The following is a 72089-nucleotide window of genomic DNA, read 5'->3' as shown; positions in this document are numbered from 1 at the left end:
TGGTTTGGAGGCTCTCTCCTGAACGATGGGTTATGATGGGCGTGTGATTGGAGAGTAAATGCCCACGGCTATGATTGGATAAGATTTGCATATTTAATGAGCTTCTGCTCCCCTGTCATTTAACATGAGGGAGTGATTGATTTGAAAGCGGCAACCGGAATGATTTTCTGAAAGGGCTCGTAAACATCTTTATCAAACAACCACAATGATTTATTTCTCATCCACCCGCGATTGATTGGAATGTTATTTTTTTTAAATTACTTGGCCCTCCCGGTGAATATAAGCGCAGACTTCAAATATCAAGACGAGTGAGCAATGCAGATCAAGAAATGAATATTATTTCACTATTTGTGATTCACCGGCCTGTCGACGGGCTTTTGGTAGCCACTCTGGAAAACACACAGCCCGGGACATTGGGCTTTCAGAGCCCTGGCCCACATGTCAGAGTCTGACCCCGAATCGCAATGAACCAACAAATAAATTATTCTCCAGCCTGTGACAGTGTGGTAAGGTTATTTTCTTTTAGACACGTACACATAATCAATACAATCTAACAATGCAATACTATCACATATAAAAAAAATAATGTTTTGCTCACATAAGTGTGTTGCACCATTTCTGTCGGATCCAATATAAAAGGCACAGCATTGTGTTTAAATCTCTATGTCTGCAAATCCAGCTCAAGTTGTATCTTGTTTAAAAACTATTCCGCAGTGAACTGAAGTGAACATGTCTTCCCCACGTGTGTTCAACCACTCATTCCTAATATTAGGATCTGAAGGAAGCTCATGCAGCGACTGTGTTCTTCTACAACCAGGAATAGCACAATATCTTGCTGTCTTCAGCATGTTTATTGATGTTGGCTAGCGTGATCCCATAAGTCGGTGGGCGGAGCTACTGAATTACACCTGCTTATTATTCTGCAGAGGCGTGTTTCGCCACTAGAATAGATGATGTCAAGGTGTGGCATATTCTGAGATCATTTTCTGGTTCTGGTGTCTATAAAGCTAGCCTGACAAGCCAGACCCACATCAAGATGTTTGGTCTGGAAACTCACCATTGACAGCTCAATCTGAGGGGCGGATAAACGGTTGTCTTTCAAACTCCCTCTGCACGTGATAGGATAGCGCTACAACCAACCAGAGCAACGAAGGTGAAGCAGAGCTCGCTGACAAATTAAACATTCACCGTATCCGGTCGGCTAAACTCCGAACACATCTTCCCTTTTTAAGAATGACTTCAGTGCCGTTCTTTGTTCTTTTCTCAGAGAAAAGCGTAACTCCAAGTCTTCCAGAGTCGCGGTCAAAGCTGATTCAAAAGACCGCCGTTCGCCAGTTTCTGTGTTTACTAGAAGCACGCAAACGCAACTCGCCCGTCGTCATTATGGCCCCGCCCGCCGACTCTATACACGATGTGATTGGCCCGTACAGATTGTGAGGAATACAGCTCAGAAGGGTATTGAGAGTTGCTAGACGACACTTGCGGGCAGATTAAATTTGCCGCTAGGGTGCGTCTAGATTTCTAGGCTATATAAAAGCTTTTCTTTGACTTACAAGTATTTTTCAGCTCTGAAACTTACAGGATATTCTTATATTACCGTGACCTTTATATATCAAAAACTCAAGGGAAAGTTGATTTCATCACCCCTTTAATAGTGTTACTGAGTGAAATATATCATTTTCATATTGCCTTTTTATTGGATCTTGTGAGCTGATATCATTTCCCAACATTATGCTGGAGTGATAAAGAGCTTCCTGAGGATGCAGTACAAACCTGTGATTGTTTTGAAGCTGCAATGCACTTCGTTCCTGATGACCCTACCTGCATCCAGTTTGCAGTGATTATCTCCAGAATTCCCCTCCTCATCAACAACTTCACTTACATTTGAGACTTATTCATACAGGTTAGACAACATTATCTAAAGTGGATAATGGCTTCCCAAAAATAAACTCTCCCACAGAAGAAACAGGGACATAATTTCCCTTTCTACGGTGATATCACAACCAATTCATTGGCACAGTGCAAATTCTTTCAAAGGGTTGGTACCATAGACCGTAAAAAAATATGGACGACTCGACATCATCCGTTTCCGCTTGGCAGATTTGAAGCTTTCAGGCAGCCTTGCACGGCGCGGACATCTTGGGACCGAGTCTGCGCAGTAGCGATTTCGGGACCGGAGTTGCGCAGTAGAGCGCAGGAAGTAGAACAGGAAGTACAGTCGCGATATCAAAAGCCCGCCCACACTCTCGCAGATGCAGAACAATTAATAATGTTGGTGTGAAATAAACAGTTATGGAAATGTAGAAATTAAAGCTAAAGCTCTAATCTGCTCCCAAAAATTTCGAAAAAAGTCAGTTAGTGCCTCATTGACAACTTCACTCAGAGAAGCCGTCAGTCTCAGCTGTCAATCATGACGTCACACACCCCGTTTTTACAGCATCAAATAACTAACTCAAACTAAACTTATTTTTAAAACGAACACCTGAAATGAAATCATCGTGATGATAACTGCCTTCAGTGACATAAACTAACTTTGGGGAAACATATTGTTGAAGTGTAATTTTATTATTTAGTTTGTCTCGCGTCCATTAGAAATCACAGAGGGGCGGCTACACTGGGACCGGTCACCGGGGGGCGAACGAGGCGCGAAAGCTTCAGTAAATGAGAGGGAGACTGCAGGCTTGGCTGGTACCGTAAAATAGTGATGGTATACCAGTGCTATAAGATTATCATATTTAAACTATGTTGTTTACAAGTATTTTAAATGTACATTGCTGTATTATATTTCATGGTGGTGTCCAAAAAACAGTGATATGGTACTTTTTTTAGAGTGAAAGCAGGTCATTAAATGCGTCATCTGTGCCAGGAATCATTTAGCGATGGCCACTGGTGTGAAGTAGCAGACTAAAAATGTCCAGTACTCGTGACATTATCACTAATAGTGATACAATTTTGCTCAGAAACTGGTTTCCCCCCGTTTGCACAGTTTAATGTTTCTGTGCATTGTATGTTATTCATTTAAAGGGGTAGTTTACTTTAAAATGAAAATTCTGTCATCCTTTACTCACCATCAAGTTGTTTCAAACCTGTATGAATAGTAGGAATAGTATAGTAGGAAAGTAGGAAAAAAAATACTATGGAAGTCAATGGCTCCAGGTAACTGTTTGGTTACTGACATTCTTCAAAATATCTTCCCTTGTGTTCAGCTGAAGAAAGAAATTCATACAGGTTTGAAACAACTTGATGGTGAGTAAAAGATGACAGAATTTTCATTTTAAAGTGAACTATCCCTTTAACTTGATTTGTTTTGTGGTTAAAAAAATCCAGAAAACATTGTTTTATAAATTTTTTCTTCTCTTTAAAATAGTCTGATGTTTATGCAGTTACAGCATGGCTTCCTTCAGTAAGTTTCCCCTTTACTCTCGTATGAATCATTGGGGATTGATTCAGTTTGATCATTTTTCCATGTTGCGTAAGATTGATCTAGGGGACAAAAATGGTTTGGTTGCATGCAATGATTATCATGCAAATTACTTTGTTAACGTGTAGTTTGACAGTGGCTTTGAAAGATACTAGAGTAGTATAACTACACTTAAAAAGTGCATAAAAAAATAATGCTAGAACTTTTAATTTGTATATTTCAATTATAGCACATTTTAATAAAAACAGTGTTTCGGCAAAACAAGTAGCTTTTGTCAATGTCAGTGTTGGCACTTGTTTTGCTGAAACATTTGAATAAAATGTTCTTAATAGAGTGTGTAGCAGTGTTGGGTAAGTTACTCTAAACAAGTAATTAATTAGTTACTAATGACATCTTTAATAGTGTAATTAGATTACTGTAAAAATTACTCTCTCCTAAAAGTATTTAATTACTTATTACTTTCTAAATCTTATAAATCAACCTTGACTAGTTAAATGATTTAAGGATAGACATGAAATGTCTCTTTAATATAAAACTACATATATTATTCTTATTAACTGACCAAAGTATTACAAATGTGAGAAGTATACATAAAACATGCATTCAAATTTACTTTACATTTTGATGTTAATTCCATTATTGTATTATATATATATAAAATTGTTCTACATTTTTTAAACAGTTTTTAGTTAAGTTTCATCAGAAGTAGCTGTAATTTAATTACAGAAAAAATAATAATCCCTTACTTTACTTTTTCAAGGGAAGAGTAATTAAATTACAGTAACTAATTACTGGGTAATTAGTGATACCCAACACTGGTGTGCAGTTATATTTTCTTTTTCATAACTAAAATAATAGTTGACCCTCTGGAGTGAAGGTAATTTTTAGTGGATTTATCTTGGCACAAGCATACACATTTATTTTGTGACAGATTCAGAGGGTAAGATATATTTTTGTCTGATCTTATCTTGATATCTCTGTTAACATGGAAAAACATAGACATTCTGTCATCATTTACTCTTGCACCGCCATATCGTTCCAGGCAGAACAATAGACAATAGACATTTTGGTTAATGTTGATAAAAATCATTTACTCATTTCATGCACGTCATATCATATCGTTTTATTATTTGCTCTGTGGAAAACCAAACAAAAACATCTTCTTTCATTAATCTTTAGGTTTTTGTGTGTGTGTGTGTGTGTGTGTGTGTGTGTGTGTGTGTGTGTGTGTGTGTGTGTGTGTGTGTGTGTGTGTGTGTGTGTGTGTGTGTGTGTGTGTGTGTGTGTGTGATTTCTGTCCCTCCACTGATTTCACTACAAATATCTTTGAGTTTCAAACATAAATTTTAACAGCTTAGTTTGTCGTTTCTTTGAAGAATCTTACCCACTTTCAAGTGTTGCTAAACAAAATTATGAATGAAGCTAGAATAAAATTTTGTTGTTTAAAAGCTCTGTTTTTTGTATTTTGACTGTTTACACATTTGATTTATTGATTCATACTAATTTGATATATTGACTTGATTTCCACAACAAATGATTCTGAGGCTTGAAAGTTGTGAATTTGATCAAAAATGTTGGCTGGCAGCTTAAGAAAAAGCTGGCGGGGCAGAGTTAAATGGGACATTATGGCGTAAAACCTTACATGTAAGAAGCTGTTTTTGATGTAAAGTACTGGTTGCTCAGTGGAAACTTCTCCTCATGAAAGGCCTTATCACACATAATGACTGTCCCTCTGTGGTTAAGTGAGCTGCAAGGGTGTAGGAAGCGTTTAGTGAAAGTGTGAGAGAAGGGAAGCCGTCAGGGAAAAGCCCTCGTGTGCGCTTTGGAAGGGCTTGTGCATCACAGTGTTACATACTTCTAAAGGTGGGAAGGAAGCGCCATTGTCACGGAAAAGGATATTTTAGCACCCCAGGGTTCCCTCTGTGTGTGTGTGTGTGTGTGTGTGTGTGATTTTTATCTTATCTTGAACAGTCGTCACAGTCACGTCAGAATCCGCACTGATTTCCTCCTAAAACCCACTCTTAGGAATTCCTGACGGCAGGATTTTTATGGCCATTTTAAATGCGTCCTGTCTACTTCGTGTCATGACAGATGGATAGTTGATTATTTCCTCTCTAAACTTGAAGCACATCAAAAATTAAGCATAGAAACAAGGGTTTTAACGAATCAAAAATATATGAGTGGTCAGCTCAACTAAAGTCTACTGACAAAGCCACCTGCCCTCTGTCCAATTTAAAACGTAATGGTTTTGGTAAAAATGGCCCTTTGATTTCTGTCCGATGACCGCAGGTTTATACCGGTGATTTGCGGACTGAATCACCAGCGTGTCCTCCTTAGATCTTCTCCGTGAAAACAGCTAGTTCCGTCCACCGCCCACCTGTGTAAAAACGTCTGGATTTTAGTATTTATATAGGTAAAATTCTGTAGAAGTGAACGGTAGACAACAGCTGTATTCCAATAATCCATGACTAATTTATGGAAAACAATTAGAGATTAATTACAATGGTCAGAAGAGAGAATCATTTTGCCATTTTTTTGTCAAATTTGCCATCATTCCCTTTCCGTTTCTGCTTTTGTAATTAACTGCCGATGACAAAGTATAGTGCTGTGAATATTTATTACACGGCTCTGTGGATACTTCTGCTTAGTTCATCATGCCATCCTGCACTTTGTTGTTCTCTGAAAACAACTGGTAAACACTGATAACACTGGTTTATCTAACAGGAGTCAGTGCTTTACGCTTGCTAGAAATGTTTTTTTCCTTATGGTGTGTGGTGAGCTAATAAAATATAAAAATATTAAAACTCAAATCAATATTTTGTGTAGAGTTATTAAATTGTCGTCTGGTATTGCAGACTCACTCTCTTGTTTCATACAAATGCAGCGGCTGCCATTTTGTGACCATTGTTTTGTACACTGTAATGGGTTATAAGATAACAAAATGTTTTTTTTAATTTTTATTAATATCTCTTATAACCATAATTATGTGGTAAAATAGAAGTGGTCTGACTGTAACGCATCCTTTAAATGTCCATCTACTGTAGTTTGAACTTGCTGATTGCTAGCAACTGCTTTCTTCACTGAAGCTTTACATTTAAAGAACGAATAAAATATTTAGAGCTAGATCAATATTTCATGTCTAATTATTTACTTGTGTGTAGCTGTGTAATAAGCGGGATAATGTTCATGTAACCCGCTTCACGTCATGGTTTAATCTGTGATGATAACCGACTGGATGTACATTTATCCCTTACATATAACAAAAAATTTTAATATGAAAAACTTTAGTGTATTTTTGATGTTGTTAACTGTGGAAACACACCATCACAGTCTGTGAAAAGTGCAGGAAGGAGCCATACCCAAACTGTGCCCACTAAGTTGGGAGCATGAAAATGTCCAAAATGTCTTGGTTTGCTGAAGCATTAAGAGTTCCTTTCTCTGGAACTAAAGGGTCAAGCCCGATCCCTGAAAAACAACCCTACGCCATAATCCCCCTTCCACCAAACTTAACACATGCCACGATGCAGTCAGGGAAGTACTGTTTTCCTGGCTATGGGATTGCCAGACAGAGAAGCTTGATTGGTCACTCCAGAGAACACGTCTCACTGCTCTAGAGTCCAGTGGCGGCTGCTTTACTCCACTGCATCCCACGCTTTGCATTGCTCTTGGTGATGTAAAGCTTGGATGAGCTGCTCGGCCATGGAAACCCATTCATGAAGCTCTCTACACACTGTTCTTGAGCTCATCTGAAGGACACAGAAGTTTGGAGGTCTGGAGCGATTGACATGCGCTGACCCCTCTGTTATTGTATGTTGCTGTTCCCAATCGCTTCCCCTTTGTTATAACACCACTAAGAGCTGAGCGTGGAATATTTAGTAGGGAGGTGACTAGTGTTAATTTTTGTTAATGAAAATATGAGAAACAATTTTAATTGACAGACCGTTTTTCCCATGACTAAGATGAGACGAAGACGATCCCCTAATCAGAGCTTTCCCGTTAAAAGAACACGTATTATATCTGTATTTTACTTCAACTTTGCAATCTGGCAACCATATGCATTCAAGCTAAAAAGCACATTTGACACAGGACTTAATTAAACAATAGCTGACGGAAATTTACACTAGTGGCAACCTGTCACGCTTGAGTTCACTGAGCTCCTGAGAGCGACCCATTCTTTCACTAATGTGTGTAGAAGCGTCTGCAGGCCTAGTGCTTGATTTATACACCTGTGGCCATAGAAGTGATTGGACACCTGAATTCATTGACTTGGAGGAGTATACCAATACTTTTGGCAATATAGTGTACATGCATTGTGTTCCAAATTATTGTGTTTTATATTGTATTCATTATTGTATAGTTTTTGCTTAATATTAGTTGTTTTCATGCCTTTTGCGAGACATTAGTCTTCAGAAAGTTCTTTCTTCCTCCCCATATTACATGAGAACTGTGACTTGCTTATTAATGTGGAACAACCTTCTCCATTAACCTTAGTAGACCTTATTTCTTTTGTGACATTGAGTAAATACCTTGAACACATTGCTTTGGATAAAAGTGGCTGGTCAAATGAAATGTATTGCACACATGATCTGAAATCAGCGTGTTTGTATCTAAACTAGGTTGGGAGGAAGTTCCCACATGATTTGACATTCTGAAGTGGTTTAAGCATTGAAGCCACTTGTGAGGGGCTCAGGTTTGCTGGGTCTGGTGTGATTGATATAAACGCTGTGGGCGCAACAGTGATAATACAAATGTACATAAAAGTTCTCCTCAGAAACCCACACATTTGCGTCAGTATGAGCTACCTGGACTATGGAAAGATGGCAAGAAGGAGAATTTGTGTGTGTGTGTGTGTGTGTGCGTGCGTGTGTGCGTCCAAATCATAAAGTGAAGCATGAACATTGAAACATATCTTTGTTTGATTTGATATAGACAAAATTACGGACGGATGGATAGATGGAAACGACAGATGATAGATAGATAGACAGACAGACAGACAGACAGACAGACAGACAGACAGATAAATGGATAGACGGATAGACAGACAGACAGACAGACAGACAGACAGACAGACAGACAGACAGACAGACAGATAGATAGATAGATAGATAGATAGATAGATAGATAGATAGATAGATAGATAGATAGATAGATAGATAGATAGATAGATAGATAGACGGATAGATAGATAGACAGACAGACAGACAGACGGACAGACAGACGGACAGACGGACAGATAGACAGACAGACAGACAGACAGACAGACAGACAGATAGATAGATAGATAGATAGATAGATAGATAGATAGATAGATAGATAGATAGATAGATAGATAGATAGATAGATAGATGGATGGATGGATGGATGGATGGATGGATGGATGGATGGATGGATGGATGGATGGATGGATGGATAGACAGTCAGATAGATAGATAGATAGATAGATAGATAGATAGATAGATAGATAGATAGATAGATAGATAGATAGATAGATTTCTATTTCATGTGGGGTCACGTGTTTTCAGATCAGCCCAGCGTGACCTTTAACCGATTTAATGGAAGGGTTATACCTGTAGAAGAAAAGCATCCAGAGAGTGGCTGAATAACTCACACTGGTCACCAGATGAGTAATGACCACTGACCCACGGCATGATGTCAGCAACACTTGTGTAACAGGGAAGACCCTGCTGATGAAATGAGCCATTAGCATGTGTCACTGCAAAGCATCACGGTTAAGGAGCCAGTCTTTCATATTTCACCTTGCAAAAGCAGATGAAGTCATTTGTCTGCACATGTCCAGGCAGCACCTGAAACTGTCCTGGGCATGTAGAGCAGAATGGAGCATTCACAGGCTTCAGGGACTCGTGTGGTTTCAGTGACCCTGATTGTCTCATATCTGTACTCTCAGACTGACTCTGTACCTGCACAAATAAGCGTGTTTGTGTTTATCCCGTTACAGCATCTCATCTCTCACTGGCCAGACTGTGCTCTGATTTTGCTCTTCGGTGGTTGTTTACATTGTGTGTGTTGTCAGAATATTGAAGAAGTTTTTTTGTGGCCGTCCATCTGAAATCCCCCGTCTGGAAATCACACACGGCTGTTGTTTAAATCACCAAAGCACTCACACACCTGCTGAGAGAAGCTGTTTACCGCTTGGTGGTGTGGCTAACCACACTTCATGACTGTGCATTTCAACGGAGACAGCGCTTCTGCTCTCTTGCGTTCATTTGTTTGTTTTTGCAAAAGAAACAGCAAATTTTCACCTTTCAGGTGTTTATGACCACACAAAGATTTTACCCTGCTGTGATCTCCAGATGCTCAGTCTTGCAGCTGGTAATGGGGAAATATTTAATATTGTAAGCAGAAAACAACAGTGCCTTGGACTTTTTTTAAAATACCTCTGCCAAGGTCTGATCTTTGCAATATTGTCGAATGCAGTGTTTCTCAACCAGTGGCTCACAAGAAACAACTAAATGATTTACTGATGCAAGACTTTTATTTTAACCATCATACCCTCAATTGCCCTTTTTGGAGTGATTTATATATATAATATAAAAAAAAATATGTACAATGTTTTCTGATCTAAGAAAAAAAAGCAAGACAAACTGAAATATTTTGTCAATAAAATATACAATTATCAGCTTTTTTAAATAAAATAATGGTATCTTTTAATAACTTTAATGAGTTTAACAAACACATCGATATAGTTACAGCTATACTGAATAGATCAAAACATAATAATAATGAATCATTTCTAAACATTGACTCAAATCTTTCTCATGGTTTCTCAAAAGATTTCATAAAAGCATAGAATATAATATGATATTTCTAATAGTTTATTTAAAGCCTGGCTCGTGTCTTCTGCTGTTAGATCAGCATTAAAGAACGTTAAATGTTAAATAAGATAAACATAAGATTACAATAATATCAGATTGGTCTAGCTTTAAAAAACAGATGAACAATGAACTTAAGTAGAAAATGTTCTTTTGCTATGGTAAAATAAATGATCAGCGATATCTTCCAAAGATTTTTTTATTTTTTATTTTAGCACAATCTTTTCTCTATATAGTGTTGCTATGGCAACTAAACACACTAAGTTTCATCATCCTGGCGTGTGGAAAGTGTTAAACTGTGTGTGTCACAACTAATTTAGATTGCGGCCCACTACCCCCTATTTACCACACAATTACTCAACTACAGCATTAGCCTACATATTAAAGGCTTAATTTACCCCAAAAAGACGTTTGTCATTAATTCCTCACCCTCATGTTGTTCCAAACCCGTCAGACCTTCGTTCATCTTCTGAACGTGAATGAAGATATTTTTGATGAAATCCGAGAGCTCTCTGACCCCTCCATAGACAGTTACATATCGACCACTTTCAAGGCCCAGAAAGATAGTAAAGATATGGTTAAAATAGTCCATGTGACTCCAGTGGGTCCACCTTTAATGTTATGAAGCGATGAGAATACTTCTGACGTAGATCCTGGAAGCACTGCACTGTGAACAATTTCAGGCCTTTCCAGTTGAACACTTTCTAGTAACTGATCACATCAAAAAAAAATCAGTTGGTCAAATTGAATTTCTGTGAATTGATACAGTTTTTTTTTACAGTGTGCTCGTGTTTACTACTGACACGGAAGAGCGTACAAAAAGTATTCTCATCGCTTAAGGTTGAACCACTGGAGTCACATGGACTATTGTAAGGATGTCTTTACTGCCTTTCTGGGCCTTGAAGGTGTTAATGACGCTGCTGTCCATGGAGGGGTCAGAGAGCTCGGATTACATCAAAAAGATCCTCATTTATACATTCATCATCAATTAATGCAAGACACACTTAGATCCAGTTAAAAGTAGACCAAGAGTTAATTGGTCCAGAATTAAATTGTGACCCCGTCTGTGAAACCCCGGCTAAAGTCGCAAAATTGAATTATGAGATTTTGATCGTCAAAGTGCCAGTGGGTAGTGGGCCACAATCTAAATTAGTTGTGACACACACAGTTTAAACCTTTCCACACGCCAGGATGATGAAACTTAGTGTGTTTAGTTTATACATTTACATTTATTTTACCATAGCATAAGTACATTTTCTACTTAAGTTCATTGTTCATCTGTTTTTTGTGTTTATTTAAAGCTAGACCAATCTGATATTATTGTAATCTTATGTCTTATTTAACATTTAACGTTCTTTAATGCTGATCTAACAGCAGAAGACACGAGCCAGGCTTTAAATGAGCTATTAGAAATATCATATTATATTCTATGCTTTTATGAATTCTTTTGAGAAACCATGAGAAAGATTCGAGTCAATGTTTAGAAATGATTCATTATTATTATGTTTTGATCTATTCTAAAACTAAAAACTAAAACTTCCAAAAATATTCAGCTTTGATATTAATGAGTTTGTGTTCATTGAGAACATGGTTGTTGTTCAATAATAAAATTAATCCTCAAAAATACAACTTGCCTAATAATTCTGCACTCCCTGTAGCAGCGTCATACCATAGACAGTAAAAGAAATGGACAGAGCGATCCCATTGACGTCAACGGCGTTAAGTGATGTCAGTATAGGAGCACTCACTTCCTGATGGCTGAGTGAACTGCGCCGGCTCAGACTGAGCTTGACGACGTAGATGTGACGTGAGCCTCCTGTCTGACAGCTGTGAGTCTTCTAGTAGTTGTGGAAAGTGAAATCTGAATCACGTTGTTTAAATATTTTCTCCCGTTGCTTTTGGCTCACTATGGGCTTCTCCCCATTCTTCCCCCTTGACTTTATCAGACTTTATGTCTCCACGTCCCCCCGACTGTCTCATAGACAGTAAAAGATTGCCTGCGAGCGTCTCCTCAGGTCTATACGGTAATTTCTCAACTGTGCGACAGAGTCGCGTTGGTTATGACGCAATCGTTAGCCTATTTTTACAAAAACAGCTTCTACGGGGCGATAGTGTAAGATACAAGGTAATGGAGCCTTTTATACATTGTCGTGTTTCTTTAGAAATAAACAATGGACAAATGGAGTCTTTAAACGTCTCAGATGTAAAGTTATTCACTGTCAAAGTGACTCAAAAATGAATGGGAGTCAATGGGATGCGCTAACAGCAGGTGATGGCTTGGCTAGCAATGGCCGCCCCAATGGGAGGAACCCTTTCTGAGTGCTAGATTACCCCCTTGCGTCATACACACATGGAGGATGCCATTGTGCGTAAAGCGAGTTACTCCTCACACTTCTGCTAGTTTTACTGAGATGTCTTATCCCGTGCGAATTGGCCATTGATATTACAGACGTCCTGAGGTAAAATGACTTTACCCCCATGTCCCCATGTTAAACTAATCCCATCCGAATAGTCTCTTATACAGCTAAAGCAATTACTAGACAAAAGAAATGACAAGCATGCAATGACATTAATAATTCATGACATTGCCAAAAAGTATCAATACATTACATAATGTGTGTTAGCTCCCATGCAGGTATGATGTTCAGTCTGTTCATCAGGATCAACTGGATTGTTAACTGGAAATAACTTATTTTTGTGGGGTTTTTTTGATTACTCTGTTCAACTTATTTCAATATATCAACAAAAACTAGTTTAGGGCTGCTGTTTAATACCCTTACTCAACTATGTTTGAGAAATAAATACTTGAAAAAAAGTTGGGTTGTGGTTTAATTATGGTTGCCATGATTTTGCCAGGAAATGTGTGCAACATCTTCTGTTGATCCTGGAACAACGCTCCATAAACATCCTATTCCTCTCCTTAAACGTAACCCGAAATCAGAGAGAATAACACTGATGAAGAACCTAACTCAGGTTGAAAGCCAAAAACAAGACATTAGCTGTAAATTTATTCCTCAAATCTGACTGCTTGATGGGAATATTGTTCCAGGATCTAATGGCTTTGACATTTGTCATCATTAATCACTCTTACTTCAGAACACAAATACACTTATGAAGAAATCATGCAAGTCTTCTTCAACTGTCTAATGCATTCTCACAGATGCCAATGAAACGGCTTTAAAAAACTTTTCAAGTAGAAATGACATTAGTTTTTTTCTGTAGTATTTACTTCACCACTTCACCACGTGTTATCTTTCTGCCATCTTTTCGTGTTTTCACAGCTGCGGGTCACTGTGAGTCCATACGCAATAATAATATATGCAAATATAATGCATTATACATAAATCGGGTTTCCCAGCTCAAAACCAGCTATGATCAGGCTGACAGACGAGGGGGCCGTATGTGTCAAAGGCTTTAAGTAAAGTGTAACTGAGAAAGTTTGATGATTTATCCTGACTATGGTTCTCAAACTTCCTAAAAGTGCATAAAAAGGTGACTTCTGAAGTCATGTGATAGTGCTGCGTGAGGAACCAAACACATGCCAGATCAAATTAAAAAAAGTTGTTAATGCTGTGTTTCGGTGGAAATAAAAGAAGTTATGTTTTAAAGGACACACTACGAGTAAAATTTAATTTTTAATTGGACTTTTCCTTTTGAATAGAGTAACTTATTTGTATGTGTGTCATCTTAAAAGATACACAAATAGAAAAACAAAACCTCGTGACCATCACACTAATGGACAGTCACTGACACGCCTCCGTCCATTGAGGGAGTCTAATGCTATTTCATGCATTCTGACCTGTTTAGTTGGAGGTGTGACAGAGTATTTCTGTGCCAAATACACTTATCCAGGATTCGAATGAGTTTCAGAAAGGTTTTGTTTTCTTTCTTTCCCCCGAGTATGATCCTGTATGACAGGGGTTATCAAGTATATTTTGACGCGGGCCAAAAACAAAAAAATAGCCACTAGATGGCAGGCCAGAATATAATCAATACTTTTAGCTGATAATATAATAAATAGATTGATTAAAAACTACAACTAGAATTGCCTGCCATACTGTTACAGTTTTTTTTGTAACTGGTAGTGAGCTGTTACTCTGTTAAAAATGGGATAAATGAATAAAGCAGCAGTGACACGTAACCTGGCATCTTCATTCATTAACTTGCCACACAGACCGTCTTGCTAAAGCACGCATATGTGGGAGATGGATGGATAAAATGGATAAAAATAACAAAACAAAAAAAAGAGAACTTGAATAAGTCAATTAATGTCATGTTTGAGTCATGCTCTTAACACATTGTGTTTTATTTCCTCTTTCCATATTATGATTAATAAATGTGTATTTTAATTAGCGTGTTACACCATGGAGCAACTTGTATATCCTTGGCATCCTCACGTACTAAACTGAAGTGTTTAATTGTGTGCTGGAGGTAGGGGAGGTCAGGGGCGAAAGTACCATTTTCAGAAAAACTGAAAATGTTTTAGACAGAGATATATTTGCTGTGGTCAATAACTCACAAGTGTGGTCTATAGCAGGTGGTATTTTGCACAAATGCAGAAAGGATACAGTATAATTTCACTTTGAACATAAGATGCACATTGTGATCCCATCAGTTGGGACGAAAGTAACACAACAATATAAGCTCGATTGTTTTGTTACTCGTGTTTATTAAACATACCTGACTATGACCTTTATCAATATATGTAACTGCAAACATATTTTGTCCTTTATCTTTACAAAAAAAAATAAAAAAATAACATTTTCGTTTTAGATGTTAAGTTTAATAAAATGTTTCAAATATTATCCGACAATACATTTGTAGTTGTATAGAATTTTTTTTTTTTGCAATGTCAATCTATTTGATATTTTTTTTCTTCAACAGTATGAACATTATGAACTGATGTTAGTTCAATATGCGTTTGCACCTGCATTAAATGTTGAATCAGTGGTAAAATAAAAATGGTTATGGTAATGCTATTGAATCAACATTACAGTATGATTGATTCTACGTCACTGATGTTCACTCATGAATTAATATTGAAATTAACAAAAATAATCTTTGGTAATATTGTTGAATCAATGTTGCAATGTGGTGTTGATTCTACGTCACTCTTGTTGTTGAAACTTTAAATACAACTGAAACGTAATGACAACATAAAACATCTGATATTGAAACAAGCTAATGTTGAAACATTAATATTTCAACTACACTTCAAATTTGGGGAAAACCTTTAAAAATATAAATTACACCACCTCAGCAGTTGAGTCGGGGACTTTACAGACTTTAGGTAATGCTAAATCTGTTCCCTGGTTAAAAGAGGACACTCGTGATTTGAGATGAGCTTGTAGGAGAGCAGAGCGTAGGTGGAAGAAGGATAAGTTACAGGCGTCATACAACATTTTACAGGATGCCTATCATTACCTAAGGCCGTGTGTCCACCAAAGCGGAACATTCAGATTGACTGCTGTGTTCATTATTACACCCAAAAAACAGAACACCACAATGGCTTAGATGCCATTCTGCTCCAGCGTATCAACAGTGGTGGACTATGACGATGACAGCTCACTCAGGGCGGGTCAGTGTTGAAATGCTGCTGTCAATCAACAGTCGTGGGAGGGGTGTGTGTGACGTCACACGGTCGAACAGCTTGAATTGAGACCGTAGAAAACATATAAAGAGATTAAAAAAAAAAAAAAAAACACTGGATGGATTTGTATCACTATAGGATGGCTGTGTACAGGCACTGCCAACACACATTTCCATACAATCAGCTTGTAAAAGTGCATGTACTATTATATGACCCCTTTAAGAAAGTTAACAATAGGCCTGTCAGATGTGCCTGGTTCCTTAAATTCTCTATCTCCTATTAGCACATCTGTGATATTCAATACATTATCTCCTCTTTCACTTCAGTCTTTATCAAAGACAATTGGTCAGTTAAAACCTACAAATTGCTGCCATGATACCATTCCATCAAAAATTATTAAACAGACTTTTGAGATCGTCGACCCAAGCCTATTGACAATTAGCCTGACAAGCCAGACCCACATCAAGATGTTTGGTCTGGAAACTCTCCATTGAGAGCTCAATCTGAGGGGCGGATAAACGGTTGTCTTTCAAACTCCCTCTGCACGCTAAACAGAGCTTGTTGACAGATTAAACATTCGCCGTATCCGGTCGGCAAAAGTCAGAACACATCTTCCCTTCTTAAGAATGACTTCAGTGCCGTTCTTTGTTCTTTTCTCAGAGAAAAGCTTAACTCCAAGTCTTCCAGAGTCGATAAATGGGACGTCCCAGCTAATACCGAACAGTTGCCTGGCAACCCTACTTTTATATCATGCTGTGTTTAATATTATAGAGCATAAAATGATCCTCATGTCAAATGTGTATAATTATTTAGTATTGAAAGCATTGCCTACCTATTTCATATTTCAACATGTTTCCATTTATTTCACACATTTTAATCTGGCAATAGTTCAAATAGTAGCCTACAATGTGCTTTGAGCTTCCTCAAGAACCAATGTGGTTCTGCTGCGTGCGGGTATAAATAACAGGGAGTGAAGACTCAATTGCAGAGGAATTAAGATTCATTAAATGAACAAAACTACAAAACAAACACCCTTGAGGGGAAATCAAACATAATAAAGACAACACACCAGGATCAAGGAGCAGGGAAAACCAGAGACATCAGGATAGAACAACGACATAATGACGACAACGAACCAGCACAAGACTGAAAACGCAACGAGGTTACAAAGGGGACAAACAAGGCAGGGAATTAGGGAACGACAGGTGGGAAATATGAATCCAATAATAAGATAACAAGGGGGGTGGGGTCAAGACTGAGGACAAGAACGCACAAGGCACAGAAATAAATCAAAGCACCACCAGTGCTAGACAAGACCAACCAAACGTGTGACATTACCCCATCCTTACAGAGCGGCTACCAGACGCTCCACCAGGGAACCGAGGAGGAACAAAAGGATAGACCAGGGTGGGACGGGAAACCCAAAATGGCACACACAGTTCAAGAGGCCCGGGTGGCCAGAGCCGCGTCGTTGAGTGTTACGCAGCACGTTTGAGCTTCAGTGAGAACCAATGAGGTTCATTCTCGTGTTACGCAGCACGTTTGAGCTTCCTCAAGAACCAATGAGGTTCATTCTCGTGTTTAGCAGCACGTTTGAGCTTCCTCAAGAACCAATGAGGTTCATTCTCGTGTTACGCAGCACGTTTGAGCTTCCTCAAGAACCAATGAGGTTCATTCTCGTGTTTAGCAGCACGTTTGAGCTTCCTCAAGAACCAATGAGGTTCATTCTCGTGTTACGCAGCACGTTTGAGCTTCCTCAAGAACCAATGAGGTTCATTCTCGTGTTACGCAGCACGTTTGAGCTTCCTCGAGAACCAATGAGGTTCATTCTCGTGTTACGCAGCACGTTTGAGCTTCCTCAAGAACCAATGAGGTTCATTCTCGTGTTTAGCAGCACGTTTGAGCTTCCTCAAGAACCAATGAGGTTCATTCTCTTGTTACGCAGCACGTTTCAGCTTCCTCAAGAACCAATGAGGTTCATTCTCGTGTTTAGCAGCACGTTTGAGCTTCCTCAAGAACCAATGAGGTTCATTCTCGTGTTACGCAGCACGTTTGAGCTTCTCAAGAACCAATGAGGTTCATTCTCGTGTTTAGCAGCACGTTTGAGCTTCCTCAAGAACCAATGAGGTTCATTCTCGTGTTACGCAGCACGTTTGAGCTTCCTCAAGAACCAATGAGGTTCATTCTCGTGTTAAGCAACACGTTTCAGCTTCCTCAAGAACCAATGAGGTTCATTCTCGTGTTACGCAGCACGTTTCAGCTTCCTCAAGAACCAATGAGGTTCATTCTCGTGTTACGCAGCACGTTTGAGCTTCTCAAGAACCAATGAGGTTCATTCTCGTGTTACACAGCACGTTTGAGCTTCCTCAAGAACCAATGAGGTTCATTCTCGTGTTACGCAGCACGTTTCAGCTTCCTCAAGAACCAATGAGGTTCATTCTCGTGTTACGCAGCACGTTTGAGCTTCCTCAAGAACCAATGAGGTTCATTCTCGTGTTACGCAGCACGTTTGAGCTTCCTCAAGAACTAATGAGGTTCATTCTCGTGTTACGCAGCACGTTTGAGCTTCCTCAAGAACCAATGAGGTTCATTCTCATGTTACGCAGCACGTTTAAGCTTCCTCAAGAACCAATGAGGTTCATTCTCGTGTTACGCAGCACGTTTGAGCTTCCTCAAGAACCAATGAGGTTCATTCTCGTGTTACGCAGCACGTTTCAGCTTCCTCAAGAACCAATGAGGTTCATTCTCGTGTTACGCAGCACGTTTGAGCTTCCTCAAGAACCAATGAGGTTCATTCTCGTGTATTATGCAGCACGTTTGAGCAGGGATGGGTTCCGAAACCCGGTATTGAATGAGCCCCGTGCTAAATCATGAAAGACTGTGTATTGATAAACTCAGATGCTATCGGTTCTGCTGTCAGTACTGGAAAGATTAAGAAAATACACATTATTGTTACTATAGATAGAATTTGCAAAATAACATCTTGTCATCAAATTTTAAAGTAAAATAATCCTCACATGGAGTGATAAGTGAAAAAATGAATGAAGCAGCAAGTCAGCTCTCCAGTATGGCAGTTATTTTTGGATTTTATAAGTCTGAGCGTAGTCACACCAATGTCCTCTGCAAATTATGCAAGACCATCGTCCCTACTAAGAATGGTAATACCACAAACTTGTTTTACAACCTTAAAGGGATAGTTCACACAAAAATGAAAATTCAATGTTTATCTGCTGACCCCCAGGGCATCCGAGATGTAGGTGTGTTTGTTTCTTCAGAACACTAATGAAGATTTTTAACTCAACCATTGCTCAGATGATGCATGTCAATGGGGTGTATTTCTATGAGAGTGAATAATACATAGACATATGTATTATGGCAAGAGATCACTTCCACCGCTTGTATCCCATTGAGATATGCCGTATCTTGTACATTTGACCTCACTTTCTGGAAGGGATGGTGCGGTCGCAGTTTTTCCTCATCCATTCGTGGCAATGAGGTCAGAGAAATAGATGATTCGAGTTTGCGGTGTTCCCGGTCTGCAATGGTCAAAATCTATTAAAAGTGGTCTAAGGAAAGAACAGTGGTGAGCCGGGGACAGGGTCATGGGTGACCAAGGTTTATTGATGCACGTGGGGCGTGAATGCTGAAAACCTTGGGTCCTCCATCCATGTGGATGTTACTTTGACACGCTCCACCTACCTAAGCATTGTTGCAGACCATGTACATCCTTTCATGGAAACGGTATTCTCTGGTGGCTGTGGCTCTTCCAGCAGGATAATGCTCCTGCCACAAAGCACAAATGATTCAGGAATGGTTTGAGGAGCACAACAACGAGTGTAAGGTGTTTGGCCTCCAAATTCCCCAGATCTCAATCCAATCGAGCATCTGTGGGATGAGCTGAACAAACAAGTCTGATCCATGGAGGTCACACCTCGCAACTTACAGCACTAAAAGGATCTGCTGCCAACATCTTGGTGCCAGAGACCACAGTACACCTCCATGCCTTGATGAGTTAGGGCTGTTTTGGCAGCAAAAAGGGGGACCAAAATAATATTAGAAATAATGTTATTCTTTAAAACGTCAACGTGGTCGTTTTTTGATGTCTATGGGGGAACGGAAAGCTTTCATATTTCATCCCGGAAATATTTGTGGTCTGAAGATTGGAACGACATGAGAGTGAGTAATTAAAGACCAAAATAATTTTTTGGGTGAACTAACCCTTTAAATAAAAGTGTTTATAGACCTGTTTCATCTTTATAACTTTCATCTTGAGCTTTGAAGAACAGAACACCACTTAAGATCCAGTGTCAAACTATACATTTTTTAATTCAAGGAACTTCAAATATGAATAAATAGCCCCATAGAAAAATGACCACAACACTTATTATGCACATTTATGACTTTTGATGATTATTTTAGTTTGTTTTACTTTGGTTTGTACAGTTTCCATAAGTAATGGGGTGTGAGAGTGTGATTTATTCCTCTGTTTAAGTAGCCGGTGTGATCAAGGTTTCATGATTTTGTAAATGAATTGCATACATATTTAGGAGTCTGTAAACAGTGTTTCAACATGTTTATATAACTTGATCACAGTCTGACCGATGTCATGACAATAATGATTAATGGACGTTTGATGCACCAATGACGGTACCGTGTCTGACCACCAGATGACAGCATCATCTCAAGTCTGCCATGCTTTCACATAAACCCACTCAGATCAGTTTGATATTTAAATATACTGTATTCATAAAAGAGCAAGCAAACAACACAAGGACGACCTATTGTGATCCCGGAATAATTTCTCCACTCAACTTATGACATCTTATTATATAATGTTTAAAGTTAAAAGCGAGATAACTGTGAGCAAGGACTCTCTTTTCAAGAAAGCTGGTAGGCTGGTTTCAGCTGGATATAGCTTGTTAAAGCTGTTTAAGTTGATTTCCTAACCTGACAATTACCATGTTGTCATTATCATGTGACCTACCAGCCTCAGTTGAGTCTCTTCACTTCCATTCATAAATCCTCTCTCCCGTGGCCCCATGGGATAGTAAAGTGTCCATCTTATGCACACTTCAGAATCTCGGTGGTAGTAGTAGGTCATCCGGGCTTTTCACCTACTGTTTTTTGAATACTATCGGGCACACAACGTACTGTTTTTCACATACTATATAGTAGGGAAGTGTGTGTGTAATAATGTTCGTGGATGGAAGGAAGGAGGCGGGAACCGGCGAACGTTCAACAACTTTAATATACCAATAAATAAACAAAACGAAAGTAAAACCACGGGCAGCCCCTCACGTACGACTGCCCACAAAACGCATAACAAAACTCAACATAAAGTCCAGGCCTGGTCCTCTCTCCTCTTCCACTGCCTTCGTTCCTCCTTTTATGCTCCCGTCCCTTGGCCGCGAGACGAGACTGGTGTGTCACGCAGCTGGTACTCATTACCACTCGTCACCGGCCGCTCTCGCGGTCCCTCGCCACGCTGCTTGCCACACCACAGTGTGATTTTTGGATTCAGCCAATGAGACTTTTGGGTGCTAACTGAGGTGGCACTTATGTGTCGCAAACTAAGGCCTACAATATTGTCAACCCCAAAATGGCCACCCTTAGTGGACAGTGAATCTAGAAGATTCACAGCAACATGACCGATAATTTTATGTTATACATTTTTTTATTTTAAATGAAATACAGTAAAACTTTTTTAAAGGGTTAGTTCACCCCAAAATAAAAATTCTGTCATTAATCACTCACCCTCATGTCGTTCCAAACCCGTAAGACCTTCGTTCATCTTCTGAACACAAATTAAGATATTTTGACGAAATCTGAGAGCTCTGACCCCTCCATTGAAAGCAATTTAATTACCACTTTCAAGGCCCAGAAAGGCAGTAAAGACATTGTTAAAATCCTCCATTGTGACTCCAGTGGTTCAACCTTAATATTATGAAGCAACAAGAATATTTTTGTGTAATTTATAACAAAAATAATAACTTTATTCAACAATCTCTTCTCTTCTGTGTCAGTCTCTGACGCTGTTGGCGACAGAGCAGCGCCTACAGGTCCTACGTCAGAAGTATTCTCGTCACTTCACAACATTAAGGTTGAACCACTGGAGTCACATGGACTATTTTAACAATGCCTTTACTTCCTTGCTGGGCCTTAAGAATAATGAATAAGTATTGATGCTATTCCTTTTCTGTTGATATATGCCTCCTTATTTGCAGTTGATACAAAAATGAATTCCATCATCGGCTCCAAAAAACTCCAGGGAAGCTCGCAGTCCTTATAAATGTGGCTTGCTTTTGCCAGTGAATTCGATACAGTAATGGCCAAATGTGGTGACCAACCAAGAGAAATTGTTCATCCTTTATCCAAATATTAATTAAAAAAGTTTGTAAACATATTGGCTAGTTGTGCTTGGAGTATTTGTGATAACACAATGAAACATGATGCCAATTTGCATGGACATATTTTTTGTTGATACAAAAGATAAACCAATAAAATGTTAATAACTGATTATGTTGTAGTCAATGTATGCTTTTTGCTTCACAGTGAAATAAAGCCTATAGCTGTCGTAATACTTTTTTGCCAAATAATTTTGTCAGATGAATACCTTATTTAACATTAATAAAACAAAATATTCTCCTCATATTTGGATGGTTTAAGAGGACTTATAGGGTCATTATCCTGCTTACTGTGGAATCTGTGCACTGCTGCTTTCATCCAGTCGCCAAACATTGCATTTCTGCAGTTAGAGCATTCATTTAAAGAGTGTTCAAAAGAAGTTTTCAAATGTCTCACTTGGTCAGTTACACAATAAATACCTTGACGAACAAGCTTGTATCGTTTTACCAAAACCCTGTGGTCATATAACTTTAATACATTATATCTTCCCTGGAAAGTGTGTGGTCTGCTCCTCTGCTGCCATCTTGTTACTCCTAACTAGTTTATGCTACCTCTCCAGCTCTCTTAAATCATTTAGGCGCTGAGATGACACTAAGGAACCTTTATGAATCACATTTTTTCTGAAGTCTGCCCTTTCAGTGAGACAATAAACGAAGAATGAATTACTGAGCAGCTGCTCATCCTCAGATGACGTTCAGGTTTCTCCAATAGAGGGCACCCTTCTGTAGGGAACCACCTGAATAAAAATTACGCTGTAAAGGATACAGTTGGTTTTAAACTGTCATTTGTTAATTTACTGCAACAGCCATCCATCCATCCATCCATCCATCCATCCATCCATCTATTATTCTGTCTAGCTATCTATCTATACACACTATATTGGAAAAAGTTTTGGGATTCTATTCTCAATCCGTAGGGTTAAATATGGAGTCGGCCCACCCATTGCAGCTCTAACAGCTTCAACTCTTCTGGGAAGGCTTTCCTCAAGGTTTAGGAGTGTGTTTATGGGGATTTATGACCATTCTTCTAGAAGCTCATTTGTGAGGTCAGGCACTGATGTTGGATGAGAAGGCCTGGCTCTCAGTCTCCGCTCTAATTCATCCCAAAGCTGTTCTATCGGGTTGAGCTCAGGACTCTGGGCAGGCCAGTCAAGTTCCTCCACACCAAACTCCTCATCCATGTCTTTATGGACCGACGCTTTGTGCACTGGAGCGCAGTCATGCTGGAACAAGAAGGGGCCATCCCCAAACGTTTCCCACAGAGCAGGGAGCATGAAATTGTCCAAAATTTACCCCACTGCATCCCACACTTTACATTGCTCTTTCTGATGTAAGGCTTGGATGAGCTGCTCGGTCATGGAAACCCATTCATGAAGCTCTCTACACACTGTTCTTGAGCTCATCTGAAGGACACATGAAGTTTGGTGGTCTGGAGCGATTGACTCTGCTGAAAGTTGGTGACTTCTGCACACTGTGACCCTAAGCATGCGCTGACCCCACTCTGTGAATTTATGTGGCCTACCACTTCGTGGCTGAGTTGCTGTTGTTCCCAATTGTTTCCTCTTTGTTATAACACCACTAACAGCTGAGCGTGTAATATTTAGTAGTGAGGACATTTCCCGAATGGACTTATTGCACAGGTGGCAACCTTAACTTGTTTTCACAGATTTTTTTGGTATAAACACTTTTGAAATACAGAGAATTCAATGTCCACCCAAAATAACTATCTTCACAGCCATGATGTAAACATAAAGAAATATTTAATGTCAAATAAATATCATCCAAAAAATACATGCATCTCATTGTGAGACATAATAAGTGTGCATCTGCTTTTTAAAAATATGTTGGTAGCATGATCTAAATGAGTAGTTTTCCTGAATCAAATTCTTAGCATACCACTCAAAAGCCCTTGTATTGTTGCTTCAGGCTCAGTCTTCAGCAGGAAAACACCCTTCAGGTTCTTTCAAGGAACAGAGCAGCAGTGCTGAGATCTCACCACAATGTGGTGATAAAACAGACACATTACCATCTATAACGGTTAATAACATATGCCGCCCTGTTCCTAAATGACATGAACAATCATTTAACAGATCTCTCATTTCAATTAAACAATAAAATGTTAAATAAATAATCAATAAATAGAATAGCAGGAGCAGACTCTTCTCTGCCGCGGGTCGTTGGGTAGTGTCATGTAGTCTCTTCGCTCTTATCGTCTCTACACTTTACTGGCATAGATCTAGAAAAAGGAAAGTAGGTCGTTACACACTGCCTGTGTTATCTCTGTTTGTGCTTTCTGAGGAATCTTTTCCATTCCAATGAACAGTTAAAGAAAAACAATGGGTGCCAATCTCACGAAAACGTGTGTAAACTGTTACCTTGAAAAGCAGTTTTAACCCATTAAAATGAATGTGTTTGAGCTGATTCAGCAATATCGCTCGAATTAAACCCTTAGATGTTATCTATGAGCGAATGTGTGCATGCAAAGAAATTCAGGGATTGTTTTGAACTCACCTTTTGTAGAAGAGTTTGGAAGTTATTCACAAACGTTTGGCTGTTAACCTTGCTGTACGAGTCACATGATTTGCACTGAGCTTTCTGAAACAGAACATGACACACGTCAGAACGGTTCACAATCATATTTCATTGTTACCATGTAAACACTCTTAAGAATAAAGGTTCCTGAAGGGCGTTATGCCATAGAATAACTTTTTTTTTTTTTTTTTATTCCCTTAGAGCATTTCAGTGACCAGAACATTGTTTTTCTCTTCTACCGTAAAGAACCTTTCATTGGAATGGAAAGATTCCATGGATGTTAAAAGTTCTTAATGGAACCAAGACTTTTATTTTTAAGAGTGTTGAAAATGTTCATTTTCCAGCCGTTGTGTGTTGCTGTGTGTTCCTCACCTGTATCTCGCTGCAACTGGGCAAACCCTCCAGCTGTGAAAATAAAGAATGAAGGAATGAATAATTTCTCCTTTCTGAAGTGTATGTCTGTTTAAATCCATGCACATGGTTCACTAATTCTTCCATAATGAGCAAAAGACATAATAATCACACACTCACAATGGTTTTTTTTCGAAGCTCATTCTTTAGCATTATTTGTGATTTCTTTAGTCTAGCATCAGTGACCGTCAGGTTAAGCACGTTGGTCCTAAAACACTCCAGAGCAGAAGCAATGCAGCAGTCCTGTGGAAAAAACAAAGCCTGCAGTTTAACACAAATGCACATTTTTAAAACTCTTTAATAAAAAATTTTGGGGGGCAAACCACATACAAAAAAAACCCCCTCTGTACTCAGGTCAAGGAGTCGAATCTGCTTTCTGAAACTACCCAACAATGATTCTCTCTCTCTCTCTCTCTTCCTGTCGGTATTGCATGAAGAAATCTATATCTCGACTCTAAATTTCCCTTCTGCTTATTAAGCAGTTTTCACAGAAACTACGAGGAAACTCTTTCTTTCCACGCCGAACCCAAAAACGTTTTTCTGCTTGAGAGTGTACAGAAACTGCCACTTTCATGACACGGTAAAAACACGGTAAAAAAAAGGTCTCTAAATTAAAATGTTCTAGTGACTGATCAGATAAAAAAAAAAATCATTTTTTTCTGTAAATTGATGCAATTTAGATGTGATCAGTTACTAAAACATTTCAATTGCAGACCTGAATTTTTTTTTTCACAGTGAAGTCATTAGAAAAAAACAAAGTAACTCTAAAAATGTTTACAATTTTAATAATCAGAAGAAAAGGTTCTAAATGGAACCTTAAAAGGTTCTGTCAGGCGCTACATTCAGTCAAACCAAAGTGTATTCAGACACCTTCAACATTTCTCACCTTATCACAGTTTATTGGCTATAGTTTAGAAAACGTTAATAAAATATGAGAAGAACTTAGAGTTAAACTGTCAGAACAAATTCATCTTCATAATGTCAGATGACTGATAGAAAGGGATGTAATGGATTACAATCAACCAATCAGCTGTTAGATTTAACTACACTATTAGATAATACCAATTTAGCTCAACCAATGAGCAAGCAATGCTTCATTTAGTCCAGTCTGTGGTGTCAAAGGTCACATTAGCAATTAAAGAGAAAACACTGAAGCGAAACATGCTCCGGTCAAAGTGTCTGAATCATTTTACTCCTAAATGATCAGTTTTACTGGAAGTCACTGTATGAAGAATTTCTCAGTTCGCTTTATTTTGCTCTCCTCATTTACAGAAATGAACGATAGTGTCCTGCACACACAAGTCAAGCATTATATCTGTGTCTGAATCATTTTTGGCTTGACTGTATAGAATTGGATCATTTTAGTTTTAATTAATTTAGTTATAATTCATTTTAATTTTAATTAAATTGCATGAAGTCAGCAGCTCATAAACATAATTCATCACCGTTTGAGAGAGTTCTTAATATAAGCGAGTGTGTAATAACTGCAGCAGGTTTACCCGTGAAATGGGCCAAATCTGTTTTAGCGTATTATATTACTCATCAGATTTCTCCTAAATGATGCTCACTTTCTCCTGACCGACTTGTGCAAAATGACTTTTAATCGAAAAAAGAAGCAACTACAAAACGATAGGGTGTTTGCCAAGAAAAGCATGACTAAAAGTTGCTATTTCTGTATTGATTTCAGCTCAGCAAACGATTCATTGAAATGCCGTTCATCAACCCACACAAATCTGGATGCATTCGAAAATCTGAAGCTTGTTGAACTGAAACCCGCTCTGTGTAGGGTGGGCTGTATAATGACAGAATGTGTTTATATCACAGCACGCCGAATCACTGAGTCATGCAGAAACCGCGGCGAAATAATAACCCTAATAATGTGCTGGCTCCCTAAAAACGGTCTAATGGAGGAGAAGAGAAGAATGAGTTTCTTACCTTCAGATCATTGGTGGTGGGTGAGTGGATCGAAATGTTGCTTTGGCCCTTTTTTTAGAGAAAAGAAGATCAGATTTAAAATGTGTACAAATAACACAGCAGATCCCAGCTGAAGATCTTTAGAAATCAACTTACCATTCCTTTCTGGATCTTCTCGAGTTCATGCATAACTTTGTTGAGCGTTTGGATCATCGGCGTCACCTCAGCCTGCGAAACGAACCAACACGCCACTGCGAAAAGAACACACACAGATGCCTTCATGTTTAAGCTGCAAAGTTTCTTCTGTAAAGCTAGTTGGATTGATGTCCTTCATACTGTCAACAGGTAGACAATCACCTTTATATAAGTATCCTTGAGGACGCAAGGAAACCACTTCTCTGTGGAGATTGGAAAAGTCGATTTTTTACAATGAGTAATTTAGTTTTTCTTTTCCACTGGGCTTCGTCATGACTGTCAGTTGACAAAGATGCAATCGAGAGGCGCGTGCGCGGGGGTGTACGGATGCAGTGTGTGTGTGTTTCTGTGTGTTTGTGTGAACCTGACCCAGACTTTCTGCACACTTGGCAGGAAACTACAAAATTCTGTCAGTTCCTCTTCTCATTCTGAATCAGCATCAGAAACATGTATGTATGTGTGTGTGTGTGTGTGTGCGCGAGCGAGCGACTATAGCTGCGGCATCATCAAGCACAAGTGGATATGACAAAGGTGCTTTTTACTTTGTGGCTTCCCACACAAACCATATTGATTATAGACGAAAACAGGAAGTTTAATGTACTTTTCATCTTGTGGGATAAGAATAGACCCTTGAAAATGAAATATGTGCACCCAAACCCTGCAGGGCATTAAATGACCTGTGTTTGGCCCTATCGTTAACTAAAATTTAAAAGAAACACACATTTGCGTTACTTAAAAAAGAATAAATGATATTTTAAAAAAGCTGCTTGTCCCGCATTTAGAACAAAACAAAACAAAAACTACTAAAAATGATACAAACTCACTACTATATGTGACCTTTTTTTATTTATTGAGATTTATGCAAGCTGGATAAATGTGCTTACCACTGATGTGTGGTTTGTTAGAGGATCCGAGATAAAACTATTTGAAAATCTGGACTCTGAGGGTGCAAAAAAGTCTAAATATTGAGAAAATCACCTTTAAAGTTGTCCAAATGAAATCCTTAGCAATGCATATCACTACTAATAATACATTTTTGATATATTTACGGTAGGAAACGTACAAAATATCCTCATGGATCATGATCTTTACTTAATATATCCTAATGATTTTTGGCAAGAAAAGAAAAATCGATCATTTTGACCCATTCAATGTATTTATGACAATGTATTTATATAAAATATAATAAAAAATAAAACCAATGTATAAATGATTTAATTACTGAAGTATGTTTTACAAGAATATACAGTTTAATTCAATGTTACTACAATGTAAAAATGATATGTTCAATAAGTTATGACAACATACGCTTTTATATTGTTTTAACCCATCAAAATAAGTTAAGAAAAGTTAAACTTTTTTTATAAGTTATACAAGATTTAACTCACTTTTTTTAAAGTCAGTTTAACATAATCTAAGTTGACATAACTTATAAGTCTATTGTGACTTTTTTTTACAGTGTACTTGTGTGTGCAGTTTGCCACCAAAACACAGCAGTTTTCAGTGTAATGGCATCTCAGTGATACTAAAACAACTTGTGGCTTCAGTTCCGCAGTGTCACGACACACTTTTGAAAGATGCAATCACTCAACATCATAGAACAGGAAATGAGGTCACAGTGGCCCTGTGAAAGAACCCCTCGCTGGCCAATGGCAGGCGGCGCTGAACAGGAAGTGGTGGGCAGAGGATGGCGGCTGTCATCCATAGAGTCACTGCGGCAGGGGAAGGCCCTAGTGACCCCCAGGCGGGACGGCTTCGCGCTGGGGATTCCTCCCTTCACCAGGATCATGGAAGCAATTTGTGCTCTAGGTGAAAACGGCATGATTCAAAACTTTCCTCCGTCAGTCATGTCTAGATCTGAATGGTTTCCCTCAACCTGGAAAGCACACAGGGCGCGTGTGGGTTAATACGTGAGTGTGTGGGCGGGGGTCTAGGGGTGACATCGATATCATGACATACATAAAACATGTAAAAGTTTTTCTGATACAGATCTGTGTTTTCTGATGACAAAAATCTGCCCTGAAAGGTGTGTTGGTATGTATGAGGAGAGATGGAATATGCTGAGATATTTTCACCTTTATTTTTTTACAATGGAACAGGTTATTAAACCTTTAGGCAAAATCTATATATAAAAAATACAAAGTTTGCATATCACAAAAAAAAAAAAATGCTGGGTTTAAAAACAACCATATCTGGGGTATTTTCCCCAGCTCGTTGGGTTTCATAAATTGACCTGTTTTCTGAAAGTGCTGGGTCAGTCAATTTGATATTGAAGGTTTTTCATTTAATATAATAAAAATGCACTCTAAAATCTCTGTTATATTTAAATAGGACAGGAACAGTTCATATAAAATATTTTTTATTTAAGTCAGTCTTTTACAGTCATACAATACTCAAAAATCTAAATGTTTTAGGACGTGGTCGGAGCTGCAGGCAATGGGAATCTGCGGGAAGAAAACTGCTTTCCGTAGCGGTTTCATTCATTAAATGATAATCTTATATACAGGTGCTTCTCAAAAAATTTCCATATTGTCAAAAAGTTAATTATTTTCCATAATGTAATGATAAAATTAAACTTTTATATATTTTAGATTCATTGCACACCAACTGAAATATTTCAGGTCTTTTATTATTTTAATACTGATGATTTTGGCATACAGCTCATGAAAACCCCAAATCTCAAAAAATTAACATATCATGAAAAGGTTCCCTAAACGAGCTATTAATCTAATCATCTGAATCAACTAATTAACTCTAAACACCTGCAAAAGATTCCTGAGGCTCTTAAAAACTCCCAGCCTGGTTCATTCCTCAAAACCGCAATCATGGGTAAGACTGCCGACCTGACTGCTGTCCAGAAGGCCATCACTGACACCCTCAAGCGAGAGGGTAAGACACAGAAAGACATTTCTGAACGAATAGGCTGTTCCCAGAGTGCTGTATCAAGGCACCTCAGTGGGAAGTCTGTGGGAAGGAAAAAGTGTGGCAAAAAACGCTGCACAACGAGAAGAGGTGACCGGACCCTGAGGAAGATTGTGGAGAAGGAGCGATTCCAGACCTTGGGGGACCTGAGGAAGCAGTGGACTGAGTCTGGAGTAGAAACATCCAGAGCCACCGTGCACAGGCGTGTGCAGGAAATGGGCTACAGGTGCCGCATTCCCCAGGTCAAGACACTTTTGGGCTACAGCACTGGACTGTTGCTCAGTGGTCCAAAGTACTTTTTTTGGATGAAAGCAAATTTTGCATGTCATTTGGAAATCAAGGTGCCAGAGTCTGGAGGAAGACGGGAGAAGGAAATGCCAAAATGCCTGAAGTCCAGTGTCAAGTCCCCACAGTCAGTGATGGTCTGGGGTGCCATGTCAGCTGCTGGTGTTGGTCCACTGTGTTATATCAAGGGCAGGGTCAATGCAGCTCGCTATCAGGAGATTTTGGAGCACTTCATGCTTCCATCTGCTGAAAAGCTTTAAGGAGATGAAGATTTGGTTTTTCAGCACGACCTGGCACCTGCTCACAGTGCCAAAACCACTGGTAAATGGTTTACTGACCATGGTATTACTGTGCTCAATTGGCCTGCCAACTCTCCTGACCTGAACCCCATAGAGAATCTGTGGGATATTGTGAAGAGAAAGTTGAGAGACGCAAGACCCAACACTCTGGATGAGCTTAAGGCCGCTATCGAAGCATCCTGGGCCTCCAGAACACCTCAGCAGTGCCACAGGCTGATCGCCTCCATGCCACGCCGCACTGAAGCAGTCATTTCTGCAAAAGGATTCCCCACCAAGTATTGAGTGCGTAACTGAACATAATTATTTGAAGACTTTTTTTGTATTAAAAACACTTTTCTTTTATTGGTCGGATGAAATATGCTAATTTTAGGAATTTTGGGTTTTCATGAGCTGTATGCCAGAATCATCAGTATTAAAACAATAAAAGACCTGAAATATTTCAGTTGGTGTGCAATGGATCTAAAATATATGAAAGTTTAATTTTTATCATTACATTATGGAAAATAATGAACTTTATCACAATATGCTAATTTTTTTAGAAGGACCTGTATAATTATATATAAAAAGTCTAGGACAGAGATGTGTTTCAGCCCTGGTCACGCATTCGTTTGGCGCGAGGGGAAACTTCCTGGTGGCGCTGGCGCGATATTCGTCAAGCGTTCCCAGCAGGCGTTAGCTGTGACTGGTACTGTATGTAGACAATGAAAGGTAAAATGTGAGACTACAGACGTTTTACTCTTTGTACAGTCATAATTTGATAGGAATACTATATAATATATTATACTATATATATATGATACTATATAATACAAAGCTTCATTTCATTCGGGAAGTTTCCCCTCAGGACATTTTCTCTCAGAACAAAACAGAACATTGGGTTACATTGACCCAGCACTCGGTATGTTGACCCAGCAGCTGAGTTACAGAAAAAATACCCAGCACTGATAAAAAAAATACATTTGGTGGTGAAGTAATACTACAGAAATAAACAAATGTTTTTCTACATGAAAATGTTAGTTTAATGCAATAATAATTAATATATATATATATATATATATATATATATATATATATATATATATATATATATATATATATATATATATATATATTCTATACTAGTAATCGATTCAATTTTATGGAAATTAAAGCTTAAATATCAGCATTATTAAATTAAGTAACACTACTCAACTTTTCCTGTGTTTCCATCATGCACTGGGGTTTGAAGGAGGTAGATTTTTTCAGCTGGATTCAGTGTTTTATCACTGCTTTTGATGTTGGGTTAAGTAACTTGCCATTTTGTGACTTTTGGATTACATTTTCTACTCAAAATGACACATGCATACTCAAAAATAATGCATCAAATGTTACCATCACTGTGTATTGTGAACCAAGTATTAGTGTGTTCAGGTGTTTTGTTTAATTTCTATTATGTAGATATGGAGTCTAGACAATATCTACTGCATTATTTACTCAGATAATTCTAAGTAAAGCATAAACTTTAAAAGTGTGGTTTAATTCAATACATTTTTTGAGCAAAATGTATTGCAAATGAAACTTCAACTAAGTAGAAATGACTCAAGCTTTTAGTGCCCGAGTTATAATTACTTATATCCTTTGTTAATTTTACTTAAATTTGTTAAGCAGTAGTAGTGGAAAGTTCAGATCATTTTACTGACTCGGATCTTTTGAATCTCATTCATCAAAATGAACAAATCTTTTTTCGAGTCATTTAGTTATTTTCAGCAGAATATAATTAAAATGTTAATGGCCAAATGGTTGGTTCTTTTGTCACATAACTGTAAGTTGTAATTGTAGGTATCTTTGCTTTATCAAAGTGATCGCCCCCATCATACGGATACAGTTTGTTTAAAGCACTAGTCTTTATTATTACATGTTATGGAAAATGACCAGCATGACAGAAATGCAAAAAAATTATAAATGACAAGAAATACAAAAGATACAATCTGAGACCAGAAACGCTGTAAGAGTTTCACGAGTTCACACTTGCATATAATTTATAGAGAGTAAACTGAAATGCGTTTTTGGCGTGCTGTCCAGGGGGGAGGGCTTCGAGCTCGGACTTTGGCCCAAACCCAGAGTACCCCTGCGTATGTAAGTGGTTTAGAACTAAAAAAAAAGAGCAAAATGTGGAGAAGGGGTGGTGGAGGGATGCTGATAAACTGTGAACAAAATGGAGGTAAGACGGCTGCGTGTATATTCACCTCTTTTGTTGATTAGCTGAGTACTTTCCACCTGTGTCAATTATCTGAACATACTCCTCCCAAACCTTGTTTAAAGGGGTGATGAATTAAGAAATCAACTTTCCTTTGAGCTTTTGATGTATAAAAGGTCATGATAATATAATAATATCCTGTAAGTTTCAGAGCTGAAAACTTCCTTGTTAGTCAAAGAAAAGCTTTAATAGACACCAGGTTCAGCAAACGGTCCTGTGCTTCATCCTTACGTCATTACACAAAGAAACACCGCCTCTACAGAACGTTTATTTACTAGCAATTCCCCCGAACTCATGGAGCTGTTCGGATCAATAGCCAGCAGCAATAATTTGGAAGAAGATAGCAAGCAAGATATTGTGGAAGAACACAGTCGCTGCATAAGCTTCCATATATTAGAAATAATATTCCAGTCAATTGCGGGTGGATGAGAAATAAATCATTGTGTTTGTTTGATAAAGACGTTTACGAGCCCTGTGGTCGAAAGAATCATTGCAGTTGCCGCTTTAATAATCTCTCCCTCATGTGACCTGAACTGACAGGGGAGCTGAAGCTCATTAAATATGCAAATCTTATCCAATCCTAGCCGTGGGCGTTTACTTCTAAGTCTCCAGTGACACGCCCATCAAAACCCAGCGTTCAGAAGAGAGCCTCCAAACCAGTGTAGAAAATAGCCTATTACTTATTAGTTATGATGTTTTTGAATGTAAAAACCACACAAACGTCATTAGTTGACCTCAGGCAACAGTAGAAAAAAAAGAAAAAAAAGCCCGTTCATGACACCTTTAATAAAAAAATCCTTAAAAATAAAAAAACGGACTACGCACTTGTTCTGTATCCAAATACAGCTGCCATGTGACAAAAGAATTATCAGAAGATTCAGACCTGAAGACTCGAGAGGTCAACTAAACATTTCTTTTTCTGGTACAGATGGCAGATGAACGAACGACTCGAACTCCAACCTGAAGACTCGAGACATGAACTAGTCAATCCGGACTCCTGACTGTACAGAACCTTATGCAATGTTGCACCGTCAATACAACATGAACGAATCACTCTCTGAGACAGATCGTTGTTCCAGAGTCATTTTTAAATATTGCATATGTGAATTTTACTTAAAATATGCATGCAAAAACTTGCCATAGAAATATAATAGAAGAATTAGTTCACTTGCTCGTACTAAAGGGCATTTGTATTAGTCCTCGCACATTCACTTAGGGCGGTACTTCTGCCTATGTCTAGTGTGACCTTTCTGACATTATTACGTAATCCTTCACAGCAAAATCCCCAGTGTTAAATAAACACTGTTCAGAGTGTATTTGGTCCCACTCCACAGAGTAAAAATAACACTGAAGTGGTGTTACAGTTAATGAGATAATCAAGAGATTCATTAAATGATGACTGGCCATTAGTGATGAACACCTGATGATAATGAGCAGAATCACAGAAGGAAAAAGAAACACAAGAACTACGACTGACTTCAGCCACAGCTTTAGATGACATCAACTGAAGATAAAAGAAGACATTAAATCTCTGAAGATCTCAGCAGAGGATTAAAGGACAAATATTCCTGTCATACTGTACGTCTACTCACGCTCGTATTGAGAATTAACAGAGGTTTAGATGTTGATGTTTTATTGAAAATGTTTGGCCACCATTATGGTGATCAGTGTTTCCTTTTAGTTGGGCAGTTTGACTCTTGGCTTTTTTAAGTGCAATTTTGGTGTTTAAAATTGCTAACCAAAAACTGTTAGGGGTTAACAGTTTATGACCCAAGACCAGTAGTGAAAAATGAAGACCAAGAGTCAGGAGTGCAATCCATTAAAGAAATATTTACTTAAGATTAGTTTGCAGTTTCATCATCAGAGGCCAGCTTCAAGTCTTTAAAGGGGTCATTCGCTTCTATCTTTTACTCACCCTGCTGTTGTTCCAGTGTCCTATGTCCTTCTATCTTATTCGGACCACAAAATAAAAAATGTTAAAGTAGCGTGCAAGCTCAGTAACGGCTGAGCTCAGCGTTTTGACTGAATAAGGGCGGAGACACACTGCAAGCGTGGCGTTTCTGCTGCGTGTCAGCCGCGGGGCGGCTGCCTGGCGTTTTCTCTGTCTTTGCACACCAGAAGTGTGTCTGACGTGGCGCTGCTGCTGCTGGGAAGCCCTATACTTCATGTTAAATATAAATAAATTGCCTATTGATACAGCAAAGACAACGTCGGCAGTAGCCTATTGACCATACAGATCTATGGTATTGACGGCAAAATAGGCTACAGAATATTTGTTCTGTATTGACAGTTTTAATATTTCAAAATCGATAATTATGTTGTTTTTTATTATTACAAGTAGGCCTATATCTGCATTTAGGCTATGTTAACCTAAAGACTTTCAAACATGAAAATGTCATTTATTAATATGTATTCGTGTCAAAATGGCATATAAACATCTTTTCCTATGCTGTTTTGCCTAGAAACGCTTCCAACACACTCGCATGTCGCGTGAAAAATAGGCGTCTCTTCTATTTGAAGCATGCACGCGTTTTCCGCGCAGGCAGTATGCAAGCGCTAACCTGTTAACATGGGAGCCGAAATAAAAACGGACACGCCACGCAGCCGAGACACTCACGGCACGCTTGCAGTGTGTCCCCGGCCTAATAAGGTTTCTTTCTTGCAAAACCTTATAGTATGCCCCCTGAACACTTTCCATATATGCTGCACATCTCACTGTATCATTGCATGATACTTTTGAATCATTTTTTTAAATGTTTTAGCCTGGTCGCTATTCACTGCCATTATGGAAGGAGCGCTTGCAGGACGTTTTTAAAATTTCTGCTTTTGAGGTCTGAAAAAGACAGAAGGACATAGGGCTCTGGAACAACAGCCCCAATAAAATAACCCATCATTTGGGTTAAATAAATAAACTAGCATGTTTTAGACTATGACATAGTGAAGAAGGGAAAACACCCCAGAGGCCCAAACTGAGCAAAAATATGCAATTCGGTGGATCTGCTGATATTTATATGGACAAAAAAATAGGAAGATGAAATTATGATGCTTGTATAATGTAAATCAATGAGATCTTTATACCGTATAGCAGATACTTACATTAAATGCATTAGTCGTATCTATATCCCTCAATAATATCTTGGTAAGATTATGTTTAAATGCTTAGTTTTAAAGCTCTGGAGTTTTTAAACATACAGTCAAACCAGTAAATTCAGACATCTATAGTTTCGAAAAAAAATTCATCTTGATAATGTCAGATCAGATCTCAAAAATATAACAGAAAAAACACTGATGCAAAACATGCTCAGGTCAAAGTTTCTGAATCATTTTGCTCCCACATTTTATCAGTTTTACTGGTAGGCACTGATTGAAGAATTTCTGGGTATAATTTCTGTCTCAGTTCGCTTTATTTTGCTCTCCTCACTTACAGAAATGAGCTATAGTGTCCTGCACACACTACTCAAACCTTAATTATATCTGTGTCTGATACATTTTTGGTTTGACTGTATAATACAATGATGATTGAGAGATTTAATATTATAACTGTAATATTACATTAAAAACTATATGTAGAATTTCATGAATGACCGACGTTCCAGTTGTGTGGAAACTGATTTTATTTTTAGTTGATGTCACCATTTCCATCCAGTTAATTCCTGATGTATTCGATCAAATCCCGTCCTGCTTTTTACCCCTTGTTGAATATTCTTTCACGTGGCAAAATGTCCCATTACAGAAAGTCTTATGAATGTTGTTTGTTTCATGTTGACTTTACAGATGTTGCGATACAGATCAGTGTTATCTGTGGCTGATGGTGTAAAATGCATGAAAATACTGCATGAGAACCAATGATTCACACTAAAACAAATCTGACTTTTTTGATATTATATGATAAGATGTCTGGGAAAATTATGTTTATTTGCTGTTTACTACTAAAAGTACAGATCACATGTTTGTCTGTTAGGATATATACAGTCAAGCCAAAAATGATTCAGACACAGATCTAATGTTTGACTAGTGTGTGAGGACACTATAGTTCATTTCTGTAAGTGAGGAGAGCAAAATAAAGTAAATTCTTAAATTCCTTTAATTGCCAAATGCAACCTTTTACTAGCCTAGAAATCTAGACGCAACCTAGCGGCAGCAAATCTAATGATGTGAGAGTCTAGCAACTCTCAATACACGTCTGAGCTGTAAATGACAAACTGTGGTCGGGCCAATCACATCGTTTATAGAGTCGGTGGGCGGGGCTTAACATAATGATGGGCGAGTTGCGCGTGCTTCTAGTAAACACAGAAACTGAATAGCGGTCTTTCGAATCAGCTCTGACCCCGACTCTGGAAGACTTGAGTTAAGCTTTTCTCTGAGAAAAGAACAAAGAACGGCACTGAAGTCATTCTTAAGAAGCGAAGATGTGTTCGGAGTTTAGCCGACCGGATACGGCGAAAGTTTAATCTATCAACCGTAGACTGTAACTAGCTCTGTTTCACCTTCGTTGCTCTGGTTGGTTGTAGCGCTATCCTATCGCGTGCAGAGGGAGTTTGAAAGACGACCGTTTATCCGCCCCTCAGATTGAGCTGTCAATGGTGAGTTTCCAGACCAAACATCTTGATGTGGGTCTGGCTTGTCAGGCTAACCTTTTACACCACAGACCAAAGAAAACGAAGCATCGCTTGGTCATTGGTTGGCTCAGACTGATATTATCTGTGTAGTTAAATTTAAAGGAAGTGTATGTAAGATTGTGGCCAAAACTGGTACTGCAGGTTTATCCCCTCTCCCCCTCCCCCTGACTCGAGGTAACCCGGATGCCCAAACACTACCGACTTTGTGATTGGTCGATAGGTGGAGGGCGGAGCTTCAGTCCAAAACACAACATGTCAACATCAGTTGAGGGCTGGAACAACAACTTTTAAATGACAACATCCTGGCCGGACTACTGTAGTCAGTGATATAAGTATTTGAAATGAACATGATTTCTATTCTAGTGACATATCAGGGCCATTTTATGATTCAATGAAATACATTTCTTACATACAGTTCCTTTAACAGCTGATTGGTTGATTGCAATCCATGACGTCCCTTGTCATATTTTATTACCATTTTATAAACTATAGCCAATAAACTGTGATAATGTGAGAAAGTGTCTGAATATACTTAGGTTTAACTATAAATATAGTTATTTATTAATATTATTTTGAATAGCCGTGCAATGAAAAATGCTATTAAAGAATCATTTTAGGGTCTCATGACTGTATTTCATTCATGTTTACTGGAGAAGACAGACAGATAGATAGACAGACAGACAGACAGACAGACAGACAGACAGACAGACAGACAGATAGACAGACAGATAGATAGATAGATAGATAGATAGATAGATAGATAGATAGATAGATAGATAGATAGATAGATAGATAGATAGATAGATAGATAGATAGATAGATAGATAGATAGATAGATAGATAGATAGATAGATAGATTATTTGATTGATTGATTGATTGATTGATTGGTTGGTTGATTTTCTTTTTCTTTTAATTTGTCATGACTAATGTTACAAAAGCCCCAAATTAGTATACAATATTTGCATACAAAAATAATGCGCTGCAGTGGAAAAGTGTCTGGTGCAAGATGGCAGAAAGAGATTGAGAGAACATTTTTGTTTACCTTAAAAGGTAATACTCAATATTTCCGCTGAAGGAAAATGTGCCTTTATGTATTTCGACAGTTTAATCGACAACAAAACAAAATCTGACACGAATATGACATGCAGGCAAAATGACCTTTTTTGTAAGTTCCCACAGTAGTTTCACATTAAAAAGTTAAATTTCTAAAATTCTAAAAAACAAAACAAAAGAACATGATTCTTTGGTTAAATGTGGGAAAGACCCTAACGTTGTCAAAGATAACCTATAGCTAAAATAGAGAGAATATTTCAAGTTATGAGTCACTTTCTGTTGCCATATTTCCATCAAAAGATGAAACCAAGCAAAATTCTGAACAGAATTCTTACTCACTGGTTTTCTGTTGAAGGCCATGAACCGCATCATTTAAATATCAGAGCCTGCACTAAAACTAGTCTTTTAGTCAGAGCATAGTTCCTTAAAACTTAAGGTCTTTTTCTAATATTTGAGAGTCCAACTTCCTCGCTCGGCTTGTTTGTTTTGTGGAGGAGGTTTACTCATGTTGATACTGAGGTGGGTTACAGTTGTATTAAAATGCCATTCAACCCACAAAACAAAACAGCTGGTTGCAAACAAATTGACTCACACTTGATCGAGACTCGACCAAACTTGAGACTCGTTTTGACTTGACTGAGTCACGTTATGATTTACGGTTTTAGAAGCTGCTATAAATCAGGAACTTCATGTCAGGAACATACAATAAGGAACAAAAAACAAAACAATACATAACTGACATACACTACTCAGTACCATATATGCATATTTACTAGTGTTATAGAGGGTTATTCAGAACAGGGGGAAATATGTTAACATTTTTATTCGCAATTTGCATGACAGCTATTGACTCATATGTGTCTGTTTGTATTCTTAATTAAATGACACACAACTTAGATCTCCATTAAGCTAAGAAATGATCATGATGGTTTATAACATTAAACAAAGGATACACAAGAACACAATATATTCTCTCTCTCTTTCTCTCTCTCTCTCTCACACACACACACACACACACACACACACACACACACACACACAAGATGGTTTTTATACTGTACAAACAGTAGGGGGGTTGTTTTTTAGGGCTTGGCCCCTTAGTTCCAGTGAACTCTTAATGCTTCAGCAAACCAATACATTTTGGACAATTTCATGCTCCCAACTTTGTGGGAACTGTGGGAACAGTTTGAGAATGGCCCCTTCTTGTTCCAAAATGACTGCGCTCCAGTGCACAAAGCGTCGGTCCATAAAGACATGGATGAGCGAGTTTGGTGTGGAGGAACTTGACTGGCCTGCACAGAGTCCTGAGCTCAACCCGATAGAACAGCTTTGGGATGAATTAGAGCGGAGACTGAGAGCCAGGCCTTCTCGTCCAACATCAGTGCCTGACCTCACAAATGAGCTTCTAGAAGAATGGTCAATAATCCCCATAAACACACTCCTAAACCTTGAGGAAAGCCTTCCCAGAAGAGTTGAAGCTGTTAGAGCTGTAAACGGTGGGCCGACTCCATATTAAACCCTACGGATTAACAATGGGATGGCATTAAAGTTCATGTGCAGGTACAGGCAGGCATCCCAAAACTTTTGGCAATATAGTGCAACGTTAGGAAAATCTAATCATTAATAGCCTAAACATGAATTACAGATTCACACTGTATGTTTAAGGGATAGAATGTGCATTGTATATTTCACAAAAGTATTATTATTAAATATTTAAATATTACAGGGTTCCTCAAATCCGGTCCTAGAGGGCCACTGCTTTATCCGTGCACATCATTATTTTTAAATTCATGTTCCTGAAACAGAATATCTTCCTCTCCCTTTTCATCTCTTCTCTGATGACGAGGGCGGGGCAACCTGTCACTCACATGAAATCCACCAATAGCAGACCACAGCCATCCAATCAACTCCCCACTGACTAAATCAAGCCCCGCCCTACATACTGTTTTACTTTAATACATGTTACAATAGGAAAGAAAAGACAACTGCAACTGCTGTTTCATGCTGACTTTACAGATGATTATGTCCTCCATGTCCTCTTTTTTTAGTTATTTATTTTTCACTGAACTGTTGATTCTCTTATCTGTTGTCCTTTTTATGTGTCAGGCTGGGAACTTTGTTAAATGCACTGCAGTAGAAGACTAGTCTGACAAGCCAGACCCACATCAAGATGTTTGGTCTGGAAACTCACCATTGACAGCTCAATCTAAGGGGGCGGATAAACGGTTGTCTTTCAAACTCCTTCTGCACGCGATAGGATAGCGCTACAACCAACCAGAGCAACGAAGGTGAAGCAGAGCTCGCTGACTGATTAAACATTCACCGTATCCGGTCGGCAAAACTCCGAACACATCTTCCCTTCTTAAGAATGACTTCAGTGCCGTTCTTTGTTCTTTTCTCAGAGAAAAGCTTAACTCCAAGTCTTCCAGAGTCGCGGTCAAAGCTGATTCGAAAGACCGCCGTTCGCCAGTTTCTGTGTTTACTAGAAGCACGCAAACGCAACTCGGCCGTCATTATGTTAAGCCCCGCCCACCGACTCTATACACGATGTGATTGGCCCTGCGAGAGTTAGGCGAATACAGCTCAGACGTGTATTGAGAGTTGCTAGACGACACTCGCGGCAGATTAGATTTGCTGCCGCTAGGGTGCATCTAGATTTCTAGGCTAGTAGAAGACACTATTATCTTAAAAATATAGTGTATTGAATTTATGTTATGATTTGAGGTAATGCAAGTAATTTTCTTTCCCCATTAAAGAAAATATCTGAATAAGTTTTTTATACCAGCTTTTAGTTATTCATTTCTATGTTCTTAAAGTCATGTGAAATACTGCTCTAGTCTTCTCTTCCCTATTGTGCCGTATACCCGAGTGAAACCACTTCTGGAACAAGAACTAATAGGGCGGGGCTTGATTTAGTCTGTGGGGAACTGATTGGATGGTTCGGGTCTGCTATTGGTGGATCTCATGTGAGTGATAGGTTGCCCCGCCCTCGTCATCAGAGAAGAGATGAAGAGGGAGAGGAAGAGGAAGATATTCTGACTCAAGATTACCAGGAACATGGATTTAATACAGTAATGATGTGCACTGAAAAATAATTTATAATAAGTTCTGCAATGTTCCATAAGAACAAGAATGCTAAGTTTTGATTTCATGGGGAATTTAAAATGGCTGCTACATCCCTGGTTGAAACAAACACAGGGTTGCATCTGAAATCGCAAACTTCCCTACTATATAGTTGGTGAAAAACAGTATGTGCCAAATGAGCCATGTCTGATTTCACAGTATAAAACTGTTGGTGAAAAGTCCCTGGTTGACCTACTTCTTCCTGTGAGCTTTTGAAGTGTGCATACTTTACTGTCCCATGAGGCCACGGGAGAGAGGATTTGTGAATGGCAGTGAAGCAAGTAGTGACGCAACTGAAGCTGATAGGTCACGTGATAAAGGCAACACGATGAATGTACATCCAGATTATATTCATGCTAAAGAACATATACGGTTTTAACACTTGCAAAGTGAGTAATTCAAAATAAGTATCTATACTCTATTCTTGTCACGCCCTCACAATCATCGGTCACTGCCACGGCCACTCGTTCCCCATCACCATCATTCTACACACCGGGGCACCATCACCAGTCACCACTATATAAACCCGGCTCACCTTCACTCCCATTGTCTGGTCTCGCACCGAACCCATCTTTGACTACCTGTCCTGCCTAGAAGCCTTCATCTGTATTCCCTCTTCGTCTTCATCGACATCTTCGTCTTCACCTTCATCGTCCTCCTTCTGAGTGTCACCATCCCATTAAGTATCACCTGTGTCTGAAACCTCTGTTAATAAACCTTGCACTAATCCATCTGTGTCCTCGTCTGTGTCTGACAATTCTGTTTTTTTTTTGTAATAAATTAATATTTTGTAATAATTTACAAAAAAAATAGTCGTTATAGTTTAGCATATTAAATTCAATTTTAAAGTATTGATTATTTATTTTGAAACAGGCATAAATATTATTTCAAAATGGCATGGAAATATTTCATGGCATAGAATCATAGGCATGTGACGGCTAGACGACTGGGTCAGAGCATCTCCAGAACTGCAGATCTTGTGGGCTGTTCCCGGTTTGCAGTGGTCAGTATCTATCAAAAGTGCTTCAAGGAAGGAACAGTGGAGAACCGGCCACAGGGTCATGGGCGGCCAAGGCTCATTGATGCACATGGGGAGCGAAGGCTGGCCCGTGTGGTCCGATCAAACAGACGAGCTACTGGAGCTCAAACTGCTCCAGAAGTTAATGCTGGTTCTGATAGAAAGGTGTCAGAATACACAGAGCATCTCAGTTTGCCACAGACCAGTCAGGGTGCCCATGCTGACCACTGTCCACCGCCGAAAGCACCAACAGTGGCATATGAGCATCAGAACTGGACAACAGAGCAATGGAAGAAGGTGGCCTAGTCTGATGAATCATGTTTTCTTTTCATGGATGGTCAGGTGTGTGTGCGTCACTTACCTGGGGAACACATGGCCCCAGGATGCACTATGGGAAGAAGGCGAGCCGGCGGAGGCAGTGTGATGCTTTGGGCAATGTTCTGCTGGGAAACCTTGGGTCCTTCATCCATGTGGATGTTACTTTAAATAGGGATGTCACAATACCAAAATTCTAGTAGTCAGTACCAATACTATTACATTATTACGGTTCTCTGTACCAATTTTTTGTACCACAGCAAAATCTATTTTATCCATCTATTTGAATTGTATCTATCTATTTGATAGATAGAAATATAATTCAATTAGTTGATTATTTTATGATGAATGAATGAGACATTTGATATGTACTACTGTATCCAAAGTGCTTTACACTCTCTTCAACCTCCACCAGTGTGCAGCATCCACAGGACAACGGCGCCAGTGCGCTCACCACACACCAGCGATAGGTGTAGACAGGGGCGTAGCACCAAATTTTGGGCCCTGGGTACAAACCATCTTGCTGGGCCCCCGTACCATGTATGTATAGAAAACTGACTTCTAAGGCCCCCCCCCCCCCCCCCCCCCGCCTCGGGCCCTGGTTACTCAGTACCCTTTATCCCCCCAGTCCCACGCCCCTGGGTGTAGAGGAGAGGAGAGAGGGTGATAGAGCAAATTCAGTGGATGGGGATTATTAGGAGGCCATGATTGGTAAGGGCCAATCGAGGGAATTTGGCCAGGACACCGGGGTTACACCCCTACTCTTTTACGAGAAGTGCCATGGGATTTTAATAACCACAGAGAGTCAGGACCTTGGTTTAACGTCTCATCTGAAGGACAGATTATGGTGATAATTATTATAAGAAATGAATATATACAGTGGTGGTCAGAATTATTGGCACCCCTGATAAATATGATCAAAGATGTGTGTAAAAATAAATCTGCATTAATTATCCTTTTGATCTATCATAAAAAAAAACCTGCAATAATCTAACCTTTCATTAAAGTAAAATAATGGAAAATCAGGGGAAAATCACATTATGAAATAAATGCCTTTCTCCAAAACACGTTGGACACAATTTTTGGCACCCCTAGAATAAAATATCTCTGAAGTATATTCCCATTGATATTTACAATTTTTAGCACACCAGGGTGACTAGGAATATGAAATTGTCCATCTATGATGTCTTGTTCCACAGGAGAATAAATATGAGGAAACGGAGGACAAATTCCCTTAATCATTCACCACAATGAGTAAAACCCCAGAATACAGTTCTGATGAAAAGATTGTTGAGCTTCACAAAATAGAAAGTGGATGTAAGGAAAATAGCCAAAGCATTGAAAATCCCCATTTCCACCATCAGGGCAATAATTAAGAAGTTCCAATCAACTAAAGATGTTACGAATCTGCCTGGATGACGTGTGTCTATATCAGACATGGGACCGGGTTGACCATAGACTCACCTGAAGGAGAGTAGAGGACGAAGTCTTATCCATGAGATCCCGCCCGACAGTAGCCTTCTCTTTACCGCCAGACTTGGTCTTTTAACTCTTTCCCCGCCAAACACGGAAATTTCCGTTATTTGTGAGACAACGCGTCCAGGCCAATAACGGAATTTTCCGGGTTTCCGTATTTTCACTGTTGGACGCTAGGGGGGGCTATTGCGCATCTTCTGAATGAAAAATGTGATTTTCTCAGCTTTTTGTTCAAAATTTAGCTTTTTTTATGAAACCTACCCATATTCAAGTGTTGATTAAAAAAGGGAATGCATGAAGCTAGAATAAAACGTTTTTTTGTTTTTTTGTTTTTTTTTGTTTAAAAGAAGAGGGTCAGCTCTTTATGTTGATATATTGCATGCTCAGATATTCATTAAACAAAATATTCTATGGGTTATTACATTTTTGTGAAAATTGTCAAAGACCCTGGCGGTGGCCGGCAACTTTTTTTAAAAAACGCTGGCGGGGAAAGAGTTGCAGGAAGTGTCCCACTCTGCCGCAGTAAAGACAAAGACCGCGGAATCTCCATCACTCTCTCTCTCCTCCTGGGAAAGCCGAGCGCAACCCACCTGCATGGGCCCGGGATCGACGACGGGGCTTACCTCATCACCTCAAAAATCAAAAGGTCTGAAAAAAATACCCACCAAGCCTGCCTGAAGATGAGTCTTTGGATCTAATATATTCTAGGTTCTTATGATCGGTCCACACAATAAAAGGTACCCCTGACCCTTCTAGCCAATGACTCCACTCTTCCAACACCAACTCGACTCCCTGTTCCCAATGTCATAGTTACTTCAGCAGGTGTCAGACGGTGGGACAAATGTGTCGCTCAGGACAAAGCTCAGGTTGGAGTTGATTGTTTGGACTGGAGAAGTTAAGGTCCAAAGTGGCCTGTGTGGTCCAATTAAACAGACGAGGTACTAGAGCTTAAACTGCTCCAGAAGTTAATGCTGGTTCTGATAGAAAGGTGTCAGAATACACAGTTCATTACAGTTTGTTTTGTATGGGGCGGCATATACCAGTCAGGGTGCCCATGCTGACCCCTGTCCACCGGCAAAAGCGCCAACAATGGGCACGTGAGCATCAGAACTGGACCACGGAGCAATGTGGATGTTACTTTGACACGTACCACCTATCTAAGCATTGTGTTGACTTGGCCTCCAAATTCCCCAGATCTCAATCCAATCGAGCATCTGTGGGATGAGCTGAACAAACAAGTCTGATCCATGGAGGCCCCACCTCAAAACTTACAGGACTTAAAGGATCTGCGGCTAACATCTTGATGCCTGATACCACAGCACACCTTCGGGGTCTAGTGGAGTCAATACCTCGACGGGTCAGCACTGTTTTAGCAGCAAAATGGGAACCGACTAAATTTTAGGAAGCCGGTTATAATGCTATGTCTGATCAATGTGTTTGAATAGTGATGGTCTACGGACTTAAATGTCCCATACAGTCACAACCGAACTGATTAAAAGCTAAAGCAGGAAGTGCTTTCGATCAACCATCTTTATCAAGCAGTTTTGTAATTATTCAATTTAAAATGTAATTTGGGCCCTAAATGTTTAATTTTAGGAGTCAGTGGCTCCCTCGTCATGTCTAGTTGATGTTTATTCACAGACATATTTGAATCAAAATTCACTTTTAAAAGGAGACTGAAAAAAACACTGACAGACCAACATGCATACAAGCCAAATTAAGTTAGCATAATATTAGCAATTTTTTATAACTGTCTCAACAACACTTGTCTTAAAAGGCCTATAGAGAGACTTAACGTGTTCAGATCAGTTACGTGAGGGGTGTTAAGGTCATATTTGCTTGAGCGTTTGTTCATCACGTGAGCCATATTGTTGCATATTCTGTTCTTAGCTGTATATGTGGGCCTATTTTCAGTACATTAGCATGAAGCTCACGGTGCGCAGTGAGTTGCATTTTAGTGTAGGCTGACAGTTGACTTTTCTCTTTTTCACTTTCTCTCTAGCGCTACAGACACAACAAGCTCCAGTGGTGCTGTGGACCCAGACCGAAGCCAGCTGAAGGCAACAGCAGACTGAAGCGGCTGATATTGGGGGCATGTGTGAGGACACAGGTGAATCAGTTTTTCGGCTGATTCAGACTGAGAGCGAGAGATGTCGATTTTGCGGATATTACGGTAAGAGCACAGGAAGATAGGGCGATGTGGGCGGGGGACGGCCGTGTGTACGCTGGGAATAGAGGCACTGTTTACGCTTGGCTATGGAGTGTGTGGCTCCTTGTGTCCTACTTCTCAGCTTGGAGAATCAGATGCCATGATGATTAATGTTTGTGATGATATTTAAAGCAGTATTTGTCTTTTTGACAAATTTACAAAACTCTCGGCTGTATAACAAAATATCACATGCACAAAAAAGCATCCTAGTATAGCTTACATAATTCACCAAATTAAACATATACATTAAGTGTATAATTGTTTATATATATATATATATATACACTGCTCTAGAAAAATTTAAGAGACCCCTTAACATTTATTTCTAAATGTTGTGGTCTATTTTTTCCAGAGCTTTTTCCCTATATTATTCTTATATTATATGTATGTAGTAACTAAAAAGAAAATACACACACACACACACACACACACACACACACACACACACACACACACACACACACACACAACACACACACACACACACACACACACACACACACACACACACACACACACACACACACACACACACACACACACACACACACACACACACACACACACACACACACACACACACACACACACACACACACACACACACACACACACACACACACACACATATATATATACCAAACAAGGTATATATACACACTCATATATATATATATATATATATATATATATATATATATATATATATATATATATATATATATATATATATATATATATATATATATATATATATATATGTGTGTGTGTGTGTGTGTGTGTGTATATATACCTTGTTTGGTGTATATATATATATATATATATATATACAGTACATGCCAAAAGTTTGGACACATTACTATTTGTAATGTTTTTGAAAGAAGTTTCAAGCCTGCATTTATTTGATCAAAAATACAGAATGTTTTTAAAATATTATGATATATTATTACAATTTAAAATATTTGGTTTTCAATTTATTATACTATAAATTTTCATTTATTTCTGTGATCAAAGCTGAATTTTCCAGATCATTCCTCCAGTCTTCAGTGATTATGATCCTTCAGAAATCATTCTCATATGAGGATTTATTATGAGTGTTGGAAACAGTTCTGCTGCCTAATATATTTAATGAATAAACGGTTCAAAAGAACTGCATTTATTAAAAAATATATATTTTTTCAAATAATATAAATCTCCTTTACTCTCAATTTTTATCAATTTAACACATCCTTGCTGAATAAAATTAATGATTTATTTAAAAAAAGAAAGTAAAAAAAATGACTGACCAGTAGTGTATATTGTTGTTACAAACTATTTCTATTTTTAAAACATTTGCTTCTTTTTCTATTTTTTTTTTTTTAAACTTTTTATTCATCAAAGTATTATAAAAAAGTATCACAGGTTATGCAATATATATATATATATATATATATATATATATATATATATATATATATATATATATATATATATATATATATATATATATATATATATATATATATATATATGTATATTTTATATAGCTGTATACAGTATATATAGACATATTATTGGTTATATTATATGTATATATACAAATATATATACACCAATCAGGCATAACATTATGACCACCTTTCTAATTTTGTGTTGGTCCCCCTTTTGCTGCCAAAACAGCCCTGACCCATCGAGGCATGCAGGACACCTTGAAGGTCTGCTGTGGTGTCTGGCACCAAGATGTTAGTGGTGCACAGTGGTCAGCATGGGCACCCTGACTGGTCTGTGGCTATGCTCGTCTGTTTGATCGGACCACACGGGCCAGCCTTCGCTCCTCACGTGCATCAATGAGCCTTGGCCGCCCATGACCCTGTGGCCGGTTCTCTGATAGATACTGACCACTGTAGACCGGGAACAGCCCACAAGAGCTGCAGTTTTGGAGATGCTCTGACCCAGTCATCTAGCCGTCACAATTTGGCCCTTGTCAAACTCCCTCAAATCCTTACACTTGCCCATTTTTCCTGTTTCTAACACATCAACTCTGAGGACAAAATGTTCACTACTGCCTAACATATCCCACCCACTAACAGGAGCCGTGATGAAGAGATCAGTGTTATTTACTTCACCTGTCTAATATGTATAATATTTGTGAATACATATTCTAAATCTATAAATATTACATCATTAACAGCAGTTACACTCCTATATCATGCATTTAAATAAATGAAAATAAATATGTTGCTTAACATAAGCAGTAATGTGTCAGCTGCTCATTAGTAATGTGCTCAGATCGTTCACTGGTCTAAAAAAGTGCTGGATGTCTACAGGTGACGTAGGTGTTCCTTCTCTTAGGTTATTACACTTTCATTACCTCAGATACTGGAGTGAGTAAGTCACGCCCTTTCTGTGTAAAAGGTACACCAGTGCATCAATATTCAGTGTGTATAAAGCACTGCAAACAGCTTAAAGCAGGACAATATAAATGCCCTAACACTTACTGAATCTACAGTCAACTTAAGCAGATGAGCTCAAACATTCATTGCCTGAACTGACTGGACACAGTGAGACCCATTCAACAACATGGCAAAACAAAAACTGAGCAGAGATGTACATACCAGTTCACGCCGTCAGCCTCAGCTCTTCACAGTGCAAGCGCGTTGCTGTCTGAGTAAAAACTAAAGGGGTCTCGCACTCAATTAACACTTTATTATCATATCTGAAACAGTGACATTTCCTTGGCATTTGGGGGTTAACTGCTCGCCGCTTCTGAAAACAGCATTGTTATGGAAACGCAGAGATTTAGAGGAAACAAGACACAAGTTTCTGTCCAGAGGCCTGTATGTGGGAGTATTATTTGTGACTTCAAAGATAATTTTCCTATAAGAGCGGGGCATAAGATCATACAGGGTACGCTTGCACCGCGCTGCACGGCGACATGGGAGGTTTCTGAGAACAGCCGGGCTGTACTTCGTGTTTTTAAAGGTTATTTGTCAGTTAAATAGTTCACTTGTGGGGGGATAAAAAGAAACACAGGGTCTGTGCACTTATAAACTAAGGACTACGGCTTTATCATGGTGCCAAATAAGTGCAAAACAGCACTGTAACAAATGATATGATCAGTAAGTTATGGTAACATGTTTTTACAAAAAAAACAACAACCTTAAAATAAGTGAGTGACATCTTAAACATCCAAGGCAGCAACTTTTCTTTTGGCGTATCATCTAAATAGCTTTGTTTATGAATACTGTAATCATTTCATGCCACTATGGTATTATACCGTCATTTTACCATGGTACCCCATATCACTTTTTAATACAGGCACTATTTTCATATGCCATTATACTGCAATAGCACTAATAGCACAAATTTTATGCACTATTAAAAAATGTGGCTGCCTTAAGTTTTTAGGTACAATCAGCTTAAATGTTAGTAATTTCACCTTAAATTACATTAAATTCACTTTAAAAAAGAGTTCAAACATATTCAAACACCATGATTTTTATACACTGAAAGTCAGGTAAAAGTTATGAAAAATGTAGCAATTTGTTAGACCAATAAAATACTTTACAATAAGGTCCCATTAATTAACATGAACTAATAATGAACAATCCATTTGTTATAGTATTTATAAATCAATGTTAGTTAATAAACATAGAACCGTTTGTTTTCATGTTCATGTCCATTTAATAATATTTACAGATGACTTTTGATTTATGTATTAGTAAAGGTTCAAATTAATAAATGATTAAGAAGTATATTTTCATTGTTAGTTCATGTTAACTAATGTAAACCTATGAAACCTTATTGTTTTTGTTGATTTTTGTTGGTTTAACTTAAAAAAGTAAGTAAGCTGGTTGCCTTAAAATTTTGAGTTTTTTGAAATAAAAAATTTGAGTTGATACAATGAAGGAAATTTGTTCAATAAATAGAAACTCAAAATATTATTGTATCTGAACAACATAAAAAATTAGATAAATCATTTGGCATGTTTCACTGCGTCATCAGAAATAAAACACACACAATTACCCAATATGCTTACAAAATCTTTTAATAATATTTTATTAAAGGTTGTCGAATCTCAAAAAATTATTATTGTATTAACTCAAAATGTTAATTTCAATTAACTCAAAATAATTTTTTACAGTGTAGATAAAAGGAGAGATTAAAGGGCTGTATGGAACTTAAACGAATAAAAAAAAATGTTTTTTTTCTCTTAATATAAAATAAATAAGAGAACAAGCATTCGGGTTCAGTAGACCTTGAGTAAAATAAAAGGTAACACTTTATAAATGGTCATTATTTAACATTAGTTAATGTATTAACTGACATGAACTAAGCATGGGCAGTTCATTTGTTACTGTATTTGTTCATCTTTGTTAACGTTAGTTCATAAAAATCCAGCTGTTCATGGTTTGTTCACATTAGTTCACAGTGCATTAACTAATGTTAACAAGATTTGAATAATGTATTAGTAAATGTTGAAACTAACATTAACAAAGATTAATAAAGGTTTTATAATTGCAGTTTATTATTAGTTCATTAAACATTATTCTAAAGTGTTACCAAGTAAAATAACTCAAATGTACAAAAATGTGCCATATATTCTACTTCATTCAAAAAAGGTACAAAAAACATTACTGTATCAATATCTTGAATGTTTGGTACTTTCTGTAAATGTATGAATAGTTATCTAGGTTTTGTTTGAAAGTTGTGATGATTCATTCAAATGATTCGTCTCAAGCAGACAATAACAGACTCTGAGAATGTTTGACAATTTTGGAAAAAAACACATTCTAGAGACGGCGTTTTAGTTCTGGTTTCAGAGAAAGTACATTGGTGTGGTGCTTCTTAATCGTTGTGATTCATATGGCTTGAAGATAAAACGCTTTTATAGACACTAAAAAATATTGTTTGCACTAAAAATAGCAGAGCTGTTAGAGACGGACACATCAAACGTTCATCAGTCGAGCGATCCAACCTTGAGATACGGAGGCAGCGATGAAATTTCGACACCTTGACGCACGTCGCTTTACCATTTCCTACTTTCCGTTTAGAATTTATAGTGTCTGAAACCTGTAAACAAACTTTCACCTTGATGTAAGCAGATCCGCCAACGCCTCTGGAAAAATAACTGTGACTAAAATCCTGTTTATCACACAGGTATTGGCACTATTTCATTAGTGGAAAGTGACTTTAGTTGCTCGTTGTGAAGATTCAGCGGCCTGTATTAAGCTCGGGTCAGGTGGTGTGTTGTGTGTTTTCGGCTTCACTTTTAGACATAAAGAGCAAAATCACTTTTACTGATGCCTTAGTCATCAGGATTCGCGTCGTCATTTCATTAATGTATCATTCATTTCTCTCACATTAGTTGAGTCATTCTGGTGGCATGATGGTCTCGGATGTTTCTGCTCTCACAGGCCCTTAGACACACACACGCTTATTACTTTTCTAAACACACATCATACGATGCCCTTTGGTGTTAAACTAAATGAAACCTACTGCATACGGATCTACAGGATTTGCATTTCAAGAAAAAAAATAACACTATTAGTGGTCATCTGCTTCCCTTTTTCCATTTTCTAAATTGGTTAGGGTTAGGGATTTTACCCTAAATAATAGGCAACATTTGTGGACGATACTCAAAATGATGACTTGTTGGGGAAAAGTGGCCACCCTTATTTCTAGGGACATCAGAACAACATAGAAACTATTAACTTTTCAGCAATTTTGTCTCACATGCACATAGGTAGCACTTTATTTCACAGTCCTGTTCCCCATGTATATACTATAGTAATTGCAATAACTGTGTAATAACTATAGGTATTAACCCTGAACCTATCCCTAAACCTAACCTTAACCCATGTAGTTACATTACATCCTTACATTACCGGTTTTCCCATTTTCTGATTGATTCCTGTCTATAAATTAAGCTAATTATATCATTTTACACTGTCTAACTTACACTCATTCTGACATTTTAGATGACATTTTTTTAATTCTCAGGTTTCATTGTATTAAAAAAGAAAAATTAGGTGATTCTCAGTTCAACACTCCTGATTTGACCTTTGATTCATCCTGAACTTGAAATGCAAATATCGCAATCCACAACTTGTGTTATTTTTGGTGTTTAGGGAAGGTTGTGATTTGCGGTGATTGAATTTTGTCTGTTGCTGGCTAAAAGAAATCCCACGTGACAGTATGTGCCACTGTGGTTTTGGAGGAATTTTTTTCAGTTTCATCTTGAAAACCGAAGAGGACAACTCAAGACTATAATAGGAAGAAGGCGAATAAATGTGACTTGAAGTGAAATTTCTTAAACCCATTTTCATTATTGCTGTTAGCAGTATCATAGATACCAACAGTTTTCCTGAACTGAGTTTGTGTCTGTTCAGTTTCTGAAATGATTTAATGTTTGGGCTGTGTTTGTTTAAACACACATATTTAAATATGTGTGTGTGTGTGTGTGTGTGTTTTAACCTGCAATGCATCTCATATATAGTCTCTATTTTATATAAATGTGTTTTTTGTTTTGTAATAGAAATGAATAAACTGTCGTAGACAAAGCAGAGGAAGTTTTTATAGCCAAACTCCCAGAATTTGATTCTAAAAAGGATTTCCACCAGGATTAAAACCTGATGACAGCGGACAAAATGCTGGGTCTCAAAAGTATATCTTACATGTTTTTATTTAATAGTGTACAAAATATGATAGATTAAAATAATTTCACAACCTAGTTCAAAAGAAAGCAACACAAAACAACACTTTACTTCCTTTAAGAGGCTTATAGATATAATAGCTTTAGTGACGGGAGAGATTCAGTACAGACTGGTCTTTTTCATGATCCGTAGAAACTCCTGCTCATTGATCTCTCCGTCGCCATCTCTGTCGGCCTCGTCGATCATTTCCTGTTAAAAAAAAGAAGACACGATCCTATTAAAAACAATCTTCAAAAACATGTTGTTATTCTGCAGTGTTTCCTTAGGGTGTCAGCTGTTCCTCCATGATGAGGGATCTTATCTGATCTTATGTCATTAACTACCCACTGACTAACCAGACACCGATCTGTCTGTGAGGTCTACACGCAGGAACATCATTTATTGAGTATATTTCCCCACATCTGACACACCTGTAACTCCTCGTCTGTGAGGTTCTCCCCGAGCTCTTTGGCCACTCGCTTGAGATTTTTGAAAGAGATTTTTCCTGTGCAATCATCGTCGAAAAGCCTGAAAGCTTTGAGGATTTCTTCTTTTGAGTCCTTCTCACTCTGTTGTGAAAGATAAATGACACACAGATCAATTTAGCGTAGGAGTTGACAGTTTGGCAAAAAACAAAGAAATCACAGTAATTTTCTATTACAGTAATGGTATACAGCGTCAAGATTTTACTTTTTTTTATTTAAAGGTAGACTTTGTAACTTTTTTGTTAAAAATTAAAAAAATATTTAGTCAAAACATCAAAACAATCTTCTAAAATGTGTTTTTCACAATGGTAAACGTATTATAAGCATTTATATCTTTGTCTCATATCCATTAATAGAGAAAAGTTTGACTGTGTCTGGTATTGGAATGGCAGAGGTTAGTCATGACAGCGAGTGAGAAAGTTTAACGTGGAGCCACTAAATCACAAACCTTGGGGTAATCACCTGTTTAAAAAAACGGCAAATAGAGGAGAGTCTAAAAGAGGCCGTGACAGAGCCCGTAATAAAACAAGAATCAACATTGCCTTGGCTTTTCGGAGATGGCGAGTGCTGAAGGATTTGAAATGTAAAGGCGACGTAGAGATCGTGTTTTTATTACTCAACAGGAGAGTGAGTTCACTAAAGCATGAGCTATTGTGAAGATCATTTCATTATGGTGGTTGTAGCACTGTGCTGGAGTTTATTCTCAAGGAAGTACCATGTCTAGTAATGGGTAAAGCTAGACAGTTACATATTTAGATAATCAGCTTGAGATCCTTTCCATCTAAACTGGTTATCTCTCTTAAAAGGGAAGTTCACCCAAAACTGTATTTACTCACCCTCAAGTCATCCTAGGTCACTTTCTTCTTTCAGACTCCGAGGGGTTAATAAAGGCCTTCCGAATCGAAGCAATGGGTTTTTATAAGAAATATATCTACATTTAAATAGTTACAAAGTAAAATATCTAGTTTCCGCCAGACCTCCTTCTGTATTCAACTGACGGAAAAAGCATAACTGGTGTGACGTATGACTATATCTTAGCATAAGCGTTTTGAACTGAGAGGCGTTACACTTTCTGCGCAAGTTGAGTGCATAAGGTGTTCAGGCGGAAGCTACATATTTTACTTTTATAATTAAATATGCAACCCTCTACAATACGAGTAAATCACTCGCGTATGCGACTAAGTCTTTTTCAGTTTGTGCGAATGCTGTCAATGTGATTAATATTTATTATCCAGGTAGCTCATCAATTCTTAGTGCGTTGTATATTGTTATTAGTGGTAGAATTAGTAGTAGTATTCTTATTAACTTTTAATACTATAATTACAATTATCTATTTGTTTACAGAAACACCAACAATATCTTAAGCACCACCACCAGTCCGAAGTTCAGTTAAATGACAATAATGCATTCATAAATGGTTACCAACAGTTGTAGTTACAATTACTAAAAGTTCTATCATTAAATAGTGCTCGATTATCATAATATCATAGCATAGTCTAATGCTTGATTGACTGATGTTAAAAGTGTACGTTCAGATATTTAAAAAGCTGTGCCATTTTACAAAGATATTGGTAAAATTTGTGGAATTATATATATATATGAAATATCCATATCAACCCTTACGCACACCTTGGCAATAGATTCGCCATTGGCTAGTTAGTATATTATTTTTGTTTAGTTGAACAAAAAAAGCACAATAAATTATAAAATAGGAATAGGATAAAGGTGCTATATATATACATATGTAGAATTATGAATAAATCAAGTAAAATAAATAAGAGATGTGGAATAAAATAAGTGAGATAAAGTAAACTGGAGACTATAAAAATAAATCTGTGGATAACAGAAGTGCAGGAGTGTAATGTGCAAACAGCATTATAATGAGTAGTTACATGAACACAAGAATAAAGTGCTGTGCAATATCAGTATGTGAGTTTGTTAATACTGAAGTGAGGTGAAGTCACATGTTGTTAAGTGACAGCGTTCAGGAGTCTGATGGCCTGTGGGAAGAAACTCCTCCTGAGTCTCTCAGTTTTGGCCATCAGGCTACGGAAGCGCTTACCAGAAGGCAGCCGGGTGAAGTGGGGGTTGGCCGGGTGATTAATGTCCTTGATGATTTTTGTAGCTCTGCCTCTGCATCGTTTGATGTAGATGTCCTGCAGAGACGGGAGAGCTGACCCTGAGATGCGCTCGGACAAGCGCACCACTCTTTGCAGGGCTTTGCAGTCGTGACTGGTGCTGTTACCATACCACGCTGTGATGCACTGAGTCAGTAAACTTTCTATCGCCCCTGAATAGAAAGTTTTCAGGATAGCTGGTGAGACCCGGAATTTCCTCAGCTGACGCAGGTGGTACAGTCTTTGCCTGGCCTTTTTCACCTGAGACTGGATATGTGCAGTCCAGGTCAGGTCCTCGGAGATGTTCACACCCAGGTATATGAAGCTGCTTACTCTCTCTACTGGTGTCCCGCTGATCATGAGAGGGGAATATGACCGTTGCTGTCTCTTCCTGAAGTCCACAATCAGTTATTTAGTCTTGTTCACATTCAGAAGGAGACAGTTGTCTTGGCACCATGATGTCAGTTGCTCCACCTCGTCCAAGTATGCGGTCTCATTGTTGTTGGAAATGAGGCCCAGGACAACAGTATCATCCGCAAACTTGATGACAGAGGTGGAGCTGTGTGTGGACAAACAGTCATGTGTGTAGAGAGAGTAGAGCAGGGGACTGAGGACACAGCCCTGTGGAGCTCCCACACTCACGGTGATGGAGGTGGAGGTGAACTGTCCTACTCTCACCACCTGAGGTCTGCCAGTGAGGAAATCTTCAATCCAGTGACAGAGAGAAGAGTTCAGTCCGAGATCCAGGAGTTCTCAGACTGAACTCTGATTAATTGCCAGACTGATATACTTTATAATATATATATCTTTTATAAAGTATATCAGTCTGGCAACTAAACAAAAAAATATACTAACTAGCCAATGGCGAATCTATTGCCAAGGTGTGCGTAAGGGTTGATATGGATATTTTTCTTACACAAACGCATCGATTCGCTTCAGAATCCCTTCATTAACACCCGGAGCCGTGTGGAGTATGTTTATAATGGATGATGGATGCACTATTTTAAACATAACTTTTGGGCTCTCATTCCCTGCCATTATAAAGCTCGAAAGAGCCTAGATATTATTGAATACAACTCTGATTATATTCATCTGAAAGAAAAAAATCATATACACTTAGGATGGGCTAATTTAATTTTTTGGGTGAACTATCCCTTTGGGCCCAGTAGTGAATGTTTTATGAGCAGTAGGATAAACATATTAATGGATATCCAGAAACATTTTATATAATACAGGGTTATTATTGTAAACTAAAGCTATTAAAAACATTTTTGTTCATTGAAAAAAAACTGAAACAAAATATTAAAAAATATTGGTTTAAAAAAATGTGGTAATAAACTGAAATGAATTTAAGTTAACGCGCTAAAAATACATGAACTAAAAATAAACTAAAAATAAATTAATTAAACCTAAATAGCAAAAAACAAAAACAAATAAAATAAAATGACAAGCACGTGACAAAACGACTAAAAGTTAAACTAAAAATGGAAAAGGTTAATTCAAAATATGACTAAAACTAAAATAACACTGATATAATACACAGCCATGATAAAGCCTATGTTTGAATAATATATAAAATTAAGTACTTTACAAATAAAAGGTATTTCATTTAAGTTGCCTTGATGTACACATACCAAAATAACAAATTATTAATACAAAAAATTAAGTCAGTGCAAAAACAGCTTATAAAATGCAATATAAAATGTGTGAATGTGTTAAAAAGGACAGACCGAAACAGTGATACTAACATTAAACATAACAAAATGGATAGTTTCAATTCTAGCTTCCACTTGGAGGAGCCACTTCTGAGCTTCTGTAAAAACAGATCATAAAGAAGCTCTTCCTCAACTTCCCTGCTTGTGAAAAACAGTCCTGCACACTGAACATATATTCTACAGTGATATACACACAAATTACAGAATGGTAAGTGTCTGATGGGTTCACAGCACATAAATGAGAAATGATTGACTTCTTGGTAATTATCTACAGTGGTTAGCTGGCAGACTTACCATTTTCTGTGTCATCATAGAAAGGAAATCGTTGTAAATGATAACACCCGATCCTTCTTTATCAATATCAGCAATCATCTTTTTGATCTCTTCTTTCTTTGGTTCAAACCCCAGAGCTCTCATAGCAACCTATGACAAAAAGTCAAGTGTGAAAACCTGCATTTTAATGGATTTATGTTTCACCATATTTATAATTATTTTGCTCCAAAGGGCTTCTGCTTAAAGACAGACCATACAGACAAAAAACATTTATCATTCGCCTGATCTTATGCATCATTTTATTCCTAAAAACATGGTGAAATGTTTGTTTTGGGGTTTTTTTGGCTGTATTTTATGATTTATGGAGTGATTGATAAAAAGAGAAATACAAAATCAATGAGTAATGTCAACAAAATTAAACAAGAATTTTGAATCTTGAAATTATGATTTATGCAAATTGTGCACATTTTATTACATAATCTCTCATTTACATATTTAAACATAACTTTTCAGAAAACTTAATACAAAGACTATTTGTAATTCTTAATGAAATCAATCAACTGGGCAAGTATGGAGATATCTATTATCTAACTGTTACTATAATAGCCTGTAGTGTTGTCTTGTCTTAAAGGGACAGTTCACTGTGAAATGAAAACTAAGTCATTATTTAGTCATCCTGGTGTTGTTTTAATGCCGTATGCCCTTCTAAAAAAATGTCCATTTATTGAAATGTACTGCATCAAGCTTTTAAAATTACACATTATAAGTGTTCTGGGGTATACAATAGGGTTTAGTGAAAATCAAACCTGCATTTAATGTATTATTTAAACAAAACCTTGGATGTTGTTTTTTTCTGTACTTCTCTGTTCCCAAAGACTCTATAAGAGCTACAGTTCACTTCGACTTGCCCAGAAATGCGCACAAAAAGTACTCTTGTTAATTGCTTCATAACATTAAGGTTAAACCACTGGAGTCACATGGACTATTTTAACGATGTCTTTACCAGGGTTGGGGGTAACTCATTTAAAACAAAATATCTTGAGTTACTTTTTCAAATAAGTAATGCAAGTTACTTTCACTTACAAATCGTAAGTGCAGAGTCAATGGCCCTCATTTATCAAAAGTGCGTACACCAAATTTCCAGCGTACACCTTGCGTACACCCAAACCCACGGTGACTTTGAGATTTATCAATATGGACGTTGGCGTACGGCACGCTCAAATCCTACGCCAGCTCAGGAGGTGGTGTACGCACGTTTGAGTTAGTGGGAAAATGCGCAGAAAATCAATTCCTAACACCACAAAACGCACTGACAAGATATGCTATATGACCCACTGTTAAAAACCACAACAACAACATTTAGTGTTTATTTTTGTGTAACATGAGCGTCAATGTTTAATTTGTGTGACTTTACCAAAGTGTTTGATTTGTAGGAATATGTATTCCTCCAGTCGCGAGCCTGTGCGCTTCATCTGACGTTTCAGGCCCGCGCCTGGCACAGCAGCTGCGCACGGACTGGGACTAAAATAATTCAGACTGACAAAATAATAAAAATGGCCTTCTTCTTTTAAATAATTATAAAATCAATAAAAACGGCATTTTCTTCTAAATAACAAGCGTCATTAAGAATAATAATCATAATAATAATAAGAAGAATCTTACAAATGTAATTATTAATGTGAATGAATCTTACTCCACATCACATCATCATCACTATTGTACACCCCAATACATGTGCCGTGATACAAAATTAATTGCTAATTGTTTCAAAACGTGCTGTAAAATAATGCATTGTGATGGTAATTTATCATCCAAACAGCTATTTAAACTGCTGGAGTGCGCGTCTCAACCCCCACACTAACAGTAGCTACTCGTAATTTGGGTCCATATTTTGTTTTTGTGAGCGCCTTTATTCCCACTCTTTAAACTCCCAAATAAAACAATTTCTGGTTTTTTTCCACTTCCCTGGTGAGGGTCTCGATGGGCGCATCTCAATCATCTCAATAGTTCAGTAGTCAGAGCACTGATCAGGGAGTCAGCCCGTTGACTTATGTCCTAATCAGTGCCCTGACTAGTGGACTAGTGAGATGATTGAGCGCGCCCGATCTCCACGTCGGAGAAGTTTCGTTTCTTTGCCGTCTTCTGTTTGTCCATGGCGTAAAATGAGGGCGTGCGGGAGGCAGAGACTTGAATATATAGGGGCGTGTTATTCTAATGACGATCGTTTTCAGCCGCGGGATTTATCAAGGGCAAGTATTGCGTACACCTGAATTGCAGAGGTGCGCACAGTTTCATAAATCAGGCGGTGAGAGGAGTGTAAGCATAATCTTACGCCAACATATACACCAGTTTCTACGCAAGATTGATAAATGAGGGCCATTGTGTGTAAACAGGATGGTTATTGTAGTTCTAGGTGAAATGCGAGCGTGCATTTATTAATCTCATTTTCACAAAAAAAAAAAAAAAATGATTCCGTATTCCTCCAAATTAATAAAATCTGTGAAATCAGAATACTATGCAAACCTCCAATAATTAAATATGTTAAATAAATCAAATATTTTTATGCATTCAATCTCAATCTCAATATTGACCAATGTACTTCCTGCTGACCTTTAATGATTCATTTAAACTATACGCAAAAATGACTTTGGATTTTTTGTTTTTATTGGTGTTACCTGAGGCTTATTTTTTCACTTATGGTGTAAAAGGGTCTTTAAATTTGCTAAAAAATAGATTTTTTTGTTATATAAAAAATAAAATTAGTCTAGCCCAGGTAAAAGTAACGTAAAAGTAATATAACATTACTTTTCTTAAAAAGTAACTAAGTAATGCATTAGTTACTTTTTAAGGGAGTAACGCATTATTGTAATGCATTACTTTCCAAAGTAACTTTCCCCTGCACTGGCCTTTACTTCCTTTCTGGACCTTGAAGGTTGTAATGACGTTGCTGTCTATGGATAGTTCAGAGAGCTCCCAATTTCATAAAAAATATCCTAATTTGTGTTCCACAGTTCGTACGGCTTTGGAACGACATGAGGGTGAGGAATTAATGACAGAAATGTCATTTTTGGGCGAACTATCCCTTTAAGGAATGGGACGATTACCGGTTTCACGATAAACCACGATAAAATGTCCTGACAGTTATTATTATTAATTAAAATGTACTTATTAAAACTGTGTTTCATTATCGAAATTTTGAAAACTCGCAGTAAATCCTGGCCAGCCAGCATCTGCCGCAGGCACAGCGCGCAACATGGTTTTTTGAACAAGAAGAAAAGGCAGTGGCAGCGCTCTGAAGATTTTCCAGCCATCTAAAAGGACCAAATCTGAGGTGTGGTCATTTCTGGCCTTTACAAAGTCTTGAGGGAAACATAATGGAGGATCCTGTCCTGTCTGCAGAACATGCAAAAAGACAGTCTGCAATAGGGGGAAACACTAATCTGCAGTCGTCTTCATGACCATCACCCACTGTTGTATAGCGAATGCAAAGAAAATGGACTTTGACTGGGAAATATATGGACACAAAATGTTGTTTTGAGTTGATATATTTGATCTCACTCGCTCGAAATTAACGTGAAGCTTCTGTGAAGAAAAGTTCGCAGCAATTGGCTTTGAGCCAAAGACAAACAAACAAGTTCAAACAAAAATATTAAGGGCATTTAAAGGTGCACTATGCAACTTTGCGTCCACTGGAGGGCGCCTATTCTAAACAAAGGCGTAGTTTGATGACGCCATGTGTGAGTGCAGTATCTTGGGACATGTGGTCTTCACCTCACAGCCGGTGGAAAATAGGACTCGGGCAGAAATCATGTTCATGAATGCGGTTATTAACGTTACTGTAGTGTAAAGCAGAGCAGGACTGAGTGTTGTGGAGCTGAGCACGGCCGCTGGAGCGATTGTTACACAATCACACGGCTCACGAGCACCGGGACTTTTATTATGACGGGACGGGACACATTCGCCGGGCATCTGCACTGATCCGCTCTTCCGGTTATGATTATGAGGTAATGGAGCTCGGTTTATCAAATTAGATACATTTAAGTGTGTTGAAAATGATGTTATGACGTTACTCTGTGCATTCACTTGTTCACACTGCTAAGAGTAAAGCGCTCCTGCCAAATAAAACCCGAAACGCAGATATGATGCGATTGACAGGTGACTCCCTCAAGCGCTATGCTGACACGTCCCGGTCCTTAGTTAAAATAGCAATTTTCTCACAATTTACAACTAGTTGGAAACATTTGGGATATTGTAGGTACTCAACTGAACAAAATATATAACACTGGCCTAGTGGTTTTTGGATATTTTACTGCAAAAATACTACATAGTGCACCTTTAAGGGATAATAATGTATACGCATTGTACACTTATTTCATAGATTTGTTCTTACTGCATAAATAATTACGGGGACATATTAAATTCAGATTAATGTTTTAAATCTTACCTGTTTAAAGAAGTATTAATAGTAAAGTCCTCTGATTTAATTTCAATACAATCAATAACTGAGATGGCAGGTTGCATTCAAATGAAAACGAGAGAGCACAAGGATGTGCGCTGTGCGTTGCTATTGACGACGGTCATTATAAGGAAGGAAATGCCACAGAATAGAATCTTGCATATCTTATGCATCTAAAGTGCATAGAGTTGCTTGTTTTATTTGTTCATGGTTAATTGTAAAATATAAAACTTTTTGACCTCTTTTCAGTTGTGTGCATCTGTTCTTTTTGAACACTTTTTCATCTCATTTGAACAAAACTGTGATAATATTGATAATTGCGATAATGTGGATCACTATAACCATGATATGACATTTTCATAGAGTCCCATTCCTAATCCCTTTAAGTTGAGATACTGTCTCATGGTCTTTATCTATAATAGCTAACATTACTTATACAGGTCTCTTGTTACCTTTAGTTCCTTCACATCTATCTTTCCAGACCCGTCTGTGTCGAACAGATCGAACGCCTCTTTGATCTCCTGCCTCTGTTCCTCGGTCAGCTCTAGTTTGGGACCTGCTCTCTTTCGCTGGTTTGTCATGGCACTGGGTTTCTTGAAGCTGGAAGCCTTGAAAAGAAGAGCAGAAAGAGAGAGATTCAGCCATGCTTCCACCAGGGGGTGTTATTATTATTATTATTACCTGCTACATAGCTTTCTTACTTACTGTTTTGTTGAGTTTTGTTTGAAATAAACCATAAACATAATCAGACAGTCAAACTATAAACTGAACTAAAACCAATGTCGCTGTTGCAACAGAGCAGGAAAAACAGACATGAGTGTCTTTTTGTATATACTGTATTTCACCATGGTTTATAATTATCTGCACATTTACACTATATATGTTTTTCTAAGAAATTTTTGGAACAGTTGTGCTACTTAATATTTAACGTATATATATATATATATATATATATATATATATATATATATATATAAAAAAGTAAACATATATATATATATATATATATATATATATATATATATATATATATATATATATATATATATATATATATATATACACTTTTTTTTTATTCAGCAAGGATGTGTTAAATTGATAAGTGATTTCAAAGGTTTTAATTTTGAATAAATGATGCTATTTTTAAATTATTCATTCATCAACGAACCCTGAAACAAATATCACAGGTTCCAAAAACATATGAAGCAGCACAACTGTTTCCAAAATGTATAATAAATCATCATATCAGAATGATTTGAGAAGGATCACATTCAGTTTTGATCACAGCAATACATTACATTTTAGTGTATTAAGTGTATTCAAATAGAGAAACATTTTAAATTGTAATAATATTTCACAATATTACTTTTTTTCTGTATTTTTGATCATCTCAATACAAGACTTCTTTCAAAAACATTAGAAAAATAGTAATTGTGTGTGTGTGTGTGTGTGTGTGTGTGTGTGTGTGTGTGTGTGTGTGTGTGTGTGTGTGTGTGTGTGTGTGTGTGTGTGTGTGTGTGTAATATCAGGACATGGGTATGACAAGGAGAGGATGAAATATGATAACATTACCCATGTCCCCACTTTTCAAAAAGCGTATAAATCATACAGAATGAGATTTTGAGAAAATAAAAATGCAGAATGTTTCCTTTGATGGGTAGGTTTAGGGGCAGGGGCAGTATAGGGGGATAGAAATGAGAAAATACATTATAAAAAACTTTATGCCTATGTTCTCCACATTTCACAAAAACAAACATAACAAAAAGTAACCTTTAATTCTCCCTGCAAGAGAGAAAGACACACGCACACAGTGTCTGTCTCTTGCAGAGATAATTAAAGGTTACTTAATTAAATCACAAGTTTAAGTTATGTTAACGTTACTCAATAATCTGTATTTGGTGGTGGAGGCTGTAAGAGCTGGATTAGTTTCATAATCACACACGTTTAATTAATTAGAATCAGGCAAACACGTGTAACGTTACTGTACAGTTCGCAATACGCGTGCCTCAATAAATGTGTAATATTAATCATAATACAAAAATAAATCACACGTTTTCGCCATTCATCTCAACAAATAAAGTGACCTAGGGTTCCTGTTGTTTTCCATAATAACACCAGCAGGCTAACGTTAACTGCGGCTAACAAACAGCGTATTAACCTTTTAATTAGTTTATACTGACGTGAAAACGTTCACAAAGTGTTAAAAGTAGCCTTAACTATGCTTACCATCTTGAAAGTATCTGCAGAACCAAACCACAACTTTGCAACTTGCGTGATATGTTAGTAAACAAGAGAAGGAAACGCTGTCGTTGGTTTCCTTGAGCGCGGTTGGTGGGCGTGGCGTTTGAGCAAGTGACAGTAGACTGATCCAATAGAATGTGTAGCTACTCTTTGAATTACGTATTCCACCAATCAAACATGAATGGGCGGGGTATGTTAGATGTAATTGACAATTTGTTTCGTTTGGCGTCCGTCGCTTAGCAACGAGGCTGGAGCAAGCGTAGTAGTGCAGTACGCATGCGCATTTCATAATATGAGGAGTGGACCCAGTTGTAAACAAATCAGCTCTGCGGTGAAGGTTTGTAGCTTCGGTTTGATTAGGACACTATATACGATAGAGTTTGTGCAACGTTATATGACTCGAATTTGATCCAGATGACACCCAGGTAGTTTAAATGCTTCGTTTTGCCTGCATAAAATAGAAGCTAATTTGCTATTAGGACAACATCGGCCATTATCGTAACTTACTGGAAGTCTATTATTAGTTTTACCTAAATATATAACAACATTTGCTGTCTTTATCAACCTAGTTTATGCATTTAATCTAATTGTAGTCATATTTGTGAAACGTGTGTGCAACATCCACACAACTCTGCCTTATTAAATATAAAATAATTAATATTCAGGCACTATTATCGATATAACTATTTACACTAACGGAGAGAACATAAAAAAGAAGAAGAACCGAGCTGGATAATAATAACACAATTGTCTTCTCTAGAGATGCTGTTCATGTTGTTTCATAACAGGAATTTTGCAACATTAGTAACACTGTCATTTCCTGTGCCGATGGGACTGTCATAAAAGTGTCAAAAATCAGTGTTTCTTAACAGGATTTGCTTTTCTGGCCCATATTTTACATTGGACATCAAACTGACAGACTCAAAACAAATACCGTTATAGAAAAATGTCAGGTATCATGCTTTCACCAGCCAATAATTAATCATAATAGAAACTTTATTTCAAGTGACAGATGAATTTGATTGGACGATATTGCAAGTATTGTCTGCTCTGCTTCCCTTTAAAAGTTTGTTTTGCTGAATATATTAGCCTACGGTTAGTTAAATTTTAATATTTACATTTAGCAATGTGTTTTTTAAGTGAGCTGTTATGAATATTTGACCTGAAATCCTGAAAAAAAAGAATGAAAATGTGGAAGTTAACATTTATTTGAGGTTTTTAATTTTGTTTTTGATGCAAATTAGAAATGTAAAAATGATTAGGTTTTGAATATTTACGTTATGTTTCATTAATTCATTGAAGATTTGTTTTTAATGTTTTTCATACAAAAACATACATGCAAATTATAAATGTAAAAATGATTAGGTTTATATTCATAGATTATACAAAAATCCCTCAAAAGGAGTAAAGAACTAAATTATTCAACTTTTTATTTACGTATATGGCTAGTTGCATTTTATAATTTGCATTTAGCATTGTTTTTTACGTGAGCTGTTATGAATAATTACGTTGTTTCATGACCTGAAAAAAAGTTAACATAAAATAGAACACAGAAATGTTTTTATTTGATGCTTTTTAATACTATATATATATATATATATATATATATATATATATATATATATATATATATATATATATATATATATATATATATATATATATATATAATATATACGTGCTCTTCTGTTCTTGTAGTTTTCTGTGTGGGGCATGGTGTTCGGATCCCAGCACTTCGGTCTAGTTGGGTTTCGGTTTTGTCTTGGGATTCGGACATTCATGCTCCTCGTGTTTTGTCTTCTGTTGTGATCGCAAGAAATTTGTCTTGTCATGTGAGTGTGTGCTCTTCTGCCCGTGTGTTATGTTTGTCTTGTGTAGCATGCAGCTGGTGTTTTTCACTAGCTGCGTGCTTTCATGTTGTCATGTTTTGTGTGAACATACAGTTTATGAGTTTTCATTAGCTGCATGTTCATGTCACGTTTGGTGTAAGTAAGCACATGTTCATGTGTTTCTTTGTCCCATGTGCTCTCATGTCGATTGTCTAACCCCGCCTACCTTTTTTTCTGATTATTGGTTCATTTGCCCCATCTGTTTTCTCTCGTTACCCTCTTTTGTTTGCTCCCTATTTAGGCCCTGTCCCAAATGGCACACTTCATGTGCACTTTCGGTCTTGTGGACTTACAATGGCCATTGTGTGTGCGTATCCGTTAAGTCTACAAGACCGTAGGGTGTCCCATTCGTCATTTAAGCTTTAAGAAGGGTGCTCGTGAGCGCTCCCCTTTGCGGCTGCTATGCGCCCTTGATGCGCACTTCAGCTGACCCCGCAAGTTTGCAAGCTACACAGCGGACTTCTTCCCGGCAGTCAAAGCGGCATTACGTCGTAAAAGTGCAGACTCAGAGGAAGACCGTGAGGGTTTAGGGTGCCATTTGGGACAAGGCCTTAGTCTCCTTGTGTTTGCAGTCCTGTGCTGGATCGTCGTCGTATGTACATCATGTTTCCCTGCTTGATAAGTCAAGTCAAGTCAAGTCTTGTTTTCCCCCCTTGGGGTAGTTTTGTTGTCTTAGTTTATTTTTTATTAAATAAAGCCCATTCCCCCTGCAATTGAGTCCTCGCTCCTTTCCCTTCAACAAACCCTGACAGATACATGATTAAATTACTAGCGATATTATATTAACCAGCATGTCATTATTCCTCTTGCACAGATGTCTGGAAGTGCCACTGTGGCTCAGCGACGCCATATCGGACTCCAGCAGTTAGAGGCCATGGCAGCCTCCACACGTGCCTTCCTCGGCCCTAACAAACGAATGAAGTTCATCCGGTATGAAGAAGACGGCGGGGATGCGGTGTTGGTCAGCACCTGTCCGCGCCTGCTTGAGCACATCGAGTTGGGCGGCTCGGTCGGACAGCTGCTGCATGAGACGGTACGGGCCCAGCAGAAGGTCTTCCACTCCGGGACAGGCGCGCTAATGTTTCTGGCTGGAGTCTGGAGTAGAGTTGCACTGGAGTGTCTCAACAGAGGAATAAGTGTCTCGGACATCAAAGCCACCATGAGCAAAGGACTGGAGGTCTGTTTGGAGGTGTGCAAACAATCAGCTGTGAGTGTGCAAGACGTTTCCTGCAAGAGGCTAAAGGAGTGCAAACCCAGTCCTGCTCTCAAATCTGAGGTGCAATGCATGGATGTCGAACACCCTCACAATCTCAGGTTGACACTCAAACACAGCAGACACTTTAGCATGGATGATGCACAAACAGAAAACGCAAAAACAGCTCTGGATGATGTAAGCCACATAGCGGAAGTCGTCAGCCACGGGTGCAAAGCCTCCATGAATTTAGTTTTAAAAGCTTGGAAGTTGCAATCCACGGAAGATGCACAGAACAGATCTTTGGATATCCAAAAACTGGTCACGTGTTCCATACCGGGCCCGCCCGAGGAGCATTCATGCGTGTTACACGGGTATGTCACGCTGTTTTCAGTCGAACAGGCCTCTACGGTTCGTCATCTTCAGGGTCAGGCGATAAATATCGCTTTGGTGAATGGCGACTTGTGTGAGAAATATCGTCATGTAGGCTTCAACCGGCCTGCAAATGTCACGCACATCACAGATTTCGCTAACATGTCAAGCGTGAGTCTGGAAGAGCGTTGGATTGAGAATGCATTAAAAATACTGCATGAGTTCAGCGTAGGTGTTGTGTTTGTAAGCGGCGTGGTTGACGCAAAGCTCAAAGAGCGCTGCTCAAACGTCCTGGTTGTTGAAGGCGTTAAAAGCAGCGTTTTGAAGGACTTCAGCACATGCACAGGGGCCGTCCCGGTTTCGTACATCACTCAGCTTGACGAGCGATGCGTGGGCCGAGGAGTGAAAGTCATTCGATTGAGAGAGATCTGTGGGGAACACGAATCCGTTCGCATTGTGACCGCGAGCTCGTCTCTGGTCACGGCGGTCATAACCAGCTCTGTTCCTGCTAAACTACAAATCTTGGAGGACGAATTCTGGAGCTGCACTCACCGGCTGCACCAGGCGCTCGCAGATGGGAAGTTGCTGCGTGGCGCAGGAGTCACTGAGCTCCTCTGCATCCACCAGCTACATCAATACAAGCGGACAGAGACGGGAAACCCACAGGAAAATGTGGTGCTGGAGCTGATGGCTGAAGCCTGGATGGACTATGTCTCCACTCTGATGCTGAACAGCGGGTCGATGAGCTCTAAAACAGAGGCTTGGACGGCTGTTGCACATCAGATGAGACTTTATAAAGAGGGCGAACCCACAGTACTGGCCTCTAGGGACACAGATGGTGTGTATGATAATGTGACAGTGAAGTCTGAAGCCTGGAGAAGAGCTCTTGATCTGGTTTTTATCGTGCTTCAGTCTGACACTGAGATCATTACAGGTGTCGGTGAAGGAGAAAATCTTTACAATGAGCTCATGTATCTTTGACATCTGCGACATAATTAATAGCTTTTTGTCTGCATTATTTATTGTTATTATTTTTTATGAATCAGAATGGAATTAAAAAGAAACCAAACATAACCCTTTTGTTTTCATACACTCTTCACTCTGAAGATGCTGCAGGTCTTTACCAAGGAGGCTATTTTATAAAAATGTGCTACAATTATGACAATATGTGTGTAATATATGTAAAATATAAATTTAGAAATTAATTAAACTAATTACAGAAATCCATCAGGAGTAAAAAAATATCTCTATCTATCTATCTATCTATCTATCTATCTATCTATCTATCTATCTATCTATCTATCTATCTATCTATCTATCTATCTATCTATCTATCTATCTATCTATCTATCTATCTATCTATCTATCTAAGAGATAACAGACAAAACATGCACTACACACAAAAGCTTTTATGGTAAAAAATAACGCAATTCATCAAATCAAAATACTTCAAAAGTAACAGCTAAAGGAAATCTGGAAACTGAGGACATTTATTGCTTTTGTTTTTAAATAAATGATTTAGTATTATAAAGCACAGCACACTCGTGAAATTGAACTTGTCCTCAGCATGAGGTCACAAACTGCCTTTTTTAATGCAACAAATTAAAAAATACAGTTACATTAAAAGGCAGAGATCTTTAAGATACAAACAACTCTTCTGTACAACGTGCTTAAGGTGGAATTTTTTTTTTATATTCAGGATTGTTCATAATGAGCCTAGGAATAATGTTTTAGATCATGTATTTTTTCACCTAGATCCTTTACTGAACACCATTATTTTATAATCGAACCACATTACATTGTTTACTGATGGATCAAATTATGTAAGTATCTGGTGTACCATGTAATTTATAAAGACCTTCGAATGTGAATTTCTATTCTAATCATATATTTTTTTCTAGGGTACACTGCTACCAGCTGGACATGAATGTGCATTGCATCTCAATGTATGGCAAGCCGTTTTAACATTTAATCCTTAAAACAAACTAGTATCTATTTTCATGCTACTAGTACTTTTGTTTATTAGTTAGGTCCATATATATTTTACTCTGATTGCCATCAGAATAATATTAAAATGAAACAACCAAGATGAATTTGAAGTACAGACTTTCAGCTTTAATTCAAGGGTTTGAACAAAAAAGTCCCCCTATTTTCAGAGGCTCAAATGTAATTGTACAAATGAATATAATCATAAATAAAAAGTACATTTTAAATATTTTGTTGAGAATCCTTTACAGGCAATGACTGCCTGAAGTCTGGAACCCATGGACATTACCAAAGACAGGGTTTCCTCCTTTCTGATGCTTTCCCAGGCTCTAACTACAGCTGATTTCAGGTGTAGTTTGTTCGGGTCTTGGGTTGAGATCAGGTGATTGATTGACCATTGCAGAATATTCCATTTCTTATCCGGCTGCTTCTGTCTTCTGTCACATCATCAATAATCACCAGTATCCAGTGCCACTGGAAGCCATGCATGCCCATGCCATCACACTGCCTCCACCATGTTTTACAGATGACGTTGTATGCTTTGGATCATGAGCTGTTCTAAGCGTTCTCCATACTTTGTTCTTCCCGTCATTCTGGTACAGGTTGATCTTAGTTTCATCCATCCAAAGAATGCTTTTCCAGAACTGGTCAGGTCACTGGTTTTTTAGATGTTTTTTTGGCAAAGTTTAATGTGGCCTTTCTATTCTTGAAGCTTGTGAATAGTTTGCACCTTGTGGTGAACCCTCTTTATTTGTTCTCATGAAGTCGTCTCTTGATTGAAGACTTTGACAATGATACGCCTACCTCGTCGAGAGTGTCCTTTATTTGGCTGGATGTTGTGAATGAGTTTTTCTTTACCATGGAGAGGATCCTGCGATCATCTACCACTGTTGTCTTCCGTGGACGTCCAGGCCTTTTTTTTTTTTGTTGCTAAGCTCACCAGTGCATTATTTTTTTCTTAGTGTGAACTAAACTGTTGATTTGGCCACTCCTAATGTTCCTGCTATCTCTCTGATAAACTGTTTTTGAAGCCTAATAATGGCCAGTTTGTCTTGCATGGAGCGTTTTTTTGAATGCATGATGTGAGTTCACAGCAGTAGACTCCAAATGCAATTACCACACGTAGAATCAACTCCAGACCTTTTATCTACTTAATTGATGAAGAAACAATGAAGAAATAGCCCACACCTGTCTATGAAACAGCTTTTTATTCAACAATCCAATTACTTTTGGTCCCTTGAAAAGGGGGTGGCTACTCCCATGATATGTAATTCCTAAACCCTTTCTCCAATTAGGATGTAAATAATCTCAAATTAAACCTGAGGATGTGAACTTTCAACCATAGCTTGAATATGTTTAGGTAAATACTTAAAAAAACTCAAATTGTGCCTGTATCCAAATATATATGAACCTAACTGTAGATACTACTAGTATTCCATTAAGTGTCAGCACTTATTCATTGGATACTAGTTCTAATTTATTAGATACTGGTACTCATTCATTAAATAGATTAGACTATTTAGACACTAGTACTTATACATTAGTTACTAATACTTATTATTAGATAATAGTTCATATTTATGAAATAATAGTACTTATTTAGATAATGACTAGTAACTTTTTTTTTCTTCTTACTAGTAAAACATTTTACATTGCCATTGACTTCTATGGGGATCTGTCATTCAGATATCAACTGTTCAGTTCTGACTAGTATTGTTACAAGCACGCCAGGCTCCACCCTCTCCCAGACACAATCCTTGCGTCCCAATTCACATACTATCCATACTAAATAGTATTCGAAAATAGAATTAGTATGTCCCAAATCGTCGTATGTTG

The 72089-nt window shown here is 38.0% G+C and overlaps 3 protein-coding genes across 6 annotated transcripts; 1 reads left to right on the top strand and 2 right to left on the bottom strand.

The window, feature by feature from the left end:
• Positions 1-24071: 24071 nt before the first annotated feature.
• il21 (interleukin 21) lies at positions 24072-27655 on the bottom strand. Of its 2 annotated transcripts, XM_067456685.1 has the most exons (7): positions 27460-27655; positions 27259-27353; positions 27124-27171; positions 25309-25431; positions 25150-25182; positions 24757-24840; positions 24072-24481 (listed from the first exon to the last, which is right to left on the bottom strand). In XM_067456685.1, the coding sequence occupies exons 2-7, from the start codon at positions 27313-27315 to the stop codon at positions 24461-24463; spliced, it is 366 nt and encodes a 121-aa protein (XP_067312786.1). In that variant the 5' UTR covers positions 27316-27353; positions 27460-27655; the 3' UTR covers positions 24072-24460. The 2 variants fall into 2 exon arrangements, with proteins under 2 accessions (XP_067312786.1, XP_067312785.1); XM_067456684.1 differs by lacking the exon at positions 27460-27655 and having other exon boundaries at positions 27259-27384.
• Positions 27656-46686: 19031 nt separating this feature from the next.
• On the top strand, positions 46687-69341 carry bbs12 (Bardet-Biedl syndrome 12). Of its 3 annotated transcripts, none has more exons than XM_067458069.1 (2): positions 46687-46817; positions 67518-69341. In XM_067458069.1, the coding sequence occupies exon 2, from the start codon at positions 67518-67520 to the stop codon at positions 69246-69248; it is 1731 nt and encodes a 576-aa protein (XP_067314170.1). In that variant the 5' UTR covers positions 46687-46817; the 3' UTR covers positions 69249-69341. The 3 variants fall into 3 exon arrangements, with proteins under 3 accessions (XP_067314170.1, XP_067314169.1, XP_067314171.1); XM_067458068.1 differs by lacking the exon at positions 46687-46817 and adding an exon at positions 65072-65151; XM_067458070.1 differs by lacking the exon at positions 46687-46817 and adding an exon at positions 65119-65239.
• On the bottom strand, positions 53500-64934 carry cetn4 (centrin 4). The gene is made up of 5 exons (XM_067456683.1): positions 64800-64934; positions 63026-63181; positions 58139-58267; positions 53959-54096; positions 53500-53737 (listed from the first exon to the last, which is right to left on the bottom strand). Exons 1-5 carry the CDS (start codon positions 64800-64802, stop codon positions 53648-53650), a joined length of 516 nt encoding a protein of 171 aa, XP_067312784.1. The 5' UTR covers positions 64803-64934; the 3' UTR covers positions 53500-53647.
• Positions 69342-72089: the final 2748 nt, after the last annotated feature.

Source organism: Pseudorasbora parva, chromosome 11 (genome assembly GCF_024679245.1).
Source record: "Pseudorasbora parva isolate DD20220531a chromosome 11, ASM2467924v1, whole genome shotgun sequence".
In the NCBI taxonomy this organism is placed as follows: domain Eukaryota; kingdom Metazoa; phylum Chordata; class Actinopteri; order Cypriniformes; family Gobionidae; genus Pseudorasbora; species Pseudorasbora parva.
This window is presented reverse-complemented; position numbering and strand designations above follow the sequence as displayed.

Coding starts and splice junctions, on each gene's coding strand:
- cetn4 (XM_067456683.1), bottom strand. Junction 58,268..63,025: donor TAGATGTGAAGGAACTAAAG/GTAACAAGAGAC, acceptor TTTTTGTCATAG/GTTGCTATGAGAGCTCTGGG. Junction 53,738..53,958: donor TCACAGACGAGGAGTTACAG/GTGTGTCAGATG, acceptor TTTTTTTAACAG/GAAATGATCGACGAGGCCGA.
- il21 (XM_067456684.1), bottom strand. CDS start 27,384: ATGAAGGCATCTGTGTGTGTTCTTTTCGCAGTGGCGTGTTGGTTCGTT. Junction 25,432..27,123: donor CCACCACCAATGATCTGAAG/GTAAGAAACTCA, acceptor TTTTTTCCACAG/GACTGCTGCATTGCTTCTGC. Junction 24,482..24,756: donor TCCAAACTCTTCTACAAAAG/GTGAGTTCAAAA, acceptor TCCTTTTTCTAG/ATCTATGCCAGTAAAGTGTA.
- bbs12 (XM_067458068.1), top strand. CDS start 65,107: ATGAGGAGTGGACCCAGTTGTAAACAAATCAGCTCTGCGGTGAAG. Junction 65,152..67,517: donor AAATCAGCTCTGCGGTGAAG/GTTTGTAGCTTC, acceptor CCTCTTGCACAG/ATGTCTGGAAGTGCCACTGT.